Genomic DNA, 72,089 nt, shown 5'->3' on the forward strand with positions numbered 1-72,089 from the left:
TAATTGTATCGATGAGAAACTTCTACAGATTGGTCAGAATGAAATCCCAAACAGAATGAGTGAAAAAAAAATTTACACCGAAAAAAATTGTTGGGTCAAATTTTCAACAAAAGTCAAAAAAAATTAAAGTTGTTTTAAAAATTTACAAAAAAAATTTAGTTTAATTCTTCTTTTATTTCTGATAAATACCCTATGATTAGTTTTTTAAATAAAGTATAGGGTGGTCCGAACAAGAATTATAAACGTCAAATTTTCATGATTTTTCGATATTTGTTGAAAAACTCTGAAATTTTATATAAAACCACAACCTATTTCATTTCTTATTTGAAAGGTGGCAATAAAAGCTTTAATTTGATACCGGTTTGAAGTCAATAGCTTTAGTTTTAAGAGAGTTATGCTCATTTTTGTAGAGTGCTAGAATAGATGTAGATAAAAAAAATTTGAAGATACTATTTTATTATTATTATTTTTTTATTTTTTTTTTATTTTTTTATTTTATTTTATTTTTTTATTTAATTAAATCTGCAGGAACCTCTTCTGTTTCCATTAGTTCCATACTTCTTTTCTTCTTTGTTTTCTCACAGCATAATGTAAATTCCTTAGGTTCGGGTTTTCATTTTGAAGTAGTTGGATGATTTCCAACTTCAATATAGTCCTCTTGAATCCAGTCCGTAGCTCCAAGCCGTTCATACATCCTGTTAAACTCTTGAAGACGTGTATTGTACTTATTGACAAACTTTTTCAATTTATCTTTTATGTTTGGAAATATTAAACTATTTTTCACTCCATGCTCATGATCAAGCAATTCCAAAACATCCTCCACATTTCTAGTTTTACTCTGTTGCATCAACTCATGCAGTTCCTGATAGACAATTTTAATGTATTCCATAATTCTTGACTGCCAAAATTATAATTATATATTCTGATGTAATATTCGAACCATTAAAACACTTAAACACTTATGTGAAAAACGCATCAGAAAGCAATTAAATGTAGTAAATGAAGGGAAACCACAAAATAAAAACAATACAAATAAGCCCGCAATAACGGATTATTTCACCCACCTACCTAGACGTAAAAACAAAGGGGGAGAAAGAGAGAGCGAAAGAGAGAGAATAAAATAGCAAAACAACAGAGAGAGAGAAAGGTACCACCACAAGCTAAAAGAAAATACTATATAAAGACGGACACACATGCGGACTAATTAGTGACAAAAAAGAAAAGATGGCGATTAGCCGAAACCGGTCTGAAAATAATAAAAATTTGACGTGGTATGACGGAAAGTCACCCGAAAACCAAAATGATTAAATTATCCAATAAGTGATTCCGAGAATTTCCGTTCTATTTCTATGGAATAAATACTGAGAGTGATATACTAAAATCGCTATAACTCCCAGGAGGGCAGGTATGGGCAGCTGATTTTTTCACAGTTCGTTGAAAACAAATTATGTAACATTTCTATAGTGGTGTCGAACTGGGACTCTCTGGGACTTTTTAGATATTGCTTACCTAACCCAAATTTAAAGGAAAAATTGATCTTTAGTTGGGTTTTCACTTTAAAAAAGGTGCATATGAAAATGTCTCAAACAACATTCATTTGTTTTACAGAAGATACTTGTCCGAAGGCAGAGTTTTTTTCCGAATCAAAATATCTGTCACCAAATTCAAATGAGATCATTTTGAATACAGCCCTGAAATCCCCTCTTTTCGTGAAAATTTTGTATATTTGACTTCTAAAATCAATTAAAAATCAACGGGCCAACATAAAAATAAGCTTTATGTGTTTTTTGCTTACTTGGAATGTCTGTGACAAAATTGCATCATTAAAAACACTGAAAAAAATAATCGGAGAAAAGTTACTTTTCCACTAGCCGCGACACAGTGCGTCGTTGGAAAACACAGCTGCGCATCTCCTAGGCATGGAGTCCACCAAACGCTTGCATTTCTCGAGAGGAATGACCTTCCCCCATTTCAACGGCATTTTCCATTCAGCGTGTGGTAGCATAGTCAACTTCATTATTTCAACGTATAATTTGGAATCCATGTTTTCTTTAATCCAAAATAACGGACCTGTACCATAGTAAGACAATACATTGATTTTGGCACCTCCATGTTTTACCGTCCGTAAAAAATATTTAGGATCAAATGAAGCGTTTACTGGCCTTCGTACATACTGTCGGCGTCCTCGGGAACCAAATAAAACAATTTTTGTTTTATCGGACCACAATATGTTGCACAATTTTTCGACTGAGCAATCCAGATGTTCTTCAAGCCACTGCTATTATTTAAACACATTTGTACGAATGCAACACGCGTATATGAGAATCGTATGCACTTATGTATGTGCAATACGCATGCACTGGACAAATAAAATATATGATAATAAACATATTTACTTAGGTTTGGGCATAAAATTATAATGAAATATTGCTTAGCTTAGAAACGATCTTTATTTTTCCCCTACTAGTGGAGAAATCTAAAGAATCTGATTTGAGTAAAAGTTTGATCACACAAATCAAATATTTTTTATGACGTGCACTATCCAATCAATAAATGAACCAACACGTGCGTAAATTCCAATGGAACTTTCACTTCCACATTTTTTTTTCAAGCCACTGTTTGAAATTATACCGATTAGATACCAGGTAGATAGGTAGGTAGGAGTGCAGCCCTATCGGGCTCAATTAGCACTTGATGTGCCATTTTGATACACTGTTCGTAGAACCTCCTGTATCTGCTATTACGTTTCACCTTCTCTTTCAAACGATTTTGAGGTTTCGATGAAACTACTTATATCCGATATGCGTTTAGTGGAAATCCATTCAAGGTTTGGTGCTAGATGGATTCCAAGTGTTTTGTGTCGGATCTATGCTAGAGCTGGGCATTCGCAGAGAAAGTGGAAGATTGTTTCCTTGTTCCCTGCTACTCCGCAGCCACGGCAGATGTCGTTGTAGGGCATACCCATTTTGGATGCGTGTTCCCCAAATGGCCAGTGCCCTGTTGTGGTAGCTGTTACTCTGTAAATACTTTTCCTTGACCTATTTATTAAGTCGTTGGTTCTTTTCCTGTTATTGTTTATTGATCTCTCCTTTCATTGATCCTAGCGGATTTGGTATTATCTCCGCCTCGGATTCGTTGAGGAAAGCTCCTGCCTTTGCCACCTCTCTGCTTTTTCGTTGCCGAAAATGTTCCTGTGGCCGGGATCCCAGATCAAGTTTAGTTGGAGCTTGTATTTCATTGAGCTTAGTGCTCTCTTGCAGTTGTGAACTAGCTGGAGTTTGTCATGGGTGAAGACAAGGCCAGGAGCGCCGCATGGTTATCCGTAAATATAGTTGCTTTATTTATATTCCCGCGGTTTTCTAATAGAGCTTCGCAGGCTTTTTCTATGCCGAGTACTTCTGCTTGGAAGATGCTAGCCGAGTTCGGTAAACGTATAGAGAGAGATATGCCAAGATCAGCGGAGAATACCCCCGTGCCTACTCCGCAGTCCATTTTAGACCCGTCGGTATAGACTGAGATGGTATCCTCCTCTTCTATTGAACCTCTTCTCCATTAGATACCAATTTGTTCTTCCTTTTACATTTTCTGTGATCATTAGCGGTAAACTAGAATCGTTAACTTTACCTGTAGCATAAATTTTGCTGTTACTTATTAAAACATTATTGCAATAGTAACGGTCTTTCTTTCCTTTTCTTTTCTTTTGAACGACTGATAATATATGATCCGTGGCTTTTAACTTAATAGGACTATACAGTTTATTTTCAGTGCCTCCCCAACCGCTCATAAAAGCTTGGTGTTTCTCGTATGTATTAGCTCGTTGACATCGATTGGCAGCCATTTTTTATACGTAACAAAGCTACGTCATTATCCATGCTTTTTGTCTTATATTCTGGATGTTTTATAATTGCATCTATTTCCTTTTCTTGAAGAGGTAGCTCACAACGATTTTCATTACAACCGTGATCTTTATCCAAATTCCATTCACCCAAGCGAACTAGAACATCTGATAATGAGTTGATTGAAGTAATACAATGTGCGGTGGTGACAACAAAGTATTTGTTAATAAGAGAACCAGAACATTTCAAAAAGAAATTTTCATTTCTGGGTAAAATCAATGCAATCCAGGGATATTCATCAATATCAGTTTCATCACCACCGTAGATGCGATTTGATAAAGTTAATGTCCCACATACCTCAGTTGTCGGTAGAATACCCTAAACATGAGAAGGAAATGAAAAAATATGTGAACTGAACAGACTGCTGACACTACACCATAGTTCCATTTTTCATTTTAATAATCAATGAAACGACTATCACATTATCCACTTTTAAGACCCTTCAATATTTTTTAAAACAACTAGATATTGTTTCCAAAAACTTTGGAACCAATAAAATCTAATAAAATTCTCTCAAATTTAGAACACAGCGAGTTCAACATACTCAGAATTCTTTGTACAACATTAATAGTGGTACAGAGAAAGTTCACTGACAGGCTAGTCAATACGAGCACCTTTAACCATGTGGTGGTTAGTTAAACCCCAGCTTCACTTTGCAATGAAGTTGAAAGGAATCGGAACTCATGGCACTCAAATAATTCGGCTCCACTGGGCGCATAGATCGACCAGAAGAATTAATATAAAACATTTAATAAACTCTTGCACTTAGTGCCATTTCCAGAGCAGCAATCAAACCCTCTGGAACATTCTCCATGAAATTCGTTCTGGTGGTCAATCTCTCACCAATTCGTTTTGGCTAGAAAATAACAGTTTACATTCGAAGTCCACTCTGACAAGATAGGCCACGCATGTAATGAGTCCCTGTTTGATACTAACCACATCTTTGCAATATCACCTAACCGAACACATCTAACATAACGTTACATGAATTTTGACCATGTTGTCGTTGACGCTCAACTTATGGTAATTACCACCAAACTTCAACTAGGTAAGCCCTAACAGAAAAACGAAATATAAACAGATTAATTATTTATCCATAATGTAGGCGTGGTTGCACCAAATATTTAACGAAAATACTTTACCTTATCCGCGTTTCCTTTTTAGAAAGACGTTGCAGCTATGAATCTCTACTAGAGAGTACTTCTTTCTGATTGATTCTCGATCTTAATGGAGCCATAAAAATATGACAAATTTCCCGACCGACCTATGTTTTCGAAATACCTAACATCATTGTTGTTTCTAACTGATTGCTGATAGGGCTGAGTAGACGATATTCTGGTCTATTGGTGGAATTCCAACAAATCGTGTGTTGTATGCCATATACTATATATAGTTCTTGTGATGAAAAATACATCCAATCAAAAGTTGAGCACCATTTGTAAGCCCAATGTTTGTCATCAATTTGTGCTAGTACACTGCTTTGATACTTTTGCCACATCGAAAGAAATTGCTTTTTAAACATTAACACAATGTATGAACATGCAAATAATTGCAAATCCGTAACCAATCAAAGTTCTTAACTTCTGAGTATTCCATACACAGAACTTTTGCCACCGAACCTTGTGTGGGGTATCACTATACCATTTCTGGTAAATTTAGGGACACGTACAAAATGGTATCTTGAATTATAAGAATAAAGAGTTGTTAAAAAATAATTTATATATTTTTAATAGGGAGAAGATTTGAGGGAGTTCAGACAGTTTTGAGATAATACGCTATCGAAAATTCGCATAAGAATCTGGAACATATAACTGAACAATAGTTTGTCTGTGACCACTGGAGTTACGCAAATTCCAATTTTATTGATTATAATATACTTATCCATTTCACATTTTAAAGAAATAAACGAAACATATGTTCTTGATTTATTTATATATTATGATTGATACCTTCATCATACACAATTTCCTAAAATGTTACTTCCTAAGTACTATTTGAATAACACACACAGAGTGGCTTTAATGAGTTGAGTCTGAAAGCTATGAAAAATATTGTGAGAGTTGCTGAGTTATAATTGGAAGTACGGATATGAACTGTTGAGTTTTTGTCATTAATAACCACGATCTTCTTTATATTTTAGTATCGCTGTTTTACACTTTTCGCAGAACAAGAAGTTAATATAGCAATTATTTACATCAAATCTCGGGTTTCCCTATTTTTTTAATATTTTTAATACGAAAGAATCTGAGTCAGTAGAACATTTTCACTTTTGCCTGAAGCGTGCTCGAGCGAATATGTGCCAAATAAAGTCATCTTCTTTAGTACCCATCAGCACAAATTAGTTGGTTTGAAGGCTTTTTTTTTTAAGGAGCAAACTGTTTGATTGGCTGGCAAAGATTCATTCTAAATAAATAAAGCTTAAGATTATGCACAATGTCACTTATTCAGAAAACAGAGCAGTTAAAATTAGATCTTAAATACAGAACTGTCGAATCCGCCGTTTCTCTTGTATATTGTCTTCTTTTAGGTGAAGCGTCATAGTGATTCTTACTCCGATGATTTTGTAAGTCCGAAACAAATGAAACATCATGTGGGTTCAAATACGTATTCACTTGCTCGCCTTAATTCAAATCACATTTCACACTGTAAGAGCAAAACATATTTTGATTTCAAACTTGCGAATAGTATTCAAATCTTTCTTCATCAAGACATAAGATAGATAAGATATTTAATATTTGTCAAAATTGTAACGTTTCCTTATGGAATTTTACGATCTCCAGCTGTATCGAAGTTATCGTTTATGCGCAAACTGTTTACTCACCTACGTACTCTTATCGAAATAACTTATTTTTTTACTAGTGTTACTTTTGCCAAGGAATTCGTGCAGTGTACATATAGTACATACATATACATTCCATAGTCAGCAGTGATAATGAATTATGGATATATTTTTTTCAATTTGACGCAGTTAAAAAGTTGTATAGGCATTATATGTATGTACATATGTATATTCATTTTTATGTGAAGCAAAACAATTATTAGGAACAGCATTCGTTTGGGAAATATAATTATACGCGCATTACTCCACCGCAGTACTTAAATACATACTACATATAGTATAAGTAGATCTTGAGTCAGATCGCACATTGAGCGGTGAAATACATAAGTAAACCTTAGAGTCTAAAATTTTTGGAATTTATAAGAAGATTATTCCTCGAGAAATACATGGCCTGATGATTATATTGGCAGTAATTATTTTATTTTTCTGCGGTTTTTTTCCGACGGAAAAGTTATTGATTATATAAGACCGTAAATGAGTGTGGGTGAACGTAAGCTTACAGTAGGCTGGCGCTAAAATTTTCACTGAGAAAAAAATGTACCTAATTATAGCTGTGTACTTTCTCAGCAGACACTATCCAAACCACGGCATTGTCAACAACAAAAAACCCATCTCTCAAAAATAAAGTCAGAGTATTTTGAAACGTAAGGAATAGAGCTCCTAATTGATTATACGATTTATTGAGTATATTTGTGACTGGGAACAACACAGTGCGAAGGGAACTAGGTAACCTTAGTAGTCTCAGCTGGTTAGCTTTGAAACTGGAACCGAACAAGGATCAAATTGCATAGAAGGTGATCGAAAAAGAAGAACTTAAACGAGAGCGTTTTCAATATTTCTAGATAAATATATACTTTCTTATAGTACTAATATATACAGAAAATAAAATTGTTTTTATGTTTGTCCAAAAGACCAAAAGTGAAAAAATAGATTAACTATTAGTGGTGCTAAAACCCACTTCCAAACTCTCCTATGACCGAGTAAACCAATATGAGATGTATGTTATAACATTTCTTATCAAACAGTTAAAAGCACGAAATTTCGAAAAATATTTACGATGAAAAAAAGACGAAAAGAATAACGAGACATGATTAAGAGTGAACAATATTAACTTGTGTCATCCACAGATCGTTAAGACACGGTAGGTTGTTTATATTATGGTCATTGTTTTCTAGCCGAATTTAACACATGTGGTAGGTATGGCCAATGAATAGATTTCTTGAATCATTAAACGATTACCGAGCATTTCTTATTACTGTGCCCGTGAGAGTTGACTATATATAACAGTAACGAACCCGGCTTTATGTAGGACCAAGGACTGTAAACTTTACCCGCGAAAGCATTTTGTTCAGACAAAATAATCATACTTATTTGTAACCTCTTTACTTTTCAATTTACTATGAAAGTTAACAATTTTTTCGTACTATTAGCATTGCAATAGTTGGATTGATCTAGCAAATACCGCAATTTTGCCAACCCAAAAACAATGTGGCAAGGTCGGAATATCGAATCGTATTATGGGCGGCGGCGAGACCTATATTGATGAATTTCCCTGGACAGTGTTACTTCTATACAAAAACGAAAGTATGCTGCATGCACAATTCTTATTGCTGAAAAGTAAAAAAAACAAGTAAGGAAGGGCTAAGTTCGGGTGTCACCGAACATTTTATACTCTCGCATGGTAAAGTGATAATCGAGATTTCATAATACGTCATTTACATATTTTTCAAATACCGTATTTTTGTAAAGTTTTATTCCGCTATCATCATTGGTTCCTAATGTTTATACTCGTATTATACAGAGAAGGCATCAGATGGAATTCAAAATAGCTTTATATTGGAAGAAGGCGTGGTTGCGAACCGATTTCACCCATATTTCGTACATGTCATCAGGGTGTTAAGAAAATATTATATACCGAATTTCATTGAAATCGGTCTAGTAGCTCCTGAGATATGGTTCTTGGTCCATAAGTGGGCGGCGCCACGCCCATTTTCATAAACAAAAAACTTAGTAGGGGGCGGGGCCACACCCACTTTTCCAAAACAATTGCGTCCAAATATGCCCCTCCCTAATGCGATCCTTTGTGCCAAATTTCACTTTAATATCTTTATTTATGGCTTAGTTATGACACTTTATAGGTTTTCGGTTTCCGCCATTTTGTGGGCGTGGCAGTGGGCCGATTTTGCCCATCTTCGAACTTGACCTTCTTATGGAGCCAAGGAATACGTGTACCAAGTTTCATCATGATATCTCAATTTTTACTCAAGTTACAGCTTGCACGGACGGACGGACAGACGGACGGACGGACGGACGAGACGACGGACAGACGGACGGACAGACAGACATCCGGATTTCGACTCTACTCGTCGCCCTGATCACTTTGGTATATATAACGCTATATCTGACTCTTTTAGTTTTAGGACTTTCAAACAACCGTTATGTGAACAAAACTATAATACTCTCGTTAGCAACATTGTTGCGAGAGTATAAAAATTAAAAAACTCAAAACCATTTCTTACAGGCTCCGGCGAATTGGGTTCACTTTGCATGGGTTCACTTTGCATGGGTTCACTGATTAACCAATATTACGTGATCACCGCAGCACAATGCGTAAGCGAGGATAAGATTAAAGCTGATATAACCTTGCAGGGGTGCGCTTGGGCGAATGGAATATTGTAACCAAAACGGATTGTGAAAATTCTCAAAGTGGCCGTGAATTTTGTGCTCCACCACCTGAGGAAAGAGGCATCGCTAATATAATAATACATCCGAAGTTCAACCCAAGGAAGATGACTAATGACTTAGCCTTGATACGTATGACCAAAAAAGCCGAATATACAGAATTCGTTAGTCCCATATGTCTACCGCTACAAAAGGGCCAACAGTATTTAGGCTATGCTAATAGCACAGCGGAAATCTCGGGTTGGGGTGAAAATAAAGCAGCTGCGCGTAGTAGAACTAAAACAAAGGCAAGGGTAAAAATACTAAATCTCATCGATTGTGTGGATACTATTACTCGCAGTGGGGGTTATGGTTACACCTATTCATCTTTTCTGCAGACTTGTGCTATGGGTGACGGTATAGCGGCCTGCAAACTTGATACCGGTGCTCCGCTTATGGTTCAAGATACATAAAATAAAATTACTTCGTATTATTTGATCGGGGTGTTCTCAAGCGTCGAAGGCACATGTGAGCTGAGGAACTCACCAAATATATATACACGTATTTATCCACAAATCGATTGGATTCAAAAAGTCGTTAATTCGTAGTTTCAATGTAAACAAACATGTATATACATATATCAACATATTAAAAAATATCCAAACTTTTACACAGATGGGAGGAGCATTAATTTGAAATTGCAATTGTTTGATCTTAAACCCAGGGCCACCAAAGATCCAATAAAGACTGTAAGGCCTTTCCATTTTTAAAGCATAATTCCAAGTGTAGTAATCGAGCTGAAAAAGCCAACAAATATCATTTCTTTATCGCCCTATTCAGTTAACTGTCTCTTCTTTGTCGAACAACTAGCATGGTTTGCTGTCCTTTGAATAGTTTGTCTTTGTTAGTCAGCGGTGTATGGATGATCTGATGGCATGGAACAGCTGATAGCTGCAACAACGTAGTTATTCTAAATAGATTTCCGATTAGAAATTGCAAACTAAACGGTTTTCGGTGTGGTTGTGCAAAATACCTTATGCGATTAAAGCGTCAATAAACATAACTATAGAACTCTGAATTTCATAACCTTCGGTAAATACTTTAATTTATTATAGCCAGACAACCCTACCGACGCAAATATGAATTAGGATTGTCAACGTTAACTCGAGTAACCGAAACAAGTATGTTTTTTCTTCATAATTAGGTATATTAAATTCAATCCTTCACACAGGTTTTTGGTTTCTTCTCTCACTTTTTTGTTTGAGCGCAAATCTGAATATGTGAGGTGGTATGGAATTAAATTTTACATATATGTACATATAAGATATTACCTATCATTACCGTTACGTTACAGATTAGTTTCCAAATTTTAGAAGTCTCTATAGAGATGTTTCAATTTTTCAGTTAGAAACTCGTCTCACGTCAGTGGAATCATCTTTTTAGACAATATACCTCGACATTGAAGGGTTCTCCAAGTAAGATTTGTTGGTTTTCTCTGTATTAATAATTTTTACCGAGTATATTTTATTTAACATGGTTATTAAATATAATGAATAATTTAAAATTTATTATGAACTACTTATTATTGAATTATTTATTCGTTTTGTTACACTAAAGTAGTGACATTTATATACAGTGATGAAAAAATAATGGCATAAAGTAACCCTAGAAATCATCTCGTACAGTTTCGAATCGCTTTTTTCATTCTATAATATTTTGGATATTTCCAAAAGTCGTTAGATTTCAATAGTACATAGTAATTTTTCAAAACAATTTATTGTTGCATATACTACAAAACTAACCAAATATTCTTCCGTAATCTTTTCAAAGATTTGTTTGTTACTTCATTTCTAATGATATTGCAAATTTTCTTATTGATGTCGGGCATCCCAGTGTTGATTTAAAAAAGCGCTAAACGAAACAGCATACCATAAGACATGGCATCTGAATAATCCCAACTGTTTTTCATTATATAGCGTATATAATATAAAGACTTTAACCACCATAAATTTATAATATAGTTTTTTCACCCAACATTGTAAATAGTTTAAGGGTGAACGAATTTATTACTTCGCAGAAATATTATTTATGATCAAAACCTCAAGTTAGTTTGTAAGAGTGTCAAGCAGTAAGAGATCTATAACTTCGTGTAAATTTTTCTCTCACCACTGAATGTAAAATTGATGGCATCATGACTTTTTCAAAGCACATAACTTTAATAATATGCTTCAGCGTATTTTTCTTGGACAAGTGCAAAGTGAGTATCAAGACAAAAAAATGTAATTGGAAGAGAGAGAAAAATGTGTATATTGTATTAAAACGAGTACAGTGGCCTTAATTAATACAGTCGAGAAATCGGGAGTTAAGAAGCCTAAGAGTTCTTCAAGAAATTATTTGGAAATATATTTTGGGTAAAAGTTAAGAAATATTAACAGCAGCGTAAAAGAGACTACCAGACTATCAGAGGCTTGAGTTTTCCTGAGTTGTGTGTCAGAAATAAAGTGATTGCATAGGCTAAATAGTTGCAGAATCACTAACATATACTTCGCCGGCCTGCCACAATACTAATGAAATCATACCATAAACGCCCGAAAGAAGTTCAGAATTTAATTCTTTTAGACTTTAACATTTTTTTTTCCAGAGTAATACCCTTCCATTCTTCATGATGAGCTATCAATATTGCTGACATTTAAATTTTCATGAGGTGTCTCTAAAATATCAATAGTATATCCAGCAATTAGGATATTTAAGTCCAGTTTTGGCGTAGCTTTCAATCTGAAACTTGGTATAACGGTTTTCTCCTAACTAGTCTTCTTTAGCGAAAAAATAGGCGTGAGCGTTAATTTCTTCTACTGATCGTTAGGCTTTTAGAGCCACGGAAGGAAATATATTGAAGGCTAAGGAGAGAGAGAGAGAACTAGGAAAATAGATAAATACAAAGATAAAATGATAGAAGCAGGGAGAGAAGTACACGAATACGATGAGTAGTATGAGATACTTCATAATACCGATTTATGCATTTTTCAAAAATTCAAGGTAAACTCATGGCTTGATCTGAGCGATACTGGTATATTGCCAAGAGAAAATGAATGCGGCAAGGTGGATCTATCGAATCGTATTATAGGAGGAACTGAAACACGTATCGATGAATTGCCCTGGACAGCACTGCTTGTATATTTCAATAGAAGTAATGAAGAAAATTTTTAAGACTAAAAGAGTTTGAAGAATTCATATATCCATGCATTTTCTTTTGCAGGTAACGGTGATTTGGGATCCGCTTGTGCCGGGACGCTTATTAATTCATTCCATGTGATCACAGCACCACAGTGTGTTGACTACGAAATGATTTACAAAAGCGGTATAAATCTGACAGCTGTACGTTTGGGCGAATGGAATGTTGCCACCGAAAGGGATTGTGAGAAAGATTCCCGATATGTGGAATTCTGTGCGCCACCTGTACAGGATATCAAAATCGATGAGGTTATAATTAATGCAGATTTTGACAGAAAGAAAATGTTACATGATATAGCTTTAGTACGTTTGGTGCGAAAAGTCATTTATACGGACTTTATTAGTCCCATCTGCTTGCCAACATGGGATTCTCAAGTATATCTGGGCTTTGCCGATACCACAGCCGAAATCGCTGGATGGGGAGAAACGGAAAAGAAAACATATAGTAATAAGAAATTGAAAGCTACAGTCAATATACACAATCTGCAAGAATGCACAAGCAATATTACACATGATGATATAGGTTTCGGGCATACTTATGATCCCTATCGACAATCGTGTGCTGTTGGCAACGACAAAATTGCCTGTAAAATCGACACGGGGGGTCCACTTATGATTTTAGACAAACCCAGTGGTAGGACTTCTTATTATTTGATAGGCATTTTTTCTAGTGTGGAGCAATCTTGCACAGAGAGGAAGCCACCAGCTATTTATACGCGTATTCGTCTGTACATGCCCTGGATAAGAACAGTTTTGGATAGATAAATAGTTCGGTAGTTAACTTATATATAGTACAATTAGAGCGGGGTGATTTTCAGGCAGCCAAAAAAATAACGAGCTAAGTAAGTTCGGGTACAATCGAACAATGTATATTCTTGCAACTTGCAAGGATTAAGACCAGGGAAGTACCTTCAATTACACAAGGCATGTTAGTTAAATGGGGTCCAGGGCGAATTTCGCCGATTTTGTTAATTTTAAGCACTAATATGCACAGTTATAAGAAAAACATGCTCTCACAATATGATATATTTATTTATTATTGAATAAAAATATATTTTTGGGTAAAAGTTACCCTAGAATTTGGAATGGTAAGGCGCAAAAATATTATCAACAGCGTCTACTACTACTACTTTGAAAACGTTGAAAGCACTCGTGCACTCTGCTACGGGATAGGCAATCATCGCCATAAATTTGTTTTATCAATTGATCGTTTCTGTAAAAGTTTTACCAATTTTAAAACAAATTTTAATGTTGGCTCTTTGTTCGAAGCTCATTTTCGCGCTGATAACACAAACATACTACACTTAAAACGCAATAACTTCACTTCCAATCGATGAAATGTCATGAAATCACTGGACAATCGATAAAGATAGCAGATTCTATCGCAAAAGTCTTCTTTACTTTGGAACGCACTATGTATCTTAAAAGAGTACCAGAGGAGAAATGAGAGAATTGAGCTTTATAAAAAGATTAAGCTTAAGTTTAAGTAAAGTAGTTGAAGAGACGAATAAAAGAAAGAGAGGGAAAGTGATTTATACTGGACTACTCCAATATATGTATACTAGGATTTCGTTTAGCAGGCGGGCCGCGATGTTGGGCTGAGCGGAGTGATAAAGAGTCCCTTCGGTAGCCTTTCGAGAAATTAATAATTGGGTGAGCTAGCTCTAGCAAGGTCACGTTACTCAAAACGATTAGAACGTTATACTTTCGTAGTTTGTGAAACGCTGATAGCTGATAGCAATGGAAGGATGATTTTACGTTTGAAATGACAATTTGAGATCTAGACATTTTACCGTCCGCAGTTCCACTACACTAAGAAAGGAGAACGGAAGGAAAGTACTTTAATATAATAATCTAAGAAAACGAAGCTTATATGTACATAATTACATCGAAAAGAGGCTCTCCACACTGAAATGTTATATAAATCTTTTGCTGTGCATTTGTTTATAAATGAACCTTTCTAAAGTGAACAATACGAGTAATGCTGACATATTTAACTAATTTTTGTTTAATTGGATACAGTAAAATGGAAACCATATATAAAATATAAACATTATATATGAGCATGAAAAATCAAGAATTCTTAAGTTGTAGTTGACATTTGGCGCAGTTCAAATGCGCGACTAGCAGAAGGTGGTTCAGAAGTTTGCGTAGCTGCTCCGGTACCAAAATTATCTTGAGATGAAATCAAATACGCTATGGCACTTACTAAATACATTCTTCCTTTAATATTTGGTATGTCTTTTGCTTCACAATTGGTGAGTATTACTTCGGACTTGAAATTAAATTTGTCTTTTGCATCAGTAGGCGGATCGTTAGATATAAAATTCTTTACATTGAGTTTGCCGATTTCTAGAGTAATTAAAGAACAAGATTTCAAACTGCTTATAAGCTCTGCTGATTTTTGTGAGATATCGTAAGATTATCCATGTAAGTGTTGAGGCTACCATTTGGAAGCTTTGGTTAAGTTTGATAAAATTAGAGTACTTAACGAGTTAATTATACTTGAGTGCCGTCTGTTGCAAATCACTGTTCCTTTCGATTATGTAGGTCGGAGGGAGTAGTTACGATCGAATGTAAGTAATGAGTTCATTCTAAAATTTCAGACAAAAATTGATAAGAATTAGTCTGATGTGAAGCGAATACTACTAACTTCTATAAGTAGACTTCTGCTAAACGAAATGCTACTGTGTTCAAATTGAAAGCTGAAATTTATCAATTTCATCTCCTTCAAAGTAATCCCCTCCCGCTGCAATACACTTATGCCAACGAATTTTTTAGTTATCATTAGCACTTGGAAAAATCCTCCGTCGTGATAGCCATCAGAGCCTCCTTCGATTCAGCTTTTATATTCCCCATTGAGTCAGAACGGTGTCCATGTTTACCATGTCTGAATTTATTGAACAAAGAAGTGCGATAATGCACCATCTCACACTGCATTGGTTATTCGTGATCATTTCGCCACATTTTCAACTAATATCGTGGCACAACCACCGCATTCGTCTGATTTACCTTCGTGTAACTTCTGGCTATTCAGCAAATTCATATGATCACTCCGAGCTGAAAGCTGAAGTAAGTATATGTGCAGTGATACCGTTTTCCGATGTTATATTAACCTCAAAATCCAATAAAAAATTCAATAATTTCTAAATAACCCCTTCTACGTTTTCTTTATAACATTTCAAGGATATAGAAGAGTGGAACGAGATGGCTAGGAAAGAAATTATACCACACCCCAAAAAATGTGGCAGAGTCGGTGTATCAGATCGTATATTTGGTGGGACTGACACGCATATAGATGAATATCCCTGGACAGCCTTACTGTTATACTCTAATAAAAGTAATTACTAAAAGAAAACAGACATTGAGCCGAAAACTTATAAAGAAAACTGTATATTTCTACTTACAGAGACCCAAGATTTTGGCGCAGGCTGCATGGGTTCACTCATTTCTAAACAATATGTGCTCACCATAGCACAATGCGTCGATGAAAGTTTTGCACCTAAGGAAGGTGTTAATTTTATTGGTGTACGTTTCGGAGAATGGGACATTTCATACAAACGAGACTGTGAAAAATTTAGTAGCAGAAAATCCGTTTGCGCTCCCATGTATATGGATATAGTAGTAGATGTGATAATCACACATCCAGGATATAACAAAAAGACACTACAAAACGATATAGCGTTACTACGTTTGATAAGAAAAGTTGAATTTACCGATTTCATTAGTCCTATATGTTTGCCGTACCATGAGGATCAGGGATATATCGGTGCGCCGAACAGCACTGCGGAAATCACTGGCTGGGGTGAAACTCTGACAAGAGATGAGAGTCAAATAAAACAGAAAGCAACTGTAAAAATATTTGAACTTAATGCTTGTAGGAATAGAATTAATCGCGGTGTATCGGGTCTGCACTACAGTTACTCGCCGGACTTGCAAATATGTGCTATGGACGATATCAAAGTCGCATGCAAACTAGATGGAGGTGGGCCGCTCATGGTTCAACATTCGAAAGAGAATAAACCGGCATATTATTTGATTGGGTTATTCTCCAGTATGGATATTACATGCGATGAGAAGAATCTTCCAGGTATATATACACGCGTCCAGGCTTATCTGCCATGGATAAAAGATAACATTCACTTGTAATGTATGAATGTAATATTTAACCAGAAAATACAATATATAGTACGTTATGTCTATGCAATTAAAATAAAAGTATTAGACGCATGTGTATACCTCTTATTTGTTTGCAAACCAAGATACTAAAGCAAGCGTTCAGACTTTAAAGGGGTAGACTGTACAGTCATAACCTTCTGCATACCTTAAGTAGTTTTTTCGATAACATAACTTTTTTGGGCTGAATAGAAACTCATCCATATCAGACGACCAAAAACACATGAGATTAGTTTCAGATGATAATTGTTCAAAACTAGAGTACAAAAGTAAAGGCGATAAATGTAGAGTTTTTTCGATAACATAACTTTTTTGGGCTGAATAGAAACTCATCCATATCAGACGACCAAAAACACATGAGATTAGTTTCAGATGATAATTGTTCAAAACTAGAGTACAAAAGTAAAGGCGATAAATGTAGACCTCAAATGATTGGATCCGAATGGACCCAAATAGATCCAACCACTTGAAATCTGAAAATGTGAGACAGACTTGGCTTCGAATCGAAGTAAAATATGTGATATTACGTATCAATCAAATGTATTTTTATAAAGTAGATCAAGAGCTTTAGATTAGATTAGATAAGTAAGTGAGGATTGCACCGCAACCTAAGGTCTATTGTGCCCTCTCCTAAGTTACAACGTCTCAACTAGCCCCAGAAAATAGATAAGTTCTAATATACTGCTAAGTGTTAAAGAAGCGATGTGATCCCTATTTGGAAACATGGATCCAAGGCCTTAATCCTGCGCCTACAGACTGCAGCGCAGTCCATTAGCAGGTGTTTTGGTGTTTCAGAATCTAAGTCGCAGAACCAGCAATTTACACAAGAAGCTAGGCCCATGTTAATTAAGTGCTTCTTGAGCTTGCGATGGCCAGTGTAGAAGACGACAAGTAGCCTGAGTTTTTCCCTTGGTAGATTGATTACATATTTAAACCTGGGAGTTGTTGCCAATGACTTTCTTTACCCATTGCTTCATAATTGCGGAGCGCCTCCTTTAGTCAGTTAGTCAGTTCATTCCCGGCCATACCTTTCTGCACTTGGTTTCGTTATGATAGACTATTCAATCGTTCTATACACTCCAGCACGAATAGCGATTTTATCTCGTTTAGTATAGCTATGGGTTCATTGCGATAGTTGCGTTGGAGGTTTAATTCTATACACTGACTTATAGCAAAGACCTTTGCTTGGAACATGCTCAGAAACCCATCCATAGGTATGGAGAGTTTTGTGCGTGGTCCTACGGCCCTTGCGCCAATTGCCTCCGACATTTTCGAGCCTTCCATGTACCACTTGATTGTACTGTCTCTAAGCAGTAGCTCGAGAGAGGAGTCACTCTATTCGGCTTCACTGCTCAGGGTAATCTTAAACTTTCAAGTGAAGTTTACCTTTTTGGTGTTTTTGGTAATGCTATCCTAAAGAATAAGAGCCAGTGGTTTGACGCCCCTTAGTTCATTCATACGTTGGGAAGAGATTACCTTACCTTTGCCAAACCCTTCTGCTGTCATTTGGAGCAGAGTGTGTTTGGGGATTTGACTGATTACTAGGTGTAGCGGGGTGAGTTCCAGCACGACTTCAAGTGCCGCCATCGGGAGCAGACAACCTGCACTCCAGTCCTAGGGGGTTGCACCTCTGTCTAGCTTCCCATTCCCTTAAAGATTTAGCTCTAACATATCTCGATTTATGGCCCAAATAGTGTTTTGGGAATACATTTGGGGGGAATTTGCGTGTCCTCAACCCTTAACCCGAATCTCAAGATACTGTGATCCGATAATGAAGGTTCTGACGACACCTTCCACTATGAGATCAGTCCCTTCACGAGTTCGTTGCTCAGCAAGAGGTCTAACACTTCCCTCTTATTACTAGTGGCGCAACCTATATTCTCAATACTTAAATTAATATTACATACTATAATAAATTCAACGAGAGACTCACCTCGTGAATTGCAGTCGGTACTACCCTATTTAGTGTGGGGTGCGTTCGTATCAAAACCCCAGATTAGAGGCAGTATGTTCTTTCTGCAGTACTCCACTAGGCTCTACAAAGCCTTTGTGGCTCCTGTATTATCAGAATGCCCGGGTTATCCGACGAGACCCTGCTCGCGATTACAGCGGATGCTGACGCCGCGCGATGCAGGTTTACCTGGGAAACCTCTACACCTGGGAGCACTATAGGATCGGTTCTATGAGAAACTGATTCTCATCTGCACCGTCTCTCGCATTGTCATCCATGTCCTGAAATCCTTCTAGGAGCGTCCGTACGGCTCTTCTCGGTAGCCTTCGGCTTGTAGAGCCTCGTGAATACCGAGTTGAATCGGTAATTCAGACGGAGGCCCGCCTTCCGGATGAATTTGTAGGACTCGTCGTCCACACACAGGTTTAACCTTCATCCGAAACTTTCCACTTTGCTCTCGACCACACGCCAGGTTGACGTACTAAACCCTGCGTTCTGGTTCTTGACTAGTCTCAGAGCAAACTCGTACTCGAGCAGACCTATCGGTTGGATTAGCGTTTACTGGTTCGCGGCTCCGAACCCCACTTCTCCGCTTACTACCGGATGCGGTATTTCCACCCTTATGCACCTTCGAAGCCGAGGAGGCAATGTTGCCTCTGACCCTTTTCATCGCCATCCTCTCGGCTTCTTCAAAATTTCTTCTTTCCTGGAGTGCTTTAGATACCATTTTAAACTGGCACCACTCATTTCTCTTTTACGAGGGTGATCACGACCACCAGGATGACCTGTTGGTGGTAGAGGTTGCAGTCTTCCCCTGTGCCTCCTCTTTTTTCCCAGTGCCTCCTGCTCCGCAAGTCCTTTTCGACTACCCTGAGTCCGAGCAGCCGAGCCTGCTTTGGGGAGTTGCGGAAGTGTTCACTACGTTTTTAGCAGGTGCAGTGGATGTCGCCTGCTGAGCGCCGCTTCAAGAGAGCATGTCGTCATCATCCTTCCTGGCATTTTCCTCAAACAACTCTCAGGCGATAGGACATCCAGGAAACTAAACTTGCGTCTAGCTCCTGAACACACCTTACCTGCATCGGTACCGCTGTTGCTACTGTTGTTGTTGCCGTTGTCCTTTGTCGTGTACGTTGGTCTTTCCCTGGTCGTAGACGACCCTTGGCTCAACAAGGTGAGCGGTCGGGTCTACGCAAATAAAGGGGAACTCAAAGGTCAACCACGCCAGAACCCCCTGACGCGGTAAGGCCACCGTTACTACCCAATTCGGCTCGGTGTTGGGAAGGCTTCTTTAGAAAACGTCCGAATTTACCTCCTGGCTGCAAAACATCCAATCCAATCAAGATACTCTGTATATTTACTATCGTTATAAACAAATCAATTCTATCGACGTACTCCTCTTCAATAGTAAGGCTCGCTACTACTTCGAGTTGGTTCATCGATTCAAAATTAAAAATAGAACTGAGTTCAAACAATGTGAAAGCAGTTGTACAACCGCTTCGGTACAAAAAGAGGTTCTCATAAACTTTATTCGTCGTTCGTAAAGGTCTAAGCCAATTACATAAACATTCCTTCTTTCGAAAATAATAAATAGCGCCCCGCAAATGAAGAGTGTAAAGACTCTCTCAGACTGGATCTATAGAGCGTGACCAAATTTACCGAATTAGCTCTAATTAGAAACAGTTATATTGCTTTTCAACTACAGAATGTAGTGAAGAAAGCAAAAAATTGTCTTAGTCTTCACTCGACTGTTTCGTTAAGAGGAGCTAAATAAATTTAATGGAAAGAAGTATATTTCTGGTGAACATTAAGAAGCTTATGGCTATCGCAAAAGTTATTATTCTCTTGATTTATTTTGGCTTTTCGGCAGTTGTGAGTACAAAATAGAGGCACTTTAATTAAAATAAATAATTTACAACTACTTGGTGAGTGTTTCGAAGAGAGTCAGTAGTATTAATTGATTTGAAGGCGAAGCTGGTAATAAAAGTTTATAATATAATATACATGTATCTACTTATTTATATATATCCCTCAAAACTCCATTATCAATATGAATTATATATTTATTATAGAGAATATAATCCTAAGGAACTCTATGGAACAGCAGTCATCGTTGCTTAAGGATTATAATAGTTGAATATATTGATACGATGAAGAAGGTATATTAAGTTTGCCAAAAAGCTTGTAGACCCAAAAGGAAACGTTCGAGACCCTTTAAAATATAAATATAAGTATAAACGAACAGTATCAGGAACTGAGTCAATGTAGCCATGCCCGTCTATCTGCGCATACGCGAACTAGTTCTGAAATTTCATACATCTTTTCTCCTTTTTATACTCTCGCAACAAAGTTGCTAAGGAGAGTATTATAGTTTTGTTCACATAACGGTTGTTTGTAAGTCCTAAAACTAAAAGAGTCAAGATATAGGGTTATATATACCAAAGTGATCAGGGTGACGAGTAGAGTTGAAATCCGGATGTCTGTCTGTCAAATCCGTCCGTCCGTGCAAGCTGTAACCTTGAGTAAAAATTGAGATATCATGATGAAACTTGGTATACGTTGTTTCTTGGCTCCATAAGAAGGCTAAATTCGAAGATGGGAAAAATCGGCCCACTGCCACGCTCACAAAATGACGAAAAGCGAAAACCTATAAAGTGTCATAACTAAGTCATAAATAAAGATAAAGTAAAGTGAAATTTGGCACAAAGGATCGCATTAGGGAGGGGCATATTTGGGACGCAACTTTTTTTGAAAAGTGGGCGTGGCCCCGCTCCCTACTAAGTTTTTTGTACATTTCTCGGAAACTGCTATAGCTATGTCAACCAAATTCTATAGAGTTGTTTACTTCAGGCATTTCCATATACAGTTCAAAAATGGAAGAAATCGGAGAATAACCACGCCCACCTCCCATATAAAGGTTATGTTGAAAATCACTAAAAGTGCGTTAACCGACTAACAAAAAACGTCAGAAATACTAAATTTTATGGAAGAAATGGCAGAAGGAAGCTGCACCCAGGCTTTTGGCCTTTTTTAAAAATTGAAAATGTTCGTGGCGTCGCCCACTTGTGGACCAAAAACCATATCTCGGGAACTCATCAACCGATTTCAATGAAATTTGGTATGTAATATTTTCTTAACAACCTGATGACATGTACGAAATATGAGTGAAATCGGTTCACAACCACGCCTTCTTCCAATATAACGCTATTTTGAATTCCATCTGATGCCTTCTCTGTATAATAGTAAATACATTGGGAATGAATGATGATAGCGGAATAAAACTTTACACAAATACGGTATTTGAGCTGAGGTATCACTTGTGGAAAAATTGTCGTGATCGGACTATAACTTTTCGAGGTCCCTGATATCGAACACGAAGAACTCAGCGCCTAATCTAATCTTTTACCGAAAATATCGCTAAATCTCTTTGATATTTTCAAGTAATTCAGAAGGCATCATTTTTATACTCTCGCAATAAAGTTGCTAATAACGGTATCTCCATTATCACTTTATCATGCGAGAGTATAAAATGTTCGGTGACACCCGAACTTAGCCCTTCCTTACTTGTTTTCTTTTATGTTAAAACGCCGATATTGTACCCATAGCATGTATACATACATATATATATATGTCATGCAGACTGAACGATCAAATTCATGTCCGTATATGGAAAACTTTTGTGTTTGGCAAGATATCTTTACGAATCTTAACATGAATTGTTGTCCAAGGCATTAATTTCCGAAGAAGTTGTTTATCAAAATCAAGTTCTTTTTTGAATTTTTTTGTATTTGATATAAAAGGTAAGATAAACTTTGAGACAAAGAAATAGGGATACGTTTACAAAGATTTTACAATGATAACTTACTATAATTAAAATCCCATATAATATAATTTTAAAAAGATCTGATAAAGCGAGGCCAGAAATCCACCCTCAGCGATAGACTCTTCTGTTTTTCAAAACAGACTTCGACTAATTCCAATTTTTTTTCTTTATACTTTTAGGAAAGCATAAAATGGATTCCCCTGGATGATTCAAAGGAAATGCGAAGCACCTTGCCCAAGGGCAGAGAATGTGGAAAAATTCTTCTAAATCTACGTATTTTTGGTGGAAGTAAGACCCTTATTGATGAATTTCCATGGACTGTAATGCTTGTATATGAAAATAAAGGTATTTATTAAACACAAAAGAAATTTAAAAGAATGTTGAAAACCCTAAAATAACTCCATTACAGATAACATCAAGGGCTCATATTGTAGCGGCTCGCTTATTAATAAATATTTCGTATTAACCGCAGCAAATTGTGTAGATGACAATCTGAACCGCAAAATGGGTTGGTTTTTCCTCGAAGTTCTTCTAGGCGAATGGGATATAACTATGAGTGAGGATTGTGAACGTGCCGGTAAACGTGAGGCTTTTTGTGCACCGCCACCCATCACTAGGAAATTGGCAAACAAAATCATTCATCCAGATTTTGATATACAACAACAATCCCATAATATTGCTCTCTTACAGCTTATGCATAGAGTTGAGTATACAGATTTTGTTAGTCCCATATGCTTGCCAGTGACACCGCATCAGGACTTATTAGGTTACGCTAATGTTAGTGCAGAAGTTACCGGTTGGGGCAAAACCAATTTAGCTCCAAGTAGTCCAGTTAAAATGAAGGCAACTGTACAAATACGCAATCTCGTTGAGTGTGTGGTGCGAATGAAAAATTTGGGTGTGGATTATGGCATTATATATTCATCGAATCGGCAATCGTGCGCAATGGGCGAGGATACAAATGCCTGTAAAGGTGATACCGGTGGACCGTTGATGATTCGTGATATACAAAATAATATAGAATCTTATTATTTGATTGGCATAACGTCGTTTGGTTTCGATACGAAGACATGCACGGTGAAGGGCTTTCCGAGTATTTTCACACGCGTTGCACCATATATACTATGGATTAAAGAAACTATTTCGAGTTCTTAAGGCATATGGTCACTATAGCGAATATAAAATCATGTGCAGATACATTAATTTTTTACTTGTGTAATCATTTCTTCACAAAACTAAGGAAACTCTTATCAATTGTGAATCCTAAGCTAATGAAAAATTATTTTTCGGTTAATTTTGTTGACTTTAATAAAAAAACGGGTTGTTTCTTTGGTTGTTTGTTTTTGAAGTGCGCATTCATCATCAACATTATTAAAATACATAGAAATAGGCAGGAAAATTTTAAAAAGATAAGAATTGAAACAGAAAAATAAAATTTTAGTCAACAATTTCATAATAAAAAAGTTTTGAATCAATCGAAGTTTCTTTACGTCTTTATATGCAAATTCATTTCTAAAGATAATCTCAAAATTTGAAGTCGATCGGTTATAAATTGCCGAAGTTATTTCTCTCTCCAATTGGGAAAGAGTAGTTTTGAGAGAATTCGAATATTCTATAGCAGGAGCCTGAGGTTGACTTAATATATAGTACGCCAAACGTCGTTTGAAAATTGTCCTCGCTACAAATCTACCTGAAATTTATTTTTAATCATTCATTATTAACAGCCGAAAATATAATAATTGATTTGCTCAAGAGTAACGAGGACCCTCACTGGTTTCCTTTAAATCGTACAAAAATATTTCTAAAGCTAAATTATAATTCACAGCACAGTTATATAATGAAATTTCACAAATATAGATGGTGCCAGAGATGGAAAGCGGTTATTTATTTTAGAAATTGAGTTTTGTTATTCAAATCTATTAATATTTCTCCAAAACTCAAACCCCTTTTTCGAAAGGTATATCTGCTTTGACATCAATCAATTTGATTGCGGTATACTCGCAAGTCGATATATAGTAAATTCGAATAGGCCTACACCTTTCTCTAAAATTGTCTATATAAAACGATCCTTCTTATTTTAAATTCTTAAGTTATAGAAATTGTGTTTGTAAATCTTGACGATTGTAGAAACATAAAAGTAATAAAAGAATCATATGGATGTCAACAGCTGAAATCACCTGATCGAATTAGTTGATTTTTCGGCACAGAGATTTAAATAAAAGAACTTAAAAATAGTAACTTTTCTTGTGAAATTGTAGTATTAATGGAAAATGTTAGGAAAAACTTTCATGCTTTTTTTAAAGTAAAACTATATAAAACTTATATATTTATTGCTTTTCCTCACCACCTCTGAGGTTGCAATATAGGCGCGTTTCCGATATTTTTTGAGTGTTCGGTTCACCAGGAGCCCTATTTTCTCCCATATAATATATACAATACTAAACAAAATTATTCTAATAATTTAAACAAAAATATATATATAAATACCAGATACAATTGAAGCGTATTAACAATCTACTAATAATATTCAAAACAATTTACTTTTAAAAGATTTCTAAACAAAAACAAATGTATAAAAATCAGGTAGAATTCAGGTACAATAATAATAAAAGCCAAAATAATCTACTAAGTACTAAATAATATTTACAAAACATTCCTAATCACCCACAGCGAAATGCTAATTCAACAACCCTATCAAAAGAATAGTGGCGGAAAAAAGGGTCCTAAACCCTGGCCAGTAACGAATCTTTTACATATGACTCAAGCAGCTCACGACATCCGGCTTTAGACCAAGTATCCTCTGGATAGTCTAAGAACATCCGATCGAAGGCGAGCTAAAGTGAGAAAGCGAACTGCCTCGGATGAGAGAACCCCCTTTTGATGACGATCACAGCAAACGAAATACGAAATAAGGACTATGATATCAGGGCATGCACCTGGAATGTCCGGACCCTTAATTAGGAAGGTGCCGCTGCCCAACTGGCTGATGTCCTCGTGAAAATAAAGGCTGACATCACCGCCGTCCAAGAAATGCAATGGACGGGACAAGGACTGAGACGAGTAGGTCCTTGTGGCATTTACTACAGTGGCCATATAGAGGAGCGCAAGTTTGGTGTGGGATTCGTGGTGGGAGAGAGTCTCAGTCGCCGAATACTATCATTCAATCCGGAGGATGAAAGTCTAGCCACAATCCGCATCAAAGCGAAGTTCTTCAACATATCGCTGATTTGCGCCCACGCCCCGACGGAAGAGAAGGACGATGTGACCACAGATGCTTTCTATGAGCGCTTGGAGCGAATTATGAGAGCTGCCCCCGCCACGGTATCAAAATTGTGCTTGGAGACTTTAACGCCAGGGTGGGAAAAGAAGATATCTTTGCCACTACTGTCGGTAAATTCAGACTCCATGACGAGACATCTCTAAATGGATCGAGGCTAATCGACTTCGGCGGGGCCAGAAATATGGTTATCTATTGTACTAGATTCCAGCAAAAGAAAATTCATCATGCCACATGGCTGTCTCCGGATCGAAAAACAACCAACAAGATCGATCATGTTGGGATAGACGGAAGGCACGTCTCCAATGTTTTAGACGTGCGAGCGCTCCGAGGTCCTTACATGGACTCGGACCACTACCCTGTTGCAGCCAAGATACGCCCCCCCTCGTGCAGCAAAAAACGCACGTCAGCAAACACAAGGAAGGTTCAACGTCGAGAAGATGCAATCATAATAGACAGCAGAACGATTTTCTACTCGACTTGCACTCCTACTCTCTGAAAGCACTCGTCGAGAACTCGGTATAAGGGAACTGTGGTAAAGTATCTCAAAATCCTTACGTACAGATGCAACCGAAACCATTGGTTTCCGGAAAACGCAAAACAATAGCTGGTGCGACGAGAAGTGCCGTGTCGCAGCGGAGAGGAAACAGACTGCCTACCTCGCAACGTTACGATCGACCACAACACTTGCGGGATGGGGATAGATACCGATAGTTGAAGAGGGAAGCGAGACGCATTTGTAGACAGAAAAAGAAAGAGGACGAAATGCGTGAGTATGAAGAGCTTAATAAGCTGGTCGACAGGGGAAATGCTCGAAAATTCTACAAAAAAATGCGGCGGCTAACTGAAAGTTCCAAGACCGGAGCATATTCTTGTAGAAACCCCAAAGGTGATCTAGTGACCGATGCCCAGAGCATACTTGAGTGTTCCCTCCATTTCCGCAGCCTGCTGAATGGCAGTTAACGTACAACGCCATGAAAAGGCGAACCCGAAACACCATCAACAAACTGATTGGACCTTATCAATGTTTAGACCTGGCAAATCATCAACCGACCAGATTTTCACCATACGCCAAATTTTGGAAAAGGCCCGTGAAAAGAGAATCGACACACACCACCACTTCGTTGATTTCAAAGCTGCTTTCGAAAGCACGAAAAGGAGCTGCCTTTATGCCGCGATGTATGAATTTGGTATCCCCGCAAAACTAATACGGCTGTGTAAACTGACGTTGAGCAACACCTAAAGCTCCGTCAGGATCGGGAAGGACCTCTCCGAGCCCTTCGATACCAAACGAGGTTCCAGACAAGGCGACTACCTATCGTGCGACTTTCTCAACCTGCTGCTGGAGAAAATAATTCGAGCTGCAGAACTTAATCGAGCAGGTACAATATTTTATAATAGTGTACAGCTGCTGGCGTATGCCGATGATATCGATATCATCGGCCTCAACACCCACGCCGTTAGTTCTATATTTGGGAAGCAGTGTAAACACTACCAACAATGTCAGCCTGGAAATCCAACACAGGATAAATCTTGCCAACAGGTGCTACTTCGGACTGAGTAGGCAATTGAGAAGTAAAGTCCTCTCTCCACGAACAAAAACCAAACTCTATAAGTTACTCATAATTCCCGTTCTAATATATGGTGCAGAGGCTTGGACGTTGACAACAACTGATGAGTCGACGTTGCGAGTATCGCATTCGATGGAACGATGATCTGTATGAGATACATATATGACGGCATTGACATAGTTCAGCGAATTAAAAGACAGCTGCTACGGTGGCTAGGTCATGTTGACCGAATGGACGAAAACACTCAAGCTCTGAAAGTATTCGACGCAGTACCCGCCGGGGGAAGCAGAGGAAGAGGAATTCCTTCTACAGCCGGTTCTACGCACCGGAATTTACTCGATTTTCATCCGAACAAGGGCTATTTTTTCGGCAATCTAACCCCGTTTGGATCGGTAAGTGATAATCTGTGTTTGTCGTAATTGGGACAATGCCTTGCAGCAGGGTTGCTCCGTATTCTCCTGACTCGTGCTGGCATTGAGTCCAACCCGGGCCCGGGGGAATTTTTCTGCTGCGTTTGCGCAAAACGGCTCCATCCAAACTCCACCTCAGTCAGATGTACATAATACATGCAATGCATGTGGACACACTTACGTCATACGTCGGAACGTCACATCAGTTAAGTGCAATTCCTGCAGTGGCTGGTGTCACTTCCCGGCGGGATTCGGCCTGCGTACCACATGTTAGTGGAGTGTGTCGTACGTTGCCCCATGCTGCAGGAGTCCGCCCCCGCAACACACAACTGTGGCGTCGCCAGGCATCACCCCAGTGCGTCAACTGCCCCTGCTGGTTCTACAGCTGCAACAAACTCCACCTGCACGCCACTCCCTCACCCCCAGGATCACCCACGGACACTCGCGACAATCCCGCTTTCTTTAATTTAACTGCTACGGACTCCAGAATAAGATCGAGGAGATTGTTGCACTAATGAATCGGGAACGCGTATCGATAACTGCGGTCCAAGAAACCAATCTAAACAGCCGCTCAAATCTCCAAGAAGGATCTCAGTCCGTTGTGATACCTATAAACTCCTAAAAACTGGACCATAAGACCCTTTCGGATTGCTAAAGCGCTCTGAGTATGTCACAAATTTGTTGAGACGGCTAATATCAGTTTCGGCTATATCTTTTGGTTCGCCGAGGAAAAAGTGGCTGGATGTTTCCACCTCACCCAATAAAACTTTGGCTACCGGAACTTTTGGAACCGGAAAGGTTTTAAGTCTTTGAATGCCTATTAGACAGTATTCAGTAAGAACTCCAGCAATTGCAGTAAAGTTAAGTTTACTCAAGGCGAGTAGTTCAGTAGACCTCTTGCGTTCTACTCTAGACCATAAAGCAAGACGGCGATGTAGATCCAACTGGATCCATGCAAGCGTGAGCGAAGCAAGGGTGTCCCCTCGGGCTGGTGACTAGTATAATGCTATTTCTAGTGGAGACATACACTCCTTTACTAGCTTTGCTACTTCGCGAAAAGCAATGTCGTCCGACCTGACTTTGATATAGGCATGCTGTGCCCTTAACAGTTTACCTCTTAGTATTCGCTTTTTAATATACAGCTCCATGAGTCTCTCCAACGATTTCAATAGAAACGAGGATAAACTAATCAGTCTGAAGTGCTTTGCACCGACGTGAGAGCTTTTTATAGGTTTCTTTATAAACATAACCTTAACCAGTCGCCAGGCCTTTCGAATATGGGCAAGATGGGGGCAGCCAGCTGTATGACACTTTGACCGTACGCCGCAGATTTCATCAGGTATGATGTCATCAGGGCCTTGAAGGGTTTGGACCAGGTAAGGTGACTGTACTTTCCTCTCGAAGCTCATCCGTTGGAAGTTTTACTGGCTTTGTTGAATGTGGTTTCCTTTTACCTTTCGAAGTTTTTAGAAGACAGGAGCTTTCTAGGGTAGCTCTACACAAAGAGCTGACAACTTATTTATATAACTCCGGCTCTTCTTCTTTTGTCCTACGTCAGAGTTTTTCCCAGCAGCTCCGGAGGTGGTTCCAACTTGCCGAAACAAGCTAGAGTTATTCAGCACTGTCTTCCAGCCTAGCAGCGACGACATTCTCATTGCTGAAATTGGGTAAAATAAAACGTTAAGTTCTACCAACATGCAGGCTCTGGTTCTATCTGTACGACTTGCCGCCAGGAACTTGTGTCTCTTTGTCCTTAATCCGGACCATGGCTTTTGGATAAAATCAATATTAGTTACGTCTCATCCTAGACGAATTTACAGAATCTTTATCGCCCCTATTCTTCTCCGGCAGTTCAAGTTCCGCACTATCCCCGATTTTATCTATACGGCCCTGTCCTTAGCACAAAGATCTCAGAAAAAACTCTTTTTATAGTATAGGTCATATCATTTTTTCTTCTTGTCAATAAGGTATCTATGGACAGCTTAAGGATCTTCGAATAATACACAGCTAATGGCTTATGAGTATGGAAATAGTTATCTAATATCTAATATGACAACAGCATCAAACTTCGTCACATATTTTCCGTTACTGACGTCACCAGTTATGTCCTTTGCATAACTGATTAGATTAACAGTAGGCCACTCTTTCCTGTAAAACAGTAATTTTTGATATATAAAAGATATTTGGATCTAATTCCCGAAAGACTTTTAAAAAATCATTATTTTTCGAACGACGATTTATTATAAATTACACAAGCTTAAATATTCTTAAAGTGCTCCAGAAAGGTTCCAATCATACCCCGTAGTAAAAGCTTGCTTGAGATATGCTTTTAGAATTTATAATATTTCAACTACGAAAAGCAGTATAAATGCGCTTCCTCCATGACTTATACAACAAGATTTTAATCATCAAATGATCGCAAGTATATAGTCACAGCAACAACAATGCCAAAAAATAGTAAAAAAAAATGTAATTGTATACAGCATGCGTGCTAGCTAAAGTAGTTGCAAGTGCAACACCAACAACATGAAACATAAAATAGTAGATTTTATGCAAGAAAAATAAAGTAATATCTCTGCTTAGCTAGGCGATTGTTCGTTTGCATTTACATATGTTAGTTTGCACAAGCAAATTGTTGCAACGCATTTGTCGGCAAATGTCGTCACTACTTTACAATTGTTGTCATTACCATTGTTGTCATTGTCGTTGTTATACCGTTGCTTTTTCCATTGTTGTACTACTTTTACAGTTAGCAGCATTATACGTTGATTGTTGGTCCATGCCCTCAGAGTGGGTTGTTAGTGTTGTTGCAACTGATTTGTTGCATTTGCGATTACGTATTTGTTTCATTGTATGAGACTGTTATTTTCCTATGTAAGAGGATAACTGCATCTCATTTAACACTCCCCGAAAATACTGCAAATACATACATAACTCAGGACAGCTTTGTAACTTGAACTGTTGCTTGCCATTTACGTTGAAGTCTATAATGTGTAATGACTGAACTTATGGGTGCATTAAACGACCAGATGTTCGCGGAAGTTGATTTTAGTAGGTTTCTAATTCTCCAAATCAGAGATGCCACCGAATTTTTGCTTTTTCAACCACTTTAAACCCGTTATATCCGAAACCGCTCTATGTTTAGGAGCGTAAAAAAGTTAGTGGACGCACTCGGCGATACTGTCTTCTTCTTGGACTGATCTACTTCTTCCTTACTTCAGGTAAATTCTCGTTGTTTTCATTATGCTCCATTATTTATTATTTCTTTCAATATATTTTCTTCCAAACTCCGTGCATTTACTCGGTGCTAAAGTGCTGAGTGTAGTTGATAAGCGTAAAATATGTAGTACACTGGAAAAAAAGAGCAAAACAGCTCGAAAGGAAAACGACACACGGTTAGTATTTGGAAAATGACTCTCTGCCTAGACTATTACATGCATCCAAAAATTGCCTAGAGGTCTAATAGTCTAATTGGTCTTTATGAATTGTGATAAAGAGTTCAACGAAAAATATGAACAGCAGTCATCTTGTAATATTACGAAGACAGTTGAATAAAAAATATCAAACGATTACAAAACCAAAACTCTCTGTGATCGTGAATCTACCATAAGAGTTTAAGAACAAATTATGAGGAAATTTTGCAAAATGTTTCGCAATAATATGATATGTCAAAGAAGGTCACATTTAATCTGGCGTACCTCTTGAACAATTAATAAGTAGTTCTGGTATTCCTTTCCTGACTGTATTAACTATATGGGCTCTATGGTAATATATGGTATATAGGATCCTTACCATGTTCAGAAACATGCTAAAGAACATGGCTTATAATTTCCGGTATTATTTTGATCTTATTGCCGGTAACTGAAAATATCGCATAGTTTTCTTCTATCATACTCGTAGAATTATTCGAAGTTGCTTCTGATAATTCAGAAAACTGCAGATCTTCATATTGTTGATCCTGTTGCTTTCATTGTCGCAATGATAACAAACGCAAGTGCATATTATTGTTGGCACCAATGCGAGCTTCATCTTTTGTCACTATTATAATATGTAGACACTCACACAGCCATGTGCATATCAACGCTTGTCTGCTTGTGAAGTTTGAGCTTTTCGTTGAAAGATTTTACAGACTTGTAAATGTAGATTCCTCTTTTAGTTGCAAGATTCTCTCCGTAAATTTGTATCCCCCGCCTACCACTTCATTACATTGTCAGTTTTATTGTGCCCTTAGCATATGTGATGTGTACGAGTATGTGTTATGCGCCAGTGTTTGTGTTAACGGAAAGGTTTTATTATCTCCGCCTTGTCACAAAATCCATTGTCTGCGTGCGTATTTCCAGCTTTTTGTATTAAAATTAGCAGCATAAAACATTCGTTGCTCTTCATAACTCTCTTGCCTCGCCCCAAAGCTGCTGCATATGCTTTTCGAGACAGACTTACACTCATCCGAGTATAAATTCGCAAGGAGATTTGCATGTGCATTTGCATTGTCTTTATCTGTGCGTGATCGCCTCGCGACATTTAGTTGCTTCCTTTCGCGTTGTCTCTGCTTGACGTCGCTTAAAATTGCAATTGCGCTCGTATTGTGAGTCTTGACGGAAATTATTCGCATTATTCATTCGCAAATCACTGAAGCAATCTGTTGCTGAAGTGCTTGGGCACAAAAAGTACCGCTTTTCACACAGAAACCTATTAACACAGTTGCCAGTTGGTTGAGGGAGGGAATGTTGAGTTTTGAAAGGTGAATTGAAGTGAAGAGTTCTTCAGCTAGGCAGTTAGCTTTAAAGTTCAATCGAAGATTAGCATGCTGTGTGTTGCAAACCTTTATATTTTTAAGATAGAGAAGTTTTTTCTCTCTTCATTAATTATAGTTTAAAGAGTTTCGAACCCATAAATAATGTACTTAACTATCAACACCTCGTTCAATTGTATTAGCTGTCCCGCAAGGAATACGTACAGCTTGGTGAGGATTTCTTCTCTCGCAACCAATACGAAGTTCACTTATCAGATAGTGTCTTGTTATCTACTTCTGCACGATTTATTGAAACAATAGTTATTTGTATTTGTGTGAAGATTGAGAAATTAACCGGATATGGCAGCCATAATGCGGCTTATGTTTTCAGGCTTATTGTACGCCGTATGATGACTATGTGCTTCTGAATGCAGAGGTCTGTTTTATTATATTTCAAGTAAGATGCACTTAGAGCAATACTGTTTGCCAAACTTTCAAAGAATTTCCCATTCTACGCTACATTCAGCTGTCATTCTCAATAGCTGAATAAGTAGTAAAGGTAAAAAAAAAGTATCATAGATTTCTATTATTGCAATAAGAGTGATATGTTTTATTTTAAAAAAACACACTACTTGCTAAGGAACTTCAAATGTTTTTTTATTTAATGTAAAGTACAGTCGACATAATAAAGTTCAGAATATTAAATTGTTCTAACGGTTTCCACGACTTCTTTTCCAGGAACGAATTCCATAAACACAATTTTCAAGTACTTTTTCCACTAAATCAAGTGGTCTTTTAAGAATAGCCCGTTCAACATGGACTTCTAAAGCTTGAAGAGAGTGTAGCTTATTGCTATCTTCAAACTTTTCTCGCAATAATTCGGTTGTGACCCAGACTTGTTGGAACGAGATACGAGAACGATCAAGATCAACTTTTTCCAATTGCGGCCATAAAAAGTTGATTATCATCGATTCAAGCAACTCTCCACTGAGAGTAACTGTGTCCACAGCTTCATTTCGAAAAAAAAATACAGACCGATAACTCACGACACCAAACTGATTTAAAAAAAATCGTTATCGTTATCGTGTTCAAGTTGTTCCATAGCAAATCAGGAAAATGGCTTCAGTTCTTGAGGTACGTAGGTTGCTATATATATTTCTGGCCTAATAATGTAAATAGGCAGATTTATCAACGAAAATGTTTTTTTTTTTATTTTATTTTATTTTTTTATTATATCTTTTTTTGTCGATTGCTGTTTTGTTTCGCTTTTGTTTGTTTTTTGAATTCCCTGTAAATAAAACAATTCACGATTAAATGACAAAACGTTCTGAGCGATGTTATGCTAAAAAATGTTAAACTTACCAATGGAAATGTCAGATTGCACCTGGCAACACTTAGTGTTGCCCTAGGCCAGAATATATATAGCAGCCCTCGTAGCATAATTTTATACGGTTGCAAGCCCAAATCTCTTCTCAAAATCTGCCAGCTTGTGGTTTGAGACAGTCCCAATTCTCGAGAACGTCTTGGAATCGACAAATTTCGGTCTTCTGGTACACTTACCTGAGCGGCAACAATATTTTCATTATTTCGAGTGGGTCTTTGTCTTATTGGCGCTTCAACATTATGTTATGAAACAAAAAACAACAATTCGACGAATAGCGAGCACATGTGGACAATTATTACGACCATAAAATGCCTAAAGCTTACGAAAAGGTGCAATTGGAGAACTATTATTTTGATGATAAAAATGAATAATTTGTAAACGTTGTTCTTGCGTGATGAAATTGCAAACATTAGTGAATACAATGAAAAAAATTACAGATCATGACATAGTACAAAAGGTCGGAACGACACTTAGAAGTCATATTATCCCTATTGGTAATCATGGTATTAGGAAATGACAGGAACTCTATTATCTCGCGTCTTTTCCTACCATTTGTTCACGAATCGAGGTGGATTCGACAAAAAAGTACCTACACTTCTACGTAGTGGAAGCATGGCAAATTGAGCGTTCAAATTCCAGCTAAAGTTTTAAATAAAATATATTGCACACAGCAAGAATACATCCTCTAAAATTTTAAGGAACTTTAAGCTGTATAACACTGTCGAGAACAAAAGTAAGGTCCTTGAAAACAATCTAACTCTTGCAAAGAGTATTGAATGAAAGTGTAAAAATGAAACTATTAGGTAGTCGAAAAAGTATTTTCGTATCTTGTTAATAGATGTCCTTGCAGTCGTATATCTCCAGTGCCACCTATCAGATTGTGTCATACCACATAATGTTGGAAAGGTGAGATGTTAAGCTTCATTTCACCAAAAAATTAAAATTCGAGGAAGTTGAAAAAAAGTTACAGCTGTTAAAAAATTTATGAAAATATTAAAGAAATTCGCTACATTTTGAAGTATTTGTAAAGAAAGGGAAGAATGCCACGCAAACCACCAATGAAATTTGAAAAGTTTACAGAGACAATGCTGTATCAGTTCATGTAGCACAAAAATGGTTCGCTCGCTTCCGTTCTGGAAATTTCGATGTGAAAGATGCACCACGCTCTGGTCGACCTATCATAGAAAAAGTCGATGAAATTATGGAAAAGATTCGAAAGGTTATGCTGAGTGTTTAGTGAGATTGGAATGGAATCATCCACTATGAACACTTTTCCAGCCTGCTGAATGGCAGTGAAAGCACCACGCCAGGAGAAGGCGAACCCGATTCCCCAATCGACGACGATGGAGCAGACGTCCCATTGCCCGACCATGAAGAAGGTTGAGTAGCAATTACCCGCCTGAAAAACAACAAAGCGGCGGGGGCCGATGGATTGCCGGCTGAGCTATTCAAACACGACGGCGAAGAACTGATAAGGAGCATGCATCAGCTTCTTTGTAAAATATGGTCGGACGAAAGCATGCTCAACGATTGGAATTTAAGTGTGCTATGCCCAATCCATAATAAGGGAGACCCCACAATATGCGCCAACTACCGTAGGATAAGCCTCCTCAACATCGCGTATAAGGTTCTATTGAGCGTATTGTGTGAAAGATTAAAGCCCACCGTCAACAAACTGATCGGACCTTATCAGTCGATGTCTGAATTTGGTATCCCCGTAAAACTAATACGGCTGTGTAAACTGATATTGAGCAAGACCAAAAGCTCCGTCAGGATCGGGAAGGACCTCTCCGAGCCGTTCGATACCAAACGAGGTTTCAGACAAGGCGACTCCCTATCGTGCGACTTCTTCAATCTGCTGCTGAAGAAAATAATTCGAACTGCAGAACTTAATTGAGCAGGTACAATCTTTTATAAGAGTTTACAGCTGCTGGCATATGCCGATGATATTAATATCATCAGCCTCAACACCCGCGTCGTTAGTTCTGCTTTCTTCAGACTGGACAAGGAAGCAAAGCAAATGGATCTGGCAGTGATCGAGAGCAAGACGAAATATCTCCTGTCATCAAACAAACAGTCATCGCACTCGCGACTTGGCTCGCACGTCACTGGTGACAACGTCGGGTGTGTTTAACGTAGGTACCTGCTGACGACAGCCTTACCCCACGGCGCTGAAAAGCACAGCGGATGACATCAATGCGTTGAGCAACGCCTTCAGAATGCTAAGCATTTTCAGTTTCAATTGGCAGTGTGGAATGGACACACTAAACATCTTGGTCGGGTTCGAGGCCCATCTAAAACCTCTGCCGTGCTTTAGGTGCGGCACCCGGTTGCAATGTAACTCCACATACAACTGACAAAGTCAGTTCTTCCCGCATGTGGGTTTTAATCACAACCACCACGATACTCCCTGAGGGGCCAGTCCGCATGAGCAGGTTGGAGAAAACCCCAAGGGCTCCTGCTCCCCGTGGTACCAGAGTTAAGTCTCCGGTCGGACCTCGTAGCCGAAGCTACTATCAGTTGAGCTTCCATACGGCTCTGGACTGACGACTAGGGGTTGAACCCCATACATACATCACATACACACACCACTCATACAAAATCTAACCGTAATTCCCAGCTTACCGCCTTCGCCTTCAATTTCGGTTTCTCTAACACTATTTGGAAATGCCTATATATTTTTTTAATTGGAGTATATTCACATTAGGGTGGATGAAGTTCCTTGTAAAAATAGAAATAATAAGATATAAAACATATGTACATTATTTTATAAGTTGTGTATTAGAAATAACCGAACTTTATGGATATAGAATAAAATGCACATTAATTTACGTTCGAAAAATATTTTCGCATACTCACATACAATGTTTAAAATGATCAACCACCGAATGAATAGAGTTTTTTAATGTCATTTATAGGAATATTCTGTAGCGCCTCGGTTACGGCTGCTTGAATCGCTGGGATATCGTCATAAAATGCTCCTTTCAGTTGGAATAAAATGCGTACAGTTTGGAAAAATTTGAAGGAAGAGCACCAAAATCATAGACTATGCAGACGACGTATGCTAGCTACACAAGTGAGGGGCAAATTCAGGGACACCATTAATAGCGCGATGGGTAGCGCTTTAAACACCAGTGGTTCTCTTTACAAAGGCTTTGGAGTCATTTTGGATAGCAAAGTGATGTAGGAACTCAATGTGGAGGGCAGAGTTAAAGAGGCAGAGGTGCCTATTTTGAAAGTAAAAAATGTGAGAGTCTACATGGGACCTATCACCCTGCCTTACGCATTGGTATTACATTTTGATTTCCGATGCTTTTGAGTGGTTTGACTCATTGTCAGAAAATCTTATACCGAAAGCCTTTGGAGCCTTGTAACAAAATTCTCTACAATAACTTTGGGGAATAGCTGTATAAACCAGAGGTTGATGGATAGTTTTCAAACTTAATGATTTTATATAGAGAAAAATAGCAATATCTTTTGTGAATCACCCTAATATATTATACATATGTACCTAATAGAGTATCACTTTCAGCAGGCTGAAAAATTTGCCTTTTACTTAGAATACTATACGTGTACAAATACAATCGGCCTTACATTCACAAAGTCATGTGAGTTTGAATAGAAATTTTAAATAAAATATCTTACTCTTATTTCCAATATACCGGATAATTTCGTGCAATCCGAAAGGCTTTGCACATAAATATTTGCGGAAACATTTCGTATGCAATGACTTAAAAGCAAATAAAGCCTACTTTCAGGCACACAAACATATATATATATATATATGTATTTAACATTTTTCCTTACGTAACTGACAGTGCAACTTTGCCGTTATGCCGATTCCTTAGCCAAGATATCGTTACATTGCTGAAATTCGGTTATTTGCAAATGCTGCCGAAATTAAAAGAGATAAATTCTACTACTACTCTAAACAAATGTGTTGGCATATGTGTGTGCGTGAGTGTATTGAAACACAGCACGTGGCTTGACAGTGTAGTTACGTGCAGGAGCGCATTGTGCAATATATTTTGTAGATATTTATTCGAGCCTAAAACATGACATTTTCACACCGCAGCACGTGAGGTAAGGAGGAGAAGGCTGTAGAAAGCAAGAGAGAAGTTGATATGTGTGTTTATGTGTAAGAAGCAATACACTAGCTACGAATTGATTGACGAAATGCGACTACAGCAACAACAATAACGGTTGCAAATGGACTTGCAAACAAGTTATATGTACATATATACATATCTATATATGTACATATATCTTCGCAGTCACATGTATTTGTGGTGCACTTAAAATGCAAAGTGCATGCAAATACGAGAAATATAAACAAACTCTATGTATATTCGAGTAAATGCATCGAGGTAACGGCATATTTGCATTTGTCGAACTGAAACATTTAAAAGCCAGTCTTTGATTATATACTAAGTGAATTGAAATAATTCACTAGCTGAGCGCACGTGCACTCATGAGGCAACTTCTTAAGCACACCACACACACGCACATCAAAAAGTTATACGTTGATTCATCATATTGTACATATAGTATATGCTAGCGCATTGTGCAACAAAGCAAACGCTCAAGTATAAAGTAAATAAGATCATATGAAGGAATAACCGAGAATTCAATTGTTCAATGAAAGAAATAACATAGGTACTATATAAGCCAAGAATAATAGCTCGATGCAATAATATATGAATGAAATGCTTTCGCAAACTTATTTACAATTCAATAAACTGTTTGATTGTGCAATGGGCATGAAGAGATTTTAATAATAAATGCTTACTGGATTTGGTCGGAGAAACACAGCGAGATTAAGGATATGAATATAAAACTCAACTTCACATTTGCATGTTTTATAGTTTAAAAGGATATAAGAAGTTTTTTATTTTGATCTATGTCGCTCAGTTTTTATGGCAGCGATATGTTGAAGTAATCCGACCTGAATTTATTTGTTCGGAGATTAACCGTTTTCGCCAAAACAACTTGATTGTTTAGTACACACATTATACTATGTGTTAGGATGATAAATGAGATAAATCTTCTGGCATTTGAAAGACTAAATAAAAATGTTGGCGAACTCTGCCATGAAGTGGCATGAAAAATAACTTTTTGAGCTAAATATGAAAAAAATTAATTAATCTCACAGCTCGCCAAATAATACACAATAAAAAACAGGCAAAGAACAGTGATTTGATAGAACCAAGTCCACTTAATCAGCTTAAGATCATATTTTTAACTTATCCGCAACATATGTATTTACCCCAGTCAGATAATTATATGTGCAATGCTTCAACTTTAATTATTTTAAAAAGAAACAATGAAATAATGTGGATTTTTTTCTTGTCTTTTATAATTAAAAGAACTAAACATTACATAACAAAATTATATTCAAATATTTTTCTTAATTAAAAAATAATAATACTTTATGAAATTTCCATATCAAATATTTATATGTGCAAAAAATTATTTCAATCCAAGTTTGTATCTTTTTATTTATAAATGAAATAGTTTTGAATTTGTTAATAAGGGATTGTGTTACCCTAATGTATCTTCACCAATTGGACACGATGATGCATTGACTCCACTAGTTTTTTTAGCACAGACATACTTATCAATTTTGTCCCATTCGGCCAAAATGGCATGCTTTATTTGCTTAAGGATGTCATATTGCTTGGACGATGCATAAATTTTGCCTGAAAGAATTCCCCATAGATCCTCGATCGGATTCAGATCTGGACTTAAGGCAGGCCACTCCAGCAATCCAATTTTCCGAGAGTTAAAGAACGCCTTTGTCTTCTTCGCAACATGGATCGGTGCATTGTCTTACTGAAAAATCCATTCATCGCCATGTAAATCTCCAGCAAAATCAACGAGTTCGTTTTCTAACAAATCAATGCAGATTTCTGCATTCATTTTGCCTGGAACAAAGCATATTTTGGACTTGCCTTTTGATGAAAATGCTGCCCATACCATTTGTGATCCACCACCGTGAACGCGCTTATGGCATGCCTCCCGTGGACGTCTTAAATCCCTCCAATATTTATGAAGACCATCTGGCCCATCCAAATTAAATTTTTTTTCGTCACTGAATACCACAGATTCGAATTCTTCATCCCAAAATTTATACTTTTCATAAAATGCAATTTAAGCATTTTTATGACGTTGCTTTAGGCATGGCTTAGGCACTGGATTTTCATATTTAAGGCATAAATATTTTCTTATTATTTGATGCACACGTTGTTTAGTCACACCTAGACCCAGTTCCACTCATACGGCTATTGGTTGCTAGCTGCTGAATCCGCCGTTTGGTCCTGCCATCAATGGTACCTATGCGACCACTACGCTTAGTAACTCCATAGTTTTCTGGATTTTTCAGAAAGTTTGTTATTGTGTTCCGATGCCTCTTTACAGAAAAAACAATTTGGCCAACTTTCATGCCAGATTGACTCATTCCTTTAATCAATCCACGGTCCTCATCTGATAATTCAGTTCCACGTGGCATTTTCCTACAAATTCAAAAAATGTAATTTACTTTTGTCATCTTAAACCTGTAATCATGTACTGTTACTTACTTAAAAATTTGTATCTCTGCTTTTTCTACTGATATGTTTACTTGGCACCAATCAGAACACAAATAGTTCATTTTGCACATATAAATATTTTTATACGTAAGTTGCGACTTACTTCATTAGAAATAACGGTACTATGAATACGGTGCGGGCATGAACTTTTTAAATGACGCTAAACCATAAGGTAATTACAAGAAAATATGCATACCAAAAATTTTTGCCGTTATAGAGAAAACCAATTTTGCACATATAATTATTTGACTGAGGTACTTGGAACTGTTAAGTCACTGAACCAGAACGAAAAGTTATTCAAAATCAATAATACAATCTGAAACTCTAATCAACCTAAATAATGTGTAAGGCAATCTAGGACTGAGCGTGAGAACAATGGAGAGCAGTACAGATCGATGATAACCAACTTTTATGGTCGCAATTGGAAGAAGCTGATCTTAAGAACATCTGGTTTCAAGAAGATGCAACAACCGAATTATTGCGAGAAAAGTTTGGATATTCGATTATTTCACGAAATTGTGACACAAGAAGTTGTGGTGTAACGCCATTATACTTCGTTACATCACAACTTCTTGTGACTGAAGTCATTGGCCTTTAGCAATAAACTAGACTCTCTTCAAGCTTAAGAAGTTAATATTGAACCTGCTATTTATGACATATGATTTGATTTAGTGGAAAAAGTCCTCTAAAATTTGGTTAATTAAATTCGTTAAAGGAAAAGAAGTCGTCGAGGTCATTTGAATGATATTATAATCAGAACTTAAATGCATCGGTTGTACTTCATATTAAATAAAAAAAACATTTGAATTGCTTTAACAATTAGTGTGTGTGTTATTTTTTTTTTTTTGAAAAGATATATTATAACATATAATTCTTATTTTAAAACCCTGTATTAAATCTAAATAAGCTGTCTGGAGACCTACATATTGGGTAGTCGAAAAAGTCTTTTCGTATTATGTCAATAGCTGTCGTTGCAGTCGTATATCTCCAGTGATACCAATCACGTTGTACCATACAATGTTGGAAAGGTGAGATTTAAGCTTGATCCAACAAAAAAAAAATAAATTCAGGGAAGTTGAAAAAAAGTTACAGTGATGTGAAAATAATAAAGAGTTCGCTATATTTTGAAAATTTTGTATAAAAATTGCCACGCAAACAACCAATGAAATTTGTGAAGTTTACGGAGACGATGCTGTATCAGTTCGTGTAGCACAACAATGTTTCGTTCGCTTCCGTTCTGGAAATTTCGATTTACATTGAATAGAAATACGAAAAGTCTTTTTCGACTACCCAATGTATGGCATCTTTAAGCCTATTTAGTAATGGTTTTGTAAAAACACGCTTTATATATCATAGAAACTAATTTTGAACGCATAATAGATCGCCAAAATACTCGGCGGTCTAACATAATGTACATGTACATATGTATGAACAATCAACCGAAAATAAAAACTTATATAGTAAATAACATATAGTGGTTTCACATAGTCTCATAAAGTTATAAATTATAACGATCCGAAAACATAGTATTGAGAATTGTAAATGTGTAAACTCATTTTTGTATGTAATCCAACAACAATTTTTTTAAACCGGTGTAATTTATAATTTTATGATTTTACGATGCTTTATGACGGGTTGTGAGTACCCCAATATTTATTGCGCAAGAACGTTATATGCTGCGCCTTTCAACAAACTGATATTGTTTGTAACCTTTGTTAGTTTTTTCAGCTAAGAAACTTAAAAAACTAAAATTCATAGATAAAATCATTGCATTCTCCCTTATGATAAGAGACTTCACCTCATAAATATATCTAAAAGATGTTTCTAAAGGTAAAGTATTTGATGACTATTTAAGTAACAAATAGTTCCAGGCGAATGTCATTAATAATCCACAATTGCTATTATGCCATTTTGTAGCTTTCGTAAGATAAAATAAAATAAAACTTCAACTCAATTACTTAATTACATGTTATGCAAGACGGCTGGAGTATAACGAAAAATGCCGAAATATTGCAATATGGATGTTCTAATAATAATCATGTTCTTGTATGGAAAACATTTTCATGCTATAAAAGATGGATTCCATTTTACATGGAAATATTGACTTGAGAAGACCTTGCGCAACCGCACTCCATATGAATCATAGAATCAATCGAAACAAAATTGAAATCAAGATTTGTGCTTCTCGACACCCTGCAAGCCATGAGAGGGGACTCATGTATAATCCCCTAAAGGACCTTCGACAAAAGGTGTCTGGCGATGACGAAGTTTTTTCTGCTTAAAATTAACTCAAATTCAAATAGCAAACAATACTATGACCATATATACATACATATACATATAATGGGTTGTCAAAAAAGTCTTGCGGTATTTTCGCTAGTTGGCGCTGAAAGCGCGTAGTTCTAGTTTTATTCGTCGAATCGGGTCATGCTATACCTTTTTAGAAAGCTCGCTTTGAGTTATAGCGTCGCAAACATGGAGCAAAATAAAAAGAAAATACGGCATATTTTACAGTACTACTACGATAAAGGCGAAAATGCATCTCAAGCCGCCAATAAAATTTGTGCAGTTTATGGACCCGATACAGTTTCCATTTCCAGTTTCCATTTCCACCGCACAGCGATGGTTTCAACGTTTTCGTTCTGGTGTAGAGGTGGTCGAATATGCGCCACGCTCCGGAGGGCCTGTCGTCGAAAATTGCGATAAAATAGCTGAATTGGTCGAAAGAGACCGGCATAGTAGCAACCGTAGCATCGGTCAAGAGCTGGGCATGAGTCATCAAAAATTCATTTCAATTTCAATAAAAAAAAAATTCAATAAAAATACCGCAAGACTTTTTTGACAACCCATTATTTGGAAATATCTTTCGAGTTTTGTTCATCTCATCCCCACTAGGTAGGAAAGTTCTGGGTGGGTGCTGGGCATTCGAATGCACCTTAGATTGTAGAATGGGTATAAATATTTACTTTGGCTTGAATACTCGTACTTAAAAATAAACCACTACAATCATCGTCGTATTAGCATTTTAATACCTTGTAAAATGTTTAGTGCTCATTCCATTTAAGTTCTTTTATAATAATTCTGCTCAAGTTAATAAATCTAGCCACCTCTTCTATTGTGAATCACAAATCGTTTAATTTGCGGCCACAGAGTGTTGCCACTAATTGCTGCCAACAACCGCAATCTTATATGGAATTCATCAGCATAGTAACAGCGGTTATGAATAAATATGTAATATGTACTTACAAACACGGCAACAAAGCACTTATTAAATATTTAATTATTGCGTAGATGCAATGTAGTTAGCAACAACACTAAGTGTATTGGAGAGTAATTAGAAGAATTGACCACAAGATGGCATTAGAATTATGTGATGGATGAATTTATTTGTGAATATATATTATACTTACATATGTATGTACCATATATGTGAGTAGGCAAATTTTCAAAGCATTTTATTAGAGAGCGTTTAGTGTAAACAATTACTCAAGCATTATTAATGTAAGTATTTAAACATTAATATTTGAGTGTGTATATATTTATTATAAGTATTTAACTATATAAAGACAATACAGAAAATAAGTATGTAATTTTGTTATTCCAATATATACATGAATAACGTATTGTAACGGTATTTGCATAATTATACATACATACACATATACATACATATTAAAATACTAGACCGTTTGCCCTGCATCATCACCTCAACATTACTTTGCATTTGGATTTGTATTTGCCAAGTTAAATGCTGCTTGACCAGCAAGAGCGTGTGTGCGGAGGCATTCAAGCGTTTGCCAACCAAGCAAATAATTACATCATCATCCAATTATGCAATCGAACACGTAGACGTCATCGTCAAGTTTCAGTTGGTTGCATTAGTATGCAAATATTTACAAATAAATACTCAGACACACACATTTATACATAATTGGAGAAAGAGATTGGAAAATATACCTTAATGCAACCGTGTGGTATTCTAATTGATGGTAGGGTCATAAGTAACATTAAAGCATCTGGAAAGAAAATAAAATATTTTTGGTCTTAAAAGTATGAATTGGAACTGATAACATGAACAAGGAACTTTGTCGTGGGCTCATGAATTTAAGTAGTTATCAATATTAGTTTTCTCTGGATATTAGTACGAGATCATAGGTCAAATATATAGTATAGGGTCAGCTTCGTAGGGTAGGGATTTATATAAGATCACAAAAACGGTCATATAAAGCCATTTCATTATAAATTATCCGGTAGAGAGCTTATCATGTCCAAATATTACGCATCCTCAGATGACCCTATAATATCTATATATAGATGTTTTAACGATTATAATAAATTTCTGTTTCTTTGGAAATCCTAAAGTGTATGATTTTAAGTATCCAACGATAGATCTGCCAAGTTTAAATGAATGATTCGGATTGTAGTCCACGACTAAGCATAATTTGTACTGCTTAACCCTTTACTTAAGCCTTCTATTACGAGAAAAGTTCCTGAGGGCGGAATTCTTCACTTACCGATTCTTTCAGCCCAAGTGTGCTGTAGGTATTATATTCTATGAGAGCTAGTTCCTCAATTTTGGGAAAGGGATGAAGATAACGCTATTTCAATCATAGTGCCTAGAAGAATACTAGTTGATTTTAATTCACCGCATTCGACAATAGGCATCCCCCATCATATTTGACCTTACAGGAAGGATGATAAGCGGACAGTGAACATAAACAATGTATATTATGTAACAAGAAAGGCATGAAACTCATTAAACCACGAGGCAGAAGGACTTTGCGATAGCGAAAGCACTGGTGTACAGTCTTCGGTTAGTGAGCTCACGTAAAGTTCAGCCATCCAGTAGCACAACAAAAGAGGTGAACGGAACATTATTCTTACATTCTCTGCCTGAGGATATTGAAGAGAGAAACTTTCATTTTGAAACCCGACAGTATTTCAAGAGTCTCCCTTATTTAGATTATTTTCTCTTGTCTCTATAATTATTTTCTAAAATTAGTAATCAGGTTTCTTCTTGCTGGATTTTTTGTTCCACTTATGTTGTAAATCTTACTGTTAAACGATTAATGAATAGAGATTTTGATAACTAAAACATTTAAATATTTATTTGTCTATTGAACAACAGTGAGTATTGTCACTGGAAGAGTTCATCGAGAGTATCTAAATATATCACTGTTTGAAACGGTCTTAATATAGATAGACAATGGAAAAATTGATTCTAAAAACTTTTTCAGTTCCAGTTATTAGAGTTTCCTCTAGCAACGGTTGATCCATTTCGAGGTTCCATACATAAAAAAAAAATGCAGAAGCTTTAAGTTTAATGGAAAATGTTTATTACCATTCGAAAGAACCTTTCTTCGCATTTGATTTTTGAAGATTATTTCTTTCAAATGTTGGTCGCTGCTACGTTTCAGATGGTCCTTTAGTTGAGTACAATTTTCGAAGCATCGTTCGAGCATTTCGATTGGTAACTGGCGAATGACACCGTGATGTTTTGATCCTAGGCCTGAATCGTAGCGGGATCTTCCCCATAGACTCTAGACTTTACTTATTCCAACAGGAAAAAGTCTAACGCGGTTATCACATGATCTTGGTGGTCAATCGACCGACCCAAAGCGTGAAATTATCTGGTCACCGAAGTGCTCTCAGTGTTGCGTTATTTTTGAAGAAATATGAACCGATGATTCCACCGGCCTACAAACCTTGTTTTTCTGGATGAGCCAGAAATGGGCCTCATCGCTGAACAAAATTTTATTGGATCTTCTTGGAACATTTCAAGAGCCCGAATGACGCGATGTCCATTGGGCAGGTTGAGCGGACTCAGTTCTTTCACAAGCGGTATTTTGTACGGGTTCAATTTAAGATCTTGACGTAAAATGCGCCAAGTCTTTCTATACGTCAGTCCGAGTTGCTGCGATCAGTGCCGAATCCACGGTCCTCTATAGCTACGGCTATTCGGTCAATTATTATCCAATAATGAATGCTGGGTCTCAAGATGGGTGATTTTGTTGCGAAAAGTACGCTCAGTAAGCCGATTTAGTTGACCATAAGTTAAGCGAAACGCGAAACGTTAGTTTTCGTAATAAAAGTGAACGTTTAGTAAACGTTGTTCAGGCGTAAGCCCTTGTATTATGAAATTCCAAACAATATTGAACAAAAATAACGAGACAGCTTGTTCTTCTCACGCGAAATCTTTCACAAAGAGGCGATTGAAAAGTACCTCTACTTGGATCACCCGTTAAAACAAAGCTAACAGTTTGCTAACGTACGAATACTTTTTGTTGTACTAGGAATGTAAACGTGTACATTTCCCAGCAATTATTTGCATGTGTTGCCTACTTGCAAGCTGTTCTGCCTGCTGTGGCAAGCAGATAATAAAACAACACAAGATAATGTTGCAAAACAAAAACAACAACATCGTTGCAAATGAGTGAGGCTTATATTTTCATAATAATAACCATAATGCTGTTAATAATGAATAGCAAATACACTAAATGTATATACATATATCTATAAAATAATATTAAGTTATGTACATACATACATGTATGGTATATAAGCTAAACTACAGGGTGTGTACTGTAAATGTAAATGTACTTAAGTGAATTTATGCCAGCATGCCTATTTTCACTGCGTAGCCAAGCATGAAAACAACAAGCAAAGTGTAATGTTGCAGCAACAATGTTGCAACTGCCGGCTAAGTAAGCGTAATAATATGTGTTATGGTGCAGAAAGGTTTAAGGCTTTGTGGCAAAATGCAAATGCAAAATAGCAAATATGCGAGAATATGCAATTTACTATTGTCCCTTACGCACTGAGATAGCTGTAAATGGAAATGTAAATATACATGTGTATATATAAGTATATATGTATAAATGAATAGCCGAAAAGTAAAGTTGACACAATTCGCCTCCCATACATACATCAGGGTATTTGTGTGTATGCACTTGTCGCCATGCAGTTGAATAAATGAAAGGTCAGCGAAGGATATGTTACATTTCACAAATCTCTCAATTCATGAACTACAAGGATAAACATTGCTTACAAATATTTAATTGTTATGCAGTTAATAAATTGAATCAAAGCGATAAAAGCTGTAAAGTGTTGTAATTGAATAGAGTAGCTACGATACACACACGTGTGCTCGTTCCAGTTATCTTTTGCCACGAGTGTGTAGGTATTTCAAATATATAGTTTTTAGTTTTTTCAATTTTAATTTCTCGCTTTGCTGCATTGATATGCTTCACTTGCAAACGAATTTGCATAATGAAATAATGTTGCATTGTTTCAATAGAGACAAAAAAATAAACAGGAAAAAAATCAATAAACACATAAACATATTGAAACATGCAAATTCAGCGCATGTAACGGGTGGTTGAAAAGCAAATATAATATGCAAATATAATATAATAATTAGCGAATACTTAATTAGAATAAGGAATAAGTTAGGTTTAGCGGAATGAAGTTCCGCACTTCGGCTTTTGATGCTATCCTCTATTTAAAAAAAAAAAAAAAAACCGAAGCTAATATAACCTTCACAGATCACATTGGTGCCTTAGAAAATAATTTATACCAAATTTCGTAAATATATTTTGTCAAATGCAAAAGTTTTCCATACCAGCATTTGATTCCGATCGTTCAGTTTGTATGGTAGCTATATGCTATAGTTAACCGATCTGAACAATTTCTTCGGAGATTACATTGTTGCCTTAGAAAATAATCTCATTGGCAAATGTGAAAGTTTTCCATACAAGAACTTGATTCCGATCGTTCAGTTTATATGGCAGCTATATGTTATAGTGGTCCGATATCGGCCGTTCCGACAAATGAGCAGCTTCTTGAAGAGAAAATGACGTTTGCAAAATTTCAAAAGGATATCTTAAAAACTGAGGGACTAGTTCGTATATATACAGACAGACGGACGGATAGACGGACAAAGCTAAATCGACTCAGCTCGACATACTGATCATTTATATATATACTTTTTAGGGTCTCCGACGCTTCCTTCTGGATGTTACAAACTTCGTGACAAACTTATTATACCCTGTTCAGGTTATAAAAATGCAATTTCTTAAGGTAAAAGCATATTCCCAGGTGCTGACAAGACTGTATAGTTACTAACGAATATTCAAAAAGCGTTCATGAGTCATTATTCGACGAATTGGTGAAAGTATTATAATAATGTTTGTATTTACATACACATTTATAGATCGTACTCTTAGTAGTTAGTTCGTGATCAAAATATTTATATTCAGATCAAAGTAATTAAATTAAATAATAAGTATGTATGTATGTACAATAAACTCAACCCAAGAAGCTAAACTTAATTTATTGGGTATATGAGAATCCAAAGAATCCAATCAAATTATGCTTAATAATCCACTTATCGTCATTAAAATATCAATTGAAAAGCTGTAAAGTCGAAATGTATAGAAATGACGTTATGGCGTGTACAAAAGGTAGGATAATATTAGGTTGTCAAAAAAGTCTTGCGGTATTTGCGCTAGTTGGCGCTGAAAGCGCGTAGTTCTTGTTTTATCGCATCGGGTCATGCTATACCTTTTTGGAAAGCTCATTTCACGCGCTAACACGTGTTTGATTGATTGTCGTTTCTCTTAAGTCGTTCGTGAGTTATAGCGTCGCAAACATGGAGCAGAACAAAGAGAAAATACGGCATATTTTACAGTTCTACTACGATAAAGGCAAAAATGCATCTCAAGCCGCCAATAAAATTTGTGCAGTTTATGGACCCGATACAGTTTCCATTTTCACCGCACAACGATGGTTGTGGAGATTAAGGGAAGTCTTGACTCGATTTCTCTCCATTGGTACAAGGGCACACTATTTTCGCGAAAATGTTCTCACTGTATTTCAGTAATTTTTCCCTGAGTTTTCTCGATATTGTTATTTAAAAATTGAGGCGTAAAATGTTCTAAAAGCACTACTTGTGCGTTTTACGTTACAATACCTTCTTTGGAGCATGACTTGTGAATGTAAAATCAAAGAAAATGGAAAGTACGCGTTCTGGTAATTCGATTTCGCCCATTTTTATATTGTGATATTAATATGTCAAATTAAAGTCACACATTCTAGGATGAAATCAGTTAAGTATTTTGTGAGAAATAGATTTTCACCTAAAGTGGGCGGTGGCCATTGTCCAATCTTCATACCGGCTTTAGTGAAGGGTATCGTTGGAGTGTTTTAGTGGTCTTCAAAATAACCCTTATACTGGAAGTGGGCGTGGTTACCATCCGATTTTCATATCCTTTCAGTTTCTCATCAGCAAGCTTGGTTGATAAATTGATTGTAGTTTGAGAGCTTTGCTCCTCTATTGATTAAACAACTGGCCGCTCCGTGACATCGGGCGCATTTCCATAAAGCAATTTTATCATTCGTTTACAATAGACAAACGTTTTTTATAGTTTAAGGATCCTATATATGATTAATTAGAAGTAAAATATAAGTTAACCATACTAATATTATAAATTAATATAGTTTTTCAGCTATATATCTCTTATCACTGACTAGGTCTCACTACAAAATTTACTAAAACTTATTGGCTCTCTAAATGAAAAGAAAATAGTAACTTTGAATCACCCTGTCAACATAAGTCTTGACTGTTATCTTTTTTTTTAAGTCGCATATTTACACAGGCATATCCTGTATTACAATCAATTAACAAGGATAATTGCATTTGCACGATATTTGCATATTAGTTTATAACGCTTTGAGTAATTAATTTATGCAGTTGTTTATCGCAATTTTTACTGTAATTTCTGTAGTGCACATGTGCTTATTTGACAAACTAAAAAATGTGTTGCATAAAGTTCGACCTGAAAATTCTATTGACTATGCAATTTCGAAAAGGATATTTTAAAATTTAAACAAATTTTTGTTTACAGATATGGTTGGGGTGTTTTTCAGTTGGGTTACAAAGGTGTCACTGATTCTTGGTAAATTTTTAGTTTTATTTATATTGAAACTAGGAAACTAGCTGAAGTGGCCAATAGAAAGATGAAAGTCGTCAAAGAATATGTTTTTCACTATTTTCAACTGGACATGTGTGGTAGTTGCTTTGCTTTGGATTTCCGAGTGGTGAAGAATATTATTAATTTTCTTAAAAAATTTTTTTGTTTAAATATTTTAATATGACATTTTTACACATTTTAATTATTTCTGGCATAAACTACTAAGAAAACTTCAACAAATTCATCGCTTTTTAATAACAGTATAAACGATATTAAAGCTCCTTTGGCAAGTGACATATTGGAATGCTTTGAATATTCTGCGAAAGTAGATTTATACTTTGTAGATATATATCTTAACATTTATTTGACTTACGTGCAGAGGAGCCTTAAAGCCTTGCCTTTTACCTAAGCGCTTTTGCAAATGCTTGCGTGTGCTACAGTGCGTATGAGTAACTTCATTTCAAGCGAAAGTGAATTTTGTGCATGCATTTTCAACGCAAAGGGAATATACATCGTATAAAATCTTGCCTAGATTAAATATAGAAACATGGTATGGAAAAGAAAATTATTTAATATTAGAGGCAAAGCTTCCGTATGCTTGCCTCAGAGTACTGCTAAGCTGCCAACCGCATGCAACGTTTACTTCCTGTCTGATAAGCATGTACATTTGAACGCCAGGTTTAGGAGCGAAGGCAGGGACGAGAGTAAGATCGAAAGCGAGACCAGCGATATGAAGGAAAGTCAAAGGCATGCCACATGCCATAGTCTGTACATGCTATATACTCTTACGAAAAGCAACGAAAGGCAAAAAGAAATCCGTCATTACGCTCTAATGACACGCCACTACATATGTTGCTGTAATGGCGGCGATTTTTAAAATATTATATATTGCAGTTGCAGGCGGTACAAGTTTTTACCACATGTATAATATTGAACTAAAAAGCGAGTGTGCTACTTGCGCTTGCCACAGCGTCGCAGACTGCGGCCGTCTTGCACCGGCAGATTGGCTTTACTAAGGCGCCTGCCGCCTTCGCTGCGGGTGTTAAGATGGCGTTAAGACACGCAATCACACTTCATGTCGCTCACGCTCGAGCCACGCTTCCTACTTAACTACCGACTTTGCGCTGCCATTAAGCTGACTTGACTCTTTGTCCATATATTATTTATTGTTGTTGCTGTTGTGTCCTGATATATGTAGTGAATTTGATTGCTTGTGTTGTGGTTGCAGCCTTTTAAGTATATTAATTTTTATTTGACGTTCAGGTCGCTGACCCATCTCCACATGCTAGCCATGGTTGACCCATATTTGAAAGACATGCAAAGTGAAATGTTGCCGCGACAATGTGGGAAACACCCAAGTGTAGTGGAAATGGAGCTATGTATATAAACATATTTTAAGCGCTTTAAGATTGAACTATGAGAAAGCATTAAATTTGCCTGCAACCGAATATTATGATAACTATATTTGAGGTCGTCATTGCGTTCTCATTGTCCCAGTATGTGTGTCATATTCAGAGTAGAAAACCAGTCTTACACGGCGTATGAATTACTAAGTTTTACATTGTGCATTTTCCATAAATATTGACGTTTATATACATACATATTTTTTAAGATTTTCAGGAATTAATTAACATGTTTATGCTCATTGCTTGGGAACGATTTGAAACTACCAAGATGATGATCCACAATTATCTTGAACTATTCATTTAAAAACTATTGGAATGTAAAAAAAATTAAAATATTTCGTTGCAAAAACAACAAAAAAAATACCATGTATTAAGAAAGCTAGAAAAAATACGATGGAACTTCCTTCCTTAGAAAAATGTGATTGCTTCTATCTTTATTGAAGTCAAGAACTCGTTTTCTAACAAGTCAAAATTTCTTATTTTCAATAGTGTGTTGCTGAAATGTTTTGCATATTAGCGGATGCATGCATAAAAACTACAGGAAGTTATACACCGTTTTTATTTAATTGTAATCAGCATTATGATATGCTGAGTGAAATATACTAATACAATTACATATTGATCGGTGTATACTGTGAGTTATCTCACATATTGATCATTATAAAGTATTGAGAGTTTTGAATTTGGAAGAAACCAATGGAAGCTAAGGTTCAGCTTTGCTTTCATAGCATATACTTCAGGCAAAATTTATGGCGATTATGTATTAATGTGTTTTCATAAAAATAAATTGGGACGGTGATATTAGTTTCTTTTGAAATTACTTTATAAAATGGAAATTGAAGATAGGACTTTGGCATCCCATAAAATCCAAATATTCTTAACACTGAACTCACTTGTAATTTTGTAGTTTTTCAGGAATAAAAATTTCAAATTTTATTTCTAAGCTTGTAGAAATTATACAAAAAGGTAATTTATTATATATAAAATTTAAAATTTACATTAATAATTCTATATTTTTATCACATTTAGTAAATCAAAAATTTCTCGCTAATTATACTCTTTCAACAGGATATAATAGTTTTGTTCACCAAAATTTTTGGTCCAAAAACAAATCGAGATAGGTATAGAGTAAAATGATCAGGATGACGTAACGAGTTGAAATCCGGGTGACTGTCTATCTGTTCGTCCGTTGATCCGTGCATGCTGTAATTGAGTAAAAATTGAGATATTTTCCTTGGCAAAAAAAGTACGAGTCATAGATGGGCTTAATCGGGTTACTACCATGCCCACAAGACGCCATTAACTGACAACGTATAAAGTACCATAACAAAACAGTAAGTTAAGAAATAAAACTCGAATTGAGCACAGGTGATCGCAGTGGCAAGAGGCACCTTTGGGCAAACATTTTTAAAAAGTGATCGTGGCTCCGACTTCTAATAAGTTTAATGCTCATATCTCCTAGGCCACTAAAGCTACAACGACCAAATTCGTCTAGCGCAAATTTTATAAAAACTCCTTTCGATCACTCGCCATATAACGGTACTGTTAAATATTACTAAAAACGCGATAAACGGATAACTAAATACGCCAGAAGAATTAAATGCATGGACAATAGGCGTAGCACTGCCCACTTTTAGATGCGTATATATGTAACTTTTTCCAGTCCTCTTGTAACTTGGGTATACCATAATCCTTGGTAACCAAAAGAACTTGTGCGGCGCCATTAGTACGTACATATAAGCACTAAGTTAATATACCGAACTATAGTTTGGTACACGGAACCGAGGTAACAAAGGATATCTGTTGACTGAAATTTTTTGAAAGTGCGCATAGCTTCGCCCTCAAAATTGTTTAATGCTTATATTTCCAAACCATTGAAGCTAACTTAAGCAACCTTGTTGAAAAGGCATCTCTTTAGCAGTGCTTCATATGCTTCAAAAATGTTTAAAATCAGATAATATCCACTCTCACTCCCATCTAACGGTTATGTTGAAAACTACTCAAAGTGCTGTAACTCACTGCATTAATACAACACAAGCATTAAACTTCACAACCAAGATTGGGAAGAACTTTATAGCTTTGTGCTATTTTTTATATGTCCAGCATATCACACTTTTCTCACAATAATACAAGTATTTTTCTGTACATATTACCGTAAATTTATATGAAGAATTATTTTTCACTTTTAGTTTGAAGTGATCTAAAAGCATTTTAAAGGTATATGTTATATCGTATTTATTTAGGAAGCAGCCTGCATCGCTTAGATGTTGAAATGCGTCAGTAAAATTATTAGTTTTTTTTTAATTTAATCTTAAGTACTAACAGTAATTTTCAAAAATAACTATGAAAAGTGTAATATCTCGATCAAACCTTAGCAGAGCTGCCCTAAGATCGTATAATTTTGTCTACTTTTCAACCCGAATAATTATTTGTGATCTCACCAACAAAATGACAAATTATCTGACTATATAGGTCAGTATATGAACCACCCTATATTTACACACTTACATACATTCATACAGCATATACCAAACTCAAAATGCCCGATTTATAAGTTACACTATCACAAATCATACATCGACACCGAGCAGCACTGGCACTTACTCATACGAATTTAAGCGCACACACATACATGCATATTAGACTGATTCAAAAACAAAATTTTTTTTTTTCGTTTCGTACTCGGAAAAATAGGTTCCTAGACACCTCTAAGAAATAAAAAATGTTCCCAAAAATAATCAAACTTCAACCGTTAATATCTTTTAAACGGTTGGGTTTACGTAAAAATCATAATAGACCTTTTTTGTAGAGCATTCTATTTCCTACAAAATCTAAGGAACAAAATATTTTTTCAAGTAGTTAGAAGCGAGATATAAATTTTTCTATCTGATAATAAGAAAAATAGAAAAGTGTATGCAGGAGGACCTTCCCGTTACAATTAAAAACTCAGGTTTGGAGAGCCTTTCTTAGAGGTGTCTAGGAACCTATTTTTTCCGAGTACGAAACGAAAAAAAAATGTTTTTTTGAATCACTCTAATGCATATATTATATACATACATACGATTTCACAAAGCCACAGCTATTCTTCGCTAACACCCGTATCTTGGGAGCTGGAGAATTCGTGCTAGTTGATAGCTTGTGATAATTTTAATGACTTTCCAGCCGGGCAATCCACGCCAATAGGGACGAGAGTGAGAGATACAGAAAACTAATGGCCACAGTATGTTGTTGCTACTTAGAGAGGCACTGTGCCGGCATGCACGAGATGATGGTACTTTGGTGACTCCATTTGGTAGACGCCTGTATTGTATTGCTGACACAGCTGCTTAGGTCGATTTCACTTGGGTTTACAAATGAACACACTTATGTACATATTGACACATTTATATTTCTATACTATTTCGTGACATACCATATGTATATACATATATACTTACATATGTGTATGTAATCATATATGCGTGTGTTGTCGCTCTCGTCGTTTATGGAATTTATGCTGTTGCCTGACCCATATTTTTAACCCTTTGTTTGCCTGCCCGTTATTATTATTACCAACCCAAATATTTACTGACTCCAGCTAGCCTCTCACACTCCTCTCTGCACATGCGACTTCACGTACTTCCAGTTAATGCCGCTTGGCATGTGATCTGCTCGTTCGGTTTTTTATGATTTAAATATTTCTTCTGACACATTGGAGAATACTTGCCGCATATAAATTCATATCTCTATTTCTTTTATTACCACACATTTGCATGTTATGTGGCACCTCAGCGCTGCTTTGACTTTTCCTCACTCTACTTAACTCTAAATATATTTCTTTATTGACTGCTCCTTTTTATTTGGATTCCCCTTGGTAGCTGCTAGTTAGTGCTCACATATATTAGTATTCGCATCTTTATGTCTTTACTGATTTATGCGACCATTATGAATGAAAGGATACACATATATCCAATTTCTCTAACGCCTTTAGAGTGACAAAAAGCAATAAACCCACTTTGGAATTGATATCCAATAGGCCGGTGCTCAATAATGGCACGCAGCCAACAATTTTTTGCACCTGCTTGATAATGTAATGGACTGAGAACTTTAACAAGTATGACATATACTATATTTTTAACATATAACATTTGAAAAATGTATTTATTACCATTGAAAAGCTAGGGAGGATAGATTTATTCTTGAAAGAAGTGGAAAAGCTCGTTTTGCTTTTTATGCTCTGAAGTTTTAAGAAACCCATGTACCTCGATTTTATTATTCCTTTTATACTCTTCCAACATGTTGCTATCGAGTATATAGTTTGCTTCACCTAAAACTAAGGGAGTAGATATATAAAGGTTTATATATATATGTATATAAATCGTCAGGATGGCGAGACGAGTAGAAATCCGGAAGGCTGTATGTATGTCCGTCCGTTCTTGAGTAAAATATAAGATATCTTAGTGAAACTTACTATGACTTACGAATTCGTAAGCCACGCCTACGATAAACCATTAATCGACTGTAATTTTTTACAGGCGATCGCAGTAGTAATGGATACCTGTGGGCAAAAAATTTTGGAAAAGTGGGCAATACCCCAACCTCTAATAAGTCCAATGTACATATCACCGCCCACCAGTCTCACCGATTTCAAACAGATTTGGTATGTGGCATTCCTACGACTACTTCCTATAAAACACCACTTTAAATTCCATCTGGTGCTTTCCTTACGAGTCTTCAAATCAAGAAGCAATTAATAGTATAACGGGATAAAGTTTTCCACAAATAATGACGTAGGGTATGCCATTCTATGGCCAAAACTGTCCACATTCAAGAAAAACTGTTCAACTCTCTAGGTATGTACCGAATATTTGAACTTCAGTACCTATAGCTGACTTTTCACCGATGTGTCAGATTTATAATGGATATTTGGAGAGAGTCCTTTTCCGATGGTAGGATGTCTGTGTCCTACAAATGAGTTGATCCCACATACCTAATATGTATAAAGATTTTCGAGCTTCCGGGTGACTTTACAACGCCAATATGTGAGTTGTCTTAATAGAAATGAGAGAGCGTATTTTCTTCTACGAGGGCTGCTATATATATTCTGGCCTAGGGCAACACTAAGTGTTGTCAGGTGCAATCTGACATTTCCATTGGAAAGTTTGATATTTTTTAGCATAACATCACTCAGAACGTTTGTCATTTAATCGTGAATTGTTTCATTTACAGGGAATTAAAAAATTTATCTCGGCCAAAAAAAAGAAATGAACTCGTGAACATTTTCGTGCGATCACTTTTCACAACTTTCGACAAGAGTGCATCGACGAACTAAAATCTTTGTATGGCTATGAAGCACCATCCTATAGCACTGTGAAAAACTGGTACAACGAATTCAATCGTGACCGACGCTCGCTCAAAGACGAATTCCGTGAAAGTCGTCCAAAAACAACCGTTGTGCCAGAAAACATCGATACCGTACGTGAACTGATAATGCAAGACCGTCATGTAACATACCTTCAGATAGAGGCATGCCTATGCATTTCTCCCACCAGCATACATTCGATATTGCATGAACACCTGGCCGTAAAAAAAGTTTGTTCTCGTTGGATCCCGCACAATTTGACAATCGCTCAAAAAAAGGCTCGTGTGGATTGGTGTAAAGAAATGCTGAAAAAATACGATCGCGGTGCTTCAAAAGACATTTATAAGATCGTCACAGGTGACGAATCATGGATCTATGCGTATGAGCCCGAAACAAAACAGCAATCGACAAAAAAAAAATTAAAAAAAAAACACTTTCGTTGATAAATATGCCTATTTACATTAGTATCTATTTTTGCTTAGAATGAATAAACTCGGGTAAAAGCTCGCCTCAGGCACCTTGTAACTAACAGGCCTTATCTACCTGAAGTTATTCCTCTGGATTTGTTTATTGCAAGTTGTATATAATGATCGGTTATACTCCAACTTCTTCCTTAGTTTTTATTTTTATCGTAGGGCACTGTGTGGAATAACTTTTTGTTTGAGGAGAATTTTTTCTACCCTGAACAGGGTATATTAACTTTGTCACGAAGTTTGTAACACCCAGAAGGAAGCGTATGTTGAGCTGAGTCGATTAAGCCATGTACGTCCGTCCGTCCGTGCGTCTGTCTGTATGTATGTATACGAACTAGTCCCTCAGTTTTAAGATATTGTTTTGAAATTTTGCAAACGTAATTTGCTCTCTAAGAAGCTACTCCTTTGTCGGAACGGCCGATATCGGACCACTATAACGTATAGCTGCCATACAAACTGAACGATCGGTATCGAGTTCTTATATGGAAAACTTTCACATTTGACAATTTATCTTCACAAAAGTTGGCACAGGTTATTTTCTAAGATAACTATGTAATATATGACGAAATTATTCAGATTGGCTTACTATAGCATATAGCTGCCATACAAACTGAACGATCGGAATCAAGTTCTGGTATGGAAAACTTTTGCATTTGACAAGATATATTCACAAAATTTGGTATAGATTATTTTCTAAGAATCTCCGAAAAAATTGTTCAGATCGGTATACTATAGCATATAGCTTCCATATAAACTGAACACATAGATACTAACAGAAATGCACCTGCGAAATGTATATTAGCTTCGGTGCAGCCGAAGTTAACGTTTTTTCTTGTTATTTTTAAATGTTATCCACGGAGAACGCCACTGTCAATGCAGCATTGAAGAATTTTTTTTAACGCAGCACAATGGGGTAAAATGTGTCGATTTTGGAGATTAATTCAAAAATCAAAATTCAAGGTACAAGTAAATTTTTGGTATCAAACACAAGTAGATAGATAAAATTCTACATCACTTCAGGGCAAGTGGAAGTGTCAAAGATAGTGAAAGAGGTTGCAAGTTCACCATCGACAGCGAAAAAATTTCATAAAAGTATTGCCAAATCATCACTATCACAGCATATGTCCAAAGAAGACGCTTTATTTGTTTTGGTGGAAGCAAAGTTATCTCGACAACAGTACAATGTTATAAGGCAATCTGCTCCAGATAGGTTTCCTTGCTATTCATATGTCCAATCAGCAAAAAAGGATTGTTATCCTAGACGTGAAAGCATGCATTTTTGCGAGATTTTAGCACAAGTAGGATTGCAAGCCCTTTTAGACCATACCACTGAGCGTATAACTTTAGCCCAAAATAACGTAATTATAACATTGAACGATGAGGAAATGACGAATTTATGCTTGTACACGAAGTGGGGATTCGATGGAAGCTCTGGACACAGCTCATATAAGCAAGCGTACCATAATCCGGGTGCAAATGATTCATCAGTTTTCATCACCTGTATTGTTCCAATCAGGTTGATTTGTGTAAGCAAAATTATGTGGCAAAATCCGCGCCCAGCTTCTACCAGGTTCTGCAGGCCTTTTAAAATTGAATTTGTAAAAGAGTTCACAGCTGTTTCTGGAACTGAAAACTAAAGAGTTGGTATAGAAATACGAAATCTTGTTAATTTGGTTATACCTTATGGAAATAAATATTTGGAAGTTAAACACAATTTAATTTTATCTATGGTTGATGGAAAAGTATGCAACGCATTAACAGAAACAACATCTACACAAAAATGTTATTTATGTGGAGCTAGCTCGAAAGATTTTAATAAAATTGATGAAATGGTGAAGAAAGTTGTAAAAACAGAAAATTTACAATTTGGGCTTTCAATACTTCATGGGTGGATTAGGTTCTTTAAATGTCTTCTCCTCTTATCATATAAATTGTCTATAAAAAAGTGGCAAGCTCGAACAGAAAGCGAGAAACTATTAGTTTCGGAAAATAAAGCACAGATTCAAAATTGATTTAAAGATAAAATTGGTCTGATTGTTGACCAACCGAAACCTGGCTTTGAGAATTCTAACGATGGCAATACAGCAAGGCGTTTCTTTCAAAATCCCGAGATGTCAGCAGCAATTACTAAAGTTGACATAAATTTGATTAAAAAGATGCATACAATACTCGTAGTTGTTTCTAGTGGGCACGATATTGAGGTACAGAAGTTTCGTGACTACGCTTTAAATACAGCAAAATATTTCGTTGAATGTTATCCTTGGTATAACATGAATCCAACACTTCACAAATATTTTATCCATGGACCAGAGATAATATCGCTGTTGCCAATCGGACAATTATCAGAAGAAGCTCAGGAAGCTCGAAACAAAGATTTTAAGAATTTTAGAGAACATTTTTCTCGCAAATGCAGCAGAAAAAAAGCAAATGAAGACATATTTAACAGACTTTTAATAAGTTCTAACCCCGTTATATCAACCACAAGAAAATTACCAAAAAAAAACGCAGGATTTACCCGAAGAAGCATTAGAGTTGATCGTGATAGAAAGTGGCAATAATAATGAAGTTCATGATGACGATGATGATGAAGGCGATGATAAAAATTCAAGTGAAGACGACAATGATCATGAATATGATTATAGTGATGAAGAAACAGTTTATATATTTTAAATAAAATTTGAAGCTTAAAAAAATTTAAAATTTAGAAAACCGATGTTCAGCATATTTTTTTTTTTTTTAAGATATAAAAAAAAAAACAATCAAAAAACTCGAATTGCATTATTTTCTTATTTCTTTATGATTAATTAACTAAAAAAAATAACTTTTCCATAACTAGAAGACTTGTGGGAATTAATCTCCATTTTGAGCACCATTTACCCCACTGTGCGCCGTCAGAGATCCCCTATGACTCAAAACAAGTGTTTTCAAAAAATTTACTCTGTATTCTGGAAACTTGAATGAATATGCGCTGAAGATTTCAAAATAATCGATAATTTTTTATAAATTATTAATTCCCAAAAGTCAACTTGTTTAGGCTGGCAGCCTAGTTGTGCCCCTTAAAAGCTCTTATCAACATTTTTTGTATCTAGCATTCTATGTGAGTGACTCTTCTGTCACTAGCTATAGAAAGAATGTTGTTATTTTGATATTTTGAAAAAATTACATTATGTGTTATTATATTTTTCATATTTCATTATTATTATTTAAAAATGCTAAACTGAAATATAAATACTATCAAATGCTGTCTATCCGAGCAAAATTTTTTCCAGATATAAAAAACTTATGGTTCAGTGAGGGAAGGAATCTGAATTTTTTGTATTCTACCCATAAAATATAATTCGTCACTAATCAACGTGCTAGTTGTCGCTCATAATTTCATTACCTGATAGAAATTAGCTTTCGTGCAGTCTCATCATATAACGGTATTATTACATAACTTTTTTATAACACATTTAACGACTTTTTAACGAAGCCAACATCCATAAAAAATTATAACTTGGCAATAAAACTTTAATTTGCGTGCCTTTGTTAAAAGTCAGATAAATGCGGCAACGAGACGGAGTAAATTAATTAATGAATGGGATTTTTAGCAACGACCGCAACAAAAAACAGGAAATTCTCCCACACAAAAAGAACGAAATTAATGAGAATTTGCAACGCTGGCAGGTAGCCGCACATCAGACAATAAAAATGGAAACTATGAAAAAGAGGAGCGACAACAATGGCAAGAATGCAGACAGGGGGCGGCACAGATAGTGATAATCATAACACGAGCAATGCTGATAATAGCCATGCAATGGATACCAAGTACATATTTGTAGTAGTCGATTAGAAATGCCATAGATTAGAGAGAGAGAGATAGAGTTGATGCCGGTGTAGAATTAGTGACTGAAAAGATAATGCAGACGTCAACGTCGTAATATACCATTATACCGTTACGTGTTACTTAACTTTAATTACAATATCCGAAGTTGATGAATGAAAATGTGAGAAACAAGATAGAAAATACATATATACCTACAGACAATGACATTGCTACATATGAAAATTTGTATGTAAATACGCTGCCCAGCAACCAATTATGGCACCTCACCTTCATAGTAGCAAGCTATCCTCATGTTGAAACTCCATAGCAACGCACCAGTACCACACCTCAGCAAATTAACTGTTTGCGGCACACGCTGGTCAATGTCGACAAATTAAAATGGAAATTAAAATGTGGCATTTTCATAGTAACACCATTGGCAGACAATGGCGAAAAGCAACAAATTACTCAATGTTGCAGGTTGCGACAATTGCAGCAGCAGGTGTAACGTCAACACATACACATACGCACTATTTAGTATAATGGGCTGTGCAGTCAGCTGCTACTGTTCGCCACTAGTGTCCTTTGCTGGGCATCTACTTATATTAGCATGTCATGTCATGCCGTTGCTGCCACATCACGAGGAATTTGCGCAAATCTCTATTGACGCTCGCAAACGGGCTTCATTTGTTCTGAGAAGACAATAAGCGGGATACTAGACATTGCATAGTGTTTTCAAAGGGAAAATTACGGGAATATATTTTACATCTAGAAGTCCGTTCTTCTCGATATAAGGGGTCAAATATTTTCTAGTTTTTTTCACTTCAATTTTTACTTAGTGGTGAACTCTTTTTCAGATAGAGATCGCACGTCATTCACCCTGCTCTTTAACCCTAAATAATTGTTCCGTTAAATCAAATTAAACTATTTCAATAATTAATAAACAAAATATTGAAGAAATAGCAGTAATTAGCATTAGAGTGCCGTAATTTACCACATAAGTTAGAGAAAGCCAGATAGATCTGCTTGAGGCTTGACATGAATCAATTAACTTGGTAAATCTCTGTATAAAGACCGCAGGATTTTCACAGAAGCTTGACCTCAAGTATTCATATGAACTTCCCGACTACCTTGACATCTTTCGGACTTCGGACAGAAGCTCAAAAATTTTACAAATATAATGGGTTGTCAAAAAAGTCTTGCGGTATTTTTATTGAATTGTTTTTTATTGAAATTGAAATGAATTTTTGATGACTCATGCCCAGCTCTTGACCGATGCTACGGCTGCTACTTGGTCTCTTTCGACCAATTCAGCGATTTTATCGCAATTTTCGACGACAGGCATTTCGGAGCGTGGCGCATCTTCGACCACCTCTACACCAGAACGAAAACGTTGAAACCATCGTTGTGCGGTGGAAATGGAAACTGTATCGGGTCCATACACTGCACAAATTTTATTGGCGGCTTGAGATGCATTTTTGCCTTTATCGTAGTAGTACTGTAAAATATGCCGTTTTTTCTCTTTATTTTGCTCCATGTTTGCGACGCACGAACTTAAAAGAATCGACAATCAATCAAACACGTGTTAACGCGTGAAATGAGCTTTCCAAAAAGGTATAGCATGACCCGATGCGACGAAAAAAACACGCGCTTTCAGCGCCAACTAGCGAAAATACCGCAAGACTTTTTTGACAACCTAATATTTTCAAGTAAACTCAAGTGTTAGGAGATTGAAATTATAGACGGTTACGTTCTTTAAGAACATTAAGGGCAGATATACGAATATTTTCGTTCTATCAGAAAACTTATTTTTTGACAGCCTTTCATTCTAACAACTATTTCGAGGAAATAATTGCATAGGGTTCCTGAATCAGGGTTACCGGTAAAACCTAATTCCTAAATTATTGAAAACTAATAAAAGTTCTCTATATAGAAACCAGAAATTTCGTCAAAAAAGTTAATGATAGTACTATTGAGTTCAAGTGTGCAGGCTCTCTAATGGCTCTGTTGATGCTTATGATGTCTTAAGCGAAATATTAGTTATTTTCTCTTCCATTTTTAAAGTAAATAGATTCAAGAAAAGGATTAACTAATATCGGTCGTGAGCTTATCGATACCATTGTTTACTATATGCATTCCAAGTAACTGACAAAAATGATTAAATATATGTGTTCGGTTTAACTCATCTTGCCATTCCTATTTTTTTAATTTTCTGACTATTTCTTCCCTCCTTTTTAATAACTTTCTTACTCGGTCTCTGCTCACTTTAAACAGATCTAAAGCCGTCAGTATTTATACACCTGGCTATATACTTTTTAACATGTTCCATAAGAGGCATTCATTATCCTGTCAGTTGTACGTTGATGTGGTCTTGAAAGTGTCACTTCAGCTGCTTCTACACTTTCATACGCTTTCACGTTCTACTTTGTATTAAGTATAAGTGAGATTCTCCTTTGCCGTACTCAGCTCTTTTTCGCTGTCTAGCAATCGCAGTATTTCTTTTTGTAAACGGGAGAAAGCTACATTTTTACCACGCGCCGTTATAACAGCGCTTTGGTATCCTTTTTGACGGCAGTGAGTGAAACGGTTTTGGTGTGGCTTTTTTATTGCTTCTGGAGTGTATAATTAAGTTTTCATTTAATAAAGTGAGTTTGCTTGTTAAATATTGTTGTATTATTTCTACTTTTTTGTATTGAAATAATTTATTCTATGAACATAATGCTGTTACATTAGACTTGAGTTACATTTATATGAATTTGGAAAGTATTTTTAGTGTTTTCTGTGGATGTGAATATGCTGACTCTAAATTGGTAATTGTAGTTAGTACATGTAAAAACTCCTTGTATCTTAAAAACATAATAGACAGGAACATAAGAACATTTTTTAGGTGAATCCTACTTTATATAACACCAACGGTATTAATTTGAATTACAATTAGCCTTCTATCTGTCGGATCCCATCTTAGCCAGGTTAGGATATGAAGAAGCTCTCATAACTGATCGCTTGCGGCATGAAATTGTTATTGCTGGAATGTTTAGCATAAGAATTTACTACAGATTATGTCTATATTATTAACCATTGCAGCTCATCACATTCTTCCTCTTCTTTACTGGTGTAGACACCGCTTACGCCAATATAGACGAGGCGCCAACTGCAGATTCCAAGCGAAGTCAGGTCCTTATTCACCTGGTCTTTCCAACGGAGTGGAGGTCTTCCCATTCATCTGCTTCCCCCGACGGATACTGCGTCGAATACTTTCAGAGCTAGATTGTTTTCTTCCATACGTACGACATGACCTAGCCAACGCAGCCGCTGTCTCTTAATTCGCTGAACTATGTCAATGTCGTCGTATATTTCATACAGCTCATCTTTCGATCGAAGGCGATAATCGCAGGACCATGAATCTTTCGCAGAACCTTTCTCTAGAGAACTCGTAACGTCATCTAATCAGATTTTGTCATCGTCCATGCAGGACGGGAATAATGAGTGACTTATAGAGCTTGATTTTTGTTTGTCAAGAGAGGACTTTACTACGCAATTGCTTACTCAGTCCAAAGACGCACCTGTTGGCAAGAGTTATTGTGCGTTGGATTTCGAGGCTGACGTTGTTGTTGCTGTTCTCATCCGAGGCTGTTTTTACGTGGCGGGTCCCAAACCCAACGCACAACCCTGTGGAGGGGTTGTTTCGCCTTCTCACATTAGCTCGCCTTCAAACGGATATTCTTTGACTACCCAGAGGATACTTGGTATAGGACCGGAAGTCGTGAGCTGCTTGAATGTAAAAGAATCGTTTCTGGCCACTCCCAAGTGAATGACGTTCGGAGAACTTTCCTCCCTTGCGTCACATGCCCTTACCATAATACATTATGCTTCAACAAAACGGGGGCTTACTGTAAGAACGAGTTACCTCGGCTGAGATTTTAAGCATTTCTTTGAAGAATCAAAGCATATAGACGTTTCACTAGCTCAGTAAATTTTGAGAAGTTAAGTGCAAAGTTTCCGCAATTAGAAGTTTTTTGATTATTCGAAAAAACAAAAAACGGAACTATAATCCCGAAAAAAGTAGAGAATATTGTTGGTTTCTTTTCTTTCTAAGTGGTCGTCTTAATGGATCTAAGATAACTCATTTCATAGTGTACTCTTTCGTATCTTTGTCTGGAAAAACGACTTATAAACTTTTCGAGGATAAGTGAACGTCAGTTTAAATCCTATTTTTCCAATTTCGCTCGAAGCCTCTAATCATCTATCAGTCCATCTTTGCATTTATGCAAATAAATCAATATTTATTGAACTTGTGGGTGATTTCTGCATTCAATTCGATCTCAACGGCTTTATTTCGATCACTGAACTCGTTGCTGGAAGTTCCCAGATCAATGTTTTGTATTCATTGGCAACCGATTGGCCCGTTCGTATCGAATGATTACAATATGCTAGTTTTAATAACCACACCCTATACAATACAAGGGAATTTGTTATAATTACTGTGCCCAAAAAATAAGGTGACATTGTATTTATTTTGAAAATTCTTTATTTATTCTTCCAAATCAATTTCATCTCCTTCAAAGTAATATCCTCCCGATGCAATGCACTTATGCCAACGGATTTTCCAATCTTCAAAACACTGCTTGTAGTCACTTTCTGTGATGGCCGTGGTTCAGCTTGGTGAACAGCCAGAAGTCGCACGGCGCCAGATCTGGTGAACACGGTGGTTGTGGAACGATATGGGTTGAGTTTTTCACGAAATGATCACGAATTACGAGGGCAGTATGGGATGGTGCATTATCGTGGTGTAAAAACCAAGAATTGTCTTTCCACAATTCCGGCCTTTTTAGGCGGATAGAGTTACGCAAACGACGCATAACGTTCAAATAATATTCCTTGTTGACTGTTTGACCGGTTGGAAGGAATTCAAAATGCACAACACCACGATAATCGAAGAAAACAGTCAACATGACCTTGATTTTTGAGCGACTTTGGCGCGATGTTTTTGGTCTCGGCTCTCTTTTGGCACGATATTCGCTCGATTGATCGGCTGTTTTGGGATCGTAAGCATAGATCCAAGTCTCATCGCCAGTTATAATGAGTTTCATGATACCCTGGTAGTCGGAAAGCATCGTTTCACACACTTCAACGCGGCGCATTTTTTCCAAAAAAATTCAATGTTTTCGGTACCAGTCGAGATTTGACGCGCTGGACGCTCTTCGTCTTCGACACGTTCACGGCCGGTTTGGAACTCACTATACCACTTGTAAACATTTTTTTTTAGACATAGCCTCATCACCAAAGGCTTTCTGCACCATCCTCAATGTGTCCGCAGCAGAAAATTGATTCCGTAAACAAAATTTAATGCAAATTCTTTGCTCAACAAATTTCGACATCGCAAAAAACGAAAAACTCACTTTTAGCAGTTCACAAAACGACACGTATCTCAAACACTAATGAATATTTTGACATGAAATTTGACATAAATGTGACTGACAGTACTACCAACCTAAAAAAAAAAAATAGTTCTAAAAATCCTTCGACGCGCGCAGTTTAAATTCAAATGTCACCTTATTTTTTGGTATATTAAACATATTTTAATTAGGCGATTTATCGTCCTTAGCTAACTAATTAAAAAGTTTGATCCGAAGTTCAAAAAAAGTTAGCTAAATATCTGAGTCCGTGCACTCAACGATTCTGAATATACGCTTGAACTGTTACATCTTATCATTGTACACACATTTTTTTGTTCCTATCTGTCTAGATTCTACCGTGGGGCCTCTTGTTGAGAACAAGTTAAAGTTCAATCAATTCAAGTGAACTATAATGCAGTCTCCACAAATTTATCGAAACAAAGCCGCTTCCGCTAAAAGCACAAAGATTCGGCCTAAAATTAGCCACAACAACAGACCACCTAGCACAAGAGGCAATACAAATCAGTTTAATTCAACCGAGATAATTACGTAATGTGCCAGGATACCACAATATCACAAATACCCAATATCTACCGACTAACTACTAATTACCACGAATTGTTTCGGTACTTTACACCTGTGCGTTGCGTGCGAGCGTGTCTTTACGCCGTCTGTGGATAATGGAAATTATCTGTACGTAATTATCCGCATAAAAGGCAATATTCGAAGAGCGACAATCGAAGGCGACGACAGTTATGTTTATTGGCAGCAAAGCGACACCGACATCGACTTCACAAGCGGCAAATACGCATGAGGCAACAACAATTAGACCTTGCTGATAATTGTACTGCCAATACAAAGAGGAACAGCGGAATAAGGGGGGCTTATCTGTTTGTAATTTGGTCATTTGCAGTGATTAGAGGTGACATCACAACACCTGTGACTGTCAGTGTCAAATTGTCAATGACAACATGCTGGCATACGCGCGGTATAGATATGTGTATAAATGTGTCTGGGCTTTGTTCTTCCGGTGTCTACCATATGTAAGTCAGGTACAATTGGCTACTTGAATAGCGCATGGGCCTTTATTGTTGCTTAATTGTTATTGTATGTAGGTATATACTTAGTAGACACATGCCAGGGTGTGATTCTAATTGGATTTGCATGCTCGAGAAATCTGTTTAATGACTTCCTTTGCGCTTAACACTTAACCGGAAGATATATGCTATTCGATGATTATGGGGTATAAAGATGCCATATCAATGCATTTTGGTAAGCGGCGACAGCAACCAACAACAGTCAAAGCAACAACTACAAGTTACGACAAACTCGTATGTGTGCTTAAGCAGCGTATTGTCTTACATACACTTTTCATAAAATATACATATAAATGGATAATATGGACATTATAAGCATATCATTTAAATAACACTGTACTCTCTCCTCGTCATGTACATAAGTATGTATAATATAATATCTAAAGCAAAAAAAACAATAAACAGAATAACTTCGCTTAAGTAAGATTTCCAAGGACTAATCATCATTACATACATATATAACAATTGCTACATGAATGCATGTCATTAGGTAGGGTTAGCTTAACTTAATTAACTAGAAAGAAAATACGCACCACAACAGTTCACTACCTATCTATGATGTCAATTTTTTTGGGAATTTAGATTTATTTAGAGTTAGATAGCGGTCCGTTAGGTGGTGTAATATGCGATCACAATTCACCAGAGTTTTAAACTAATAGATATACGAACTGAAATTTAAGTTTACGTAATTCCATATATTTTACACGTATTAGCTCAAGTAGTATACCAATAGCTTTGAGACCATTCTATACATATGTATATTTAGACAATTTTGCAAGATGGCAATATCTGTCATTTTAAACCGCTTATTCTTATTAAGCTCCATTTCATTGGCTGAACTTGGTAACTGAAAACCAGATGCTTCGTTTGAATTATAGAAGTGTTATATTTCCTGAAGAGCTTGATAACTTTTTTTTAAAAAAAAAACGCATAAAATTTGCAAAATCTCATCGGTTCTTTATTTGAAACGTTAGATTGGTTCATGACATTTACTTTTTGAAGATAATTTCATTTAAATGTTGACCGCGGCTGCGTCTTAGGTGGTCCATTCGAAAGTCCAATTTTGGGCAACTTTTTCGAGCATTTCGGCCGGAATAGCCCGAATTTCTTCGGAAATGTTGTCTTCCAAAGCTGGAATAGTTGCTGGCTTATTTCTGTAGACTTTAGACTTGACGTAGCCCCACAAAAAATAGTCTAAAGGCGTTAAATCGCATGATCTTGGTGGCCAACTGCCCATGCATCCCGAAAAATGCACTGTTTGGTGTGGTTTGTACGCTGGTGGAATCATTGACCGTATTTTTTCAAAGATGCTGTTGGACGCAACGTTACGGTGAATGGCGATCGCCATCGTTCGATGCTAACAAACTTTTTGTTGCCAAAAATGGAAGAACTGAACTTGGTTGACATGTGGTTTCAACAAGATGGCGCCACATGCCACACAGCTCGCGATTCTATGGCCATTTTGAGGGAAAACTTCGGAGAACAATTCATCTCAAGAAATGGACCCGTAAGTTGGCCACCAAGATCATGCGATTTAACGCCTTTAGACTATTTTTTGTGGGGCTACGTCAAGTCTAAAGTCTACAGAAATAAGCCAGCAACTATTCCAGCTTTTGGAAGACAACATTTCCGAAGAAATTCGGGCTATTCCGGCCGAAATGCTCGAAAAAGTTGCCCAAAATTGACTTTCCGAATGGACCACCTAAGACGCAGCCGCGGTCAACATTTAAATGTGAAATTATCTTCAAAAAGTAAATGTCATGAACCAATCTAACGTTTCAAATAAAGAACCGATGAGATTTTGCAAATTTTATGCGTTTTTTTTTTTAAAAAAGTTATCAAGCTCTTAAAAAATCACCCGATAGAAGTGTTATATTTCCTGTCCCAACTATTATTAATCTCTCTAATTAACCAACTAAGCTAGTTGCTCGTTGCGTGCATGCAAATAGTTTTAACTAAAAAGAATAAGAACATCTTTTAACGGCGGAAAGAGAGCGAAAAGAAATGTCAGCTCGTTCTACCATGAAAGAGAACACTGTAGGCAAAAAATAGTAAGACTTTTTAATTTCGTATAATTTTTAATTGTTTTCTAGATCGATATGATTGGTAGTAACATCTGTGCCAAATGTAACATCAAAATAACAAAGTACATTCGTCAATTTTTACGATGAATGAAATTATTCAACAAAGAAGTTTCATTAAATTTTGTGTGCGGAATCAAATTTCTGGTGCTGAAACGATCAGAATGTTAGAAAAGGCCTTCGGTGATAATTATTTGTGGCGAGCAAGTGTTTTTGGTTGGTGCAAATTATACGAAGATTCCTTTGGGTCTAAGAAAAGTGAAAGCACGATTGGTTCCAAAATTACTCAGTATTTTCGAAAAACAGGGTCGTGTTAACGTCTGTGAAACAATGCTTTCCGACTACCAGGATGTCAAGAAACATATTATTACTGGCGATGAGTCTTGGACCTATGCTTATGACCCGGGAACAGACGACCAATCGGCCAAATATCGTGACTAAGATGAGCATAAAAACCACGTCAAAGCAAGCCAAACCAAGGTTATGTTGACAGTTTGCTTCGATTATCGATGTGTGATGCACTCCGAATTACTTCCGACCGGCCAAATTATCAGCAAAAAATAATATTTGAGTATTTTTGAAGTTTCTACAGGATTTTTATTGCATAGGAAGCAATAATATTTACAAAACATCAGCTTCGCTCCCCTGCGAATTGAAAACACATTGCCGTTCTACAGGGGGTTAAACCGCAAGCCATACTCGGTCCCTACCAACCGGCAATGCACTCCTCATGCGGGATGATATGAAGCTAGGAACTATTCGGCTGTATTCGAATGGAGCCTTCCCAACGCCGAGTAACATTAGGAAGTAACGATGGCCTTACTGCGTCATGAGGCTGTGCCGGCGGTGTTCACAAAAGGAATTGGAAAATGGGGGTAGATTACACTCTCTACTACTATTTAGCTTTCCCGGAGGACACGATGACCCAAGCAGGGGTTCTAGCTTTAAGTAATACGTGAGACACCTCCATGAGGGAACAACTCCTGAAGTATCTGAAAGGTTCACGAGTAAGAGGGTTAAAGACAGCAGTGCTTCCACTGCTTCTTAGAAAAAATAGGGTGATAACACCATGTCCGACATCAAGCAGAATAACGGTACTCGTAGCCAGTTAATGCAATTATCCGGCAGAGACACTGGATGTCGGAGGAGCTTACCGTTCTTCAGCATCTCATCACGGAAAAGATTTATAGCGGATGTGGGTACCCAGTAACATTTCATGATGTATATTTTTGAGCGGGAATGCTACTTGTGAATTTTAAGAACGAGAGGACTGCTATCTGGCTAAAGGAGATAGCTCCCAAGCTAAAAGTCAGAAAATAAGCCATCCTCTGCGCGAATAGGGGTGATGATATTCCAGTCATGCAGAGCATGACGGTTTTCGTCTTCAGATGTACAGGCACGTCATAGAAGTTCACTCTCGGCCTCGTTAGGGATTAAAATGAGGGTATCAATATCTCGGCCTTTCGAGTTGTAGACAGTATCGTCGAGGATACTAGAGGCTCAATATATGTGTTTATGATCAGTCTCATAAATAAATCCTTAGGGAACTATAGGTTCAGAGCAGAGATGCCCTATAAGCCAAATACTACTGTAGATAGCGTATCACGAACTCCGGTAGCGATTGTACGCCCATATTGGCTCTGCTGAGGCCATGGAGGGAGCTCCCTTAAAAATGACGGCCGCACAATGGGGGGGAGAGGATGTATTACATAACAGAGAACCTGAGCGATGTGCAGGCTAAGGACAATGTAGGTGCGGATTAGCAGCGACCTAATTTCCGACCGATACTTTGACAGCATCCCCAAAAGCTGTACATAGCCTAGTAAAAACAAGTGAAATCACCTGCTCGTTATCCTAGGGTGCGACATGAATGATCACCACACGAAATGGGGCAGCAAGAACTGCAACAAAAGGGGTGAATCTATAGTGGAATTATTAGTAATTTAAGTATTCGGACACTGGACATCACATTGGGAACGAATTT

At 36.8% G+C, this 72,089-nt stretch overlaps 4 protein-coding genes and 1 pseudogene across 4 annotated transcripts; 4 read left to right on the forward strand and 1 right to left on the reverse strand.

Annotated features, from left to right (window-relative positions):
- Positions 1-346: 346 nt before the first annotated feature.
- LOC120778388 (CLIP domain-containing serine protease 2-like) lies at positions 347-4,895 on the reverse strand. The gene is made up of 4 exons (XM_040110175.1): positions 4,881-4,895; positions 3,848-4,214; positions 3,625-3,789; positions 347-414 (listed from the first exon to the last, which is right to left on the reverse strand). Exons 1-4 carry the CDS (start codon positions 4,893-4,895, stop codon positions 347-349), a joined length of 615 nt encoding a protein of 204 aa, XP_039966109.1.
- Positions 4,896-7,129: 2,234 nt separating this feature from the next.
- Positions 7,130-10,004, forward strand: LOC120778389 (annotated as a pseudogene).
- A 2,338-nt stretch (positions 10,005-12,342) lies between these two features.
- On the forward strand, positions 12,343-13,392 carry LOC120778390 (serine protease easter-like). The gene is made up of 3 exons (XM_040110177.1): positions 12,343-12,363; positions 12,433-12,583; positions 12,653-13,392. Exons 1-3 carry the CDS (start codon positions 12,343-12,345, stop codon positions 13,390-13,392), a joined length of 912 nt encoding a protein of 303 aa, XP_039966111.1.
- A 1,340-nt stretch (positions 13,393-14,732) lies between these two features.
- Positions 14,733-16,788, forward strand: LOC120779059 (serine protease easter-like). Its single transcript, XM_040111193.1, has 3 exons — positions 14,733-14,885; positions 15,814-15,967; positions 16,037-16,788. Exons 1-3 carry the CDS (start codon positions 14,826-14,828, stop codon positions 16,774-16,776), a joined length of 954 nt encoding a protein of 317 aa, XP_039967127.1. The 5' UTR covers positions 14,733-14,825; the 3' UTR covers positions 16,777-16,788.
- A 6,109-nt stretch (positions 16,789-22,897) lies between these two features.
- On the forward strand, positions 22,898-23,799 carry LOC120778391 (serine protease easter-like). The gene is made up of 2 exons (XM_040110178.1): positions 22,898-22,919; positions 22,984-23,799. The coding sequence occupies exons 1-2, from the start codon at positions 22,898-22,900 to the stop codon at positions 23,727-23,729; spliced, it is 768 nt and encodes a 255-aa protein (XP_039966112.1). The 3' UTR covers positions 23,730-23,799.
- The last annotated feature ends 48,290 nt before the right edge of the window (positions 23,800-72,089 follow it).

The sequence above is a fragment of the Bactrocera tryoni genome, chromosome 5, assembly GCF_016617805.1.
Source record: "Bactrocera tryoni isolate S06 chromosome 5, CSIRO_BtryS06_freeze2, whole genome shotgun sequence".
Lineage (NCBI taxonomy): Eukaryota > Metazoa > Arthropoda > Insecta > Diptera > Tephritidae > Bactrocera > Bactrocera tryoni.

Coding starts and splice junctions, on each gene's coding strand:
- LOC120778388 (XM_040110175.1), bottom strand. Junction 3,790..3,847: donor TAATGACGTAGCTTTGTTAC/GTATAAAAAATG, acceptor AGAAACACCAAG/CTTTTATGAGCGGTTGGGGA. Junction 415..3,624: donor CAGCAAAATTTATGCTACAG/GTAAAGTTAACG, acceptor CATCTATTCTAG/CACTCTACAAAAATGAGCAT.
- LOC120778390 (XM_040110177.1), top strand. CDS start 12,343: ATGATAGAAGCAGGGAGAGAA. Junction 12,364..12,432: donor TGATAGAAGCAGGGAGAGAA/GTACACGAATAC, acceptor CAAAAATTCAAG/GTAAACTCATGGCTTGATCT. Junction 12,584..12,652: donor GCTTGTATATTTCAATAGAA/GTAATGAAGAAA, acceptor TTTCTTTTGCAG/GTAACGGTGATTTGGGATCC.
- LOC120779059 (XM_040111193.1), top strand. CDS start 14,826: ATGGCACTTACTAAATACATTCTTCCTTTAATATTTGGTATGTCTTTT. Junction 14,886..15,813: donor TGTCTTTTGCTTCACAATTG/GTGAGTATTACT, acceptor TAACATTTCAAG/GATATAGAAGAGTGGAACGA. Junction 15,968..16,036: donor ACTGTTATACTCTAATAAAA/GTAATTACTAAA, acceptor TTCTACTTACAG/AGACCCAAGATTTTGGCGCA.
- LOC120778391 (XM_040110178.1), top strand. CDS start 22,898: ATGCTTGTATATGAAAATAAAG. Junction 22,920..22,983: donor GCTTGTATATGAAAATAAAG/GTATTTATTAAA, acceptor ACTCCATTACAG/ATAACATCAAGGGCTCATAT.